This window comes from Lathyrus oleraceus, chromosome 3 (assembly GCF_024323335.1).
Source record: "Lathyrus oleraceus cultivar Zhongwan6 chromosome 3, CAAS_Psat_ZW6_1.0, whole genome shotgun sequence".
Taxonomy (NCBI): Eukaryota; Viridiplantae; Streptophyta; class Magnoliopsida; order Fabales; family Fabaceae; genus Lathyrus; species Lathyrus oleraceus.
This window is the reverse complement of record NC_066581.1, coordinates 270441154-270513242: the sequence shown is the minus strand read 5'-3', so window position 1 is coordinate 270513242 and position 72089 is coordinate 270441154. Positions and strand designations below refer to the sequence as shown.

At 35.4% G+C, this 72089-nt stretch overlaps 3 protein-coding genes and 1 long non-coding RNA gene across 6 annotated transcripts; 1 reads left to right on the top strand and 3 right to left on the bottom strand.

Moving 5' to 3' along the window:
• Positions 1-3530: 3530 nt before the first annotated feature.
• On the bottom strand, positions 3531-5889 carry LOC127126912 (acyl-coenzyme A thioesterase 2, chloroplastic). Of its 3 annotated transcripts, none has more exons than XM_051055946.1 (5): positions 5238-5883; positions 4955-5132; positions 4228-4694; positions 4015-4143; positions 3531-3910 (listed from the first exon to the last, which is right to left on the bottom strand). In XM_051055946.1, exons 1-5 carry the CDS (start codon positions 5652-5654, stop codon positions 3749-3751), a joined length of 1353 nt encoding a protein of 450 aa, XP_050911903.1. In that variant the 5' UTR covers positions 5655-5883; the 3' UTR covers positions 3531-3748. The 3 variants fall into 3 exon arrangements, with proteins under 3 accessions (XP_050911903.1, XP_050911902.1, XP_050911901.1); XM_051055945.1 differs by having other exon boundaries at positions 4228-4706; positions 5238-5881; XM_051055944.1 differs by having other exon boundaries at positions 4015-4694; positions 5238-5889.
• Positions 5890-22445: 16556 nt separating this feature from the next.
• LOC127129154 (uncharacterized) lies at positions 22446-24307 on the top strand. The gene is made up of 2 exons (XR_007806198.1): positions 22446-22614; positions 23687-24307. It is a non-coding gene; the product is annotated as an uncharacterized LOC127129154 (long non-coding RNA).
• A 19976-nt stretch (positions 24308-44283) lies between these two features.
• Positions 44284-45811, bottom strand: LOC127130785 (mogroside IE synthase). The gene is made up of 2 exons (XM_051059750.1): positions 45179-45811; positions 44284-45045 (listed from the first exon to the last, which is right to left on the bottom strand). The coding sequence occupies exons 1-2, from the start codon at positions 45809-45811 to the stop codon at positions 44284-44286; spliced, it is 1395 nt and encodes a 464-aa protein (XP_050915707.1).
• A 568-nt stretch (positions 45812-46379) lies between these two features.
• Positions 46380-47985, bottom strand: LOC127129153 (UDP-glycosyltransferase 74G1). The gene is made up of 2 exons (XM_051058437.1): positions 47287-47985; positions 46380-47123 (listed from the first exon to the last, which is right to left on the bottom strand). Exons 1-2 carry the CDS (start codon positions 47923-47925, stop codon positions 46395-46397), a joined length of 1368 nt encoding a protein of 455 aa, XP_050914394.1. The 5' UTR covers positions 47926-47985; the 3' UTR covers positions 46380-46394.
• Between the last annotated feature and the right edge of the window lie 24104 nt (positions 47986-72089).

Genomic DNA, 72089 nt, shown 5'->3' with positions numbered 1-72089 from the left:
GAATATTTCAAGAATCTGGACTACCGCTAGAATTTGAATCACCATCAGAATCTGGATCACTAGAATCTGAATCACCATCAGAATCTGGATCATGATCAGATTTTCCCTCAGAATCAATCTCGTCTTCTGATTCTGACTCACTCTCAGAATTATTTTCAGGCTCCGACTCATATTCAGAATCGGAATCAATATCTTCAGAAGTTAACTCTACACGGAGTTGGATTGAGACTTGCTCCAATCCCATACTTCTGACTCTTTTAAAACAACATCTCTGCTGACTTCAACCTTATTAGTGAATGGACAATAAAGCTTATAAGCACCTATACTGTGATACCCCACCAGTAACATCACCTTGCTTCTATCATCCAACTTCTTTCTAGTAGCATCTAAAACATGTCTAAAATGACTCACACTTTGCTTATCTCCAGTCCACCTCTCAAAAGGAAAATTTTCCTACAGCTTCTTGGTTGGACACCTGTTGACGACATATGCTGTAATGGCAACAACTTCTTCCTACAAAGTGTTAGGAAGCTTCTTCTCCTTCAGCATGCTCCTTGCCATATCAAGAAAAGTTCGATTTCTCCTTTCAGCAAGACCATTGTATTGAGGAGTATATGGAGCAGTCACTTCATGCTCAATTCCATTCTCCTCATAGAACTTCTTGAACTTTGTAGATTTATACTCACCTCCACCATCAATTATGAGAATCTTCAGAGTCTGACCACTCTGTTTCTCAACCTTGATTCTGAATTTCTTAAATTCAACAAACACCTCGTGTTTGAACTTTATAAAGGATACCCAGGTCATCCTTGTGAACTCATCCACAAATGACAAAAAGTATTTATTCCCTCCCAGTGAAGGTTTTGGAAATGGTCCACACACATCAGAATGCACTACTCCTAAAACATGCTTTGCTCTTGGAGCTGCTTCTGATGCAAATGCCAGTCTTGATTGCTTCCCTCTCATGCACACATTGCATGACTTTTCTAGTTTCTTAATTGTAGGAATTCCGTGTACTAGTTTCTTTGAATTCATATGTCTTAAGCTTTTGAAGTTCAAATGACCAAATCTTTTGTGCCACAACTCACTTTCCTTTACAACACTTATTGCGCTAAGGCATTCAGAGTCTGCAATTTTAACATTCACCTTGAGTGTTCTATTTCTTCCTTGTTCTGACTCCATAATCAGTTTCTAATTATAGTCATACAACTTCAAAAGATTGTCTTTCATGGTAACTGAGGATCCCTTTTCAATTAATTGACCTACACTCATCAAATTGCTCTTCATGTTAGGAACATACCAGACATCAACACATATGATCATGGTCCTCTTCCTAGAGTCAAAATCAACCAGCCATTTCTTATTTCCAGTAAGATGATATGAACAACCAGTGTTCATATATCACTAGTCTTCTAGAGATTCACTATCAGAATCCATTAATAGTACATGTTCATCATCATAACTTTTGGCTATATTCGATTCTTCCGATTTTCTCTCCTTGTTTGACCAATAATCTGCAGCGAAATGGCCAAACTTCTTACAACAATAACATTGAACTTTTCTCTTGTCATACTTCTCCTTTCCCTTATGACTCTCAGAAGTTGAGGTTTATGACTTCTGATACCTACCATGTCTTTTCTTGGCTTCTGAACAAGACTGCTTCTGGTCTTTCTTGACAAAAGAAACTTTCAGAGCCTGTTCTCTCTCTCTCAGAGGTTCTTTCAGTCAGACACAACTCTTACGCCTCTAGACTGCTTTTGCAACTCTTCTATTCTCATGGTGCTCAGATCCTTAGAATGTTCAATTGCTACAACGATGTAATCAAACTGAGGAGTAAGAGATCTAAGTACCTTTTCAATGATATTTTCTTCAAAGAGAGTTTCTCCACACAACTTCATCTCATTTATGATCAGAATTACTCTGGAGATGTAGTCAAGTACCTTCTTACTGTTCTTCATGCTGAGATTCTCATATTGCTTACGTAGAGACTGAAGCTTCACCTTCTTCACTGATGCATCATCGCTGTAGTATCGCACCAGTGTGTCCCATGCAGCTTTTGTCGTCGTCGAATCAACGATTTTCTCAAACACGTTCGCATCCACACATTGATGGATGTAGAAAAACACCTTCTGATCCTTCTTCCTCAGATCATGCTGAGCATTTCTCTGCGTATCCGTTGCATTTTCTGGAAGTGCAACGTTACCGTCGTTAACGAGATTAAGAACATCTTGAGCTCCAAACAACACACGCATCTGAATCATCCAACGATTCCAATTCTTGCCATCAAACACTGGAAGTTTGGTACTCAGATTAACATTTTCGTTCATCTTCAACCTTGTGCAATACACTCAGATCTCACCTAAACACAATGTTTCCCAATCTCGCAAAATCAGGATATGTGATTCTGTTACAATTTTGATCAGAAATTCAACATGAATTCTCCGAACAGAAATCAATCACACAACGCCTCACCGTTTCACTCGTGTTTCCCGTGGTGTTTCGCTGTGGATCTGAATCGGAGCTCTAGATACCAATTATTAATGTACAAAGTGATAAAGATGAATAATGAAATAAGAAAGAGAAGAGAAAATAATAACAAACATCTATTACTCCAAATGGTTGCAGACACATAGTGCAAAAGAATTAAATGATGCTCACACACTCACTTACTTAAATACAAGTGAAACTTAAGTAGAAATATTAAAATATCATCTAATAATTTTTTTTTTATAAATTTCTGAAAAATAAATTAATTCTAACATAAATGACCTTATTTAAATATCTCATTTGACCATCTACAATTATAAAGGTTCTATATGATATGGCTATTGATAGCACAAAGTGAATAAATAGAAAAATGTGTGGGAAGTGTCTATTGTGATTTCAAAATCAAGTATCCAATATTAGTTACAAAATTGAGACTTACCCAAAGAAAGTGGAAACAAAAACATACTTGAATATGTTAAAGAAGAAGTATTTGTTAGTTTCTCTAGTTTAGAAGAATCTAAACATTTCTACTTCATCTTGATTGAGTTTAACCCATCATTCTTCCTACATATTGATGGATGTCATAAAAATGTGTAAGACTCAATAGACTTAAAAAATATTATCTTAGAATTTGGATTGAGTATAATTCATCTTTATAAAACCGATTTATAAAATGAAAATTATTTCATTTATATCTTTCAGTAATACAGAGACTAAATTCACTTCTTCAAACTCAACTCAACGTAGAAGTATACCCGAACTGAATCATAGTAAATTTATTAATTGCATACATGAAATAGTTTATTCATCTAAAATCTTAGTACATTTAAATTGATCAAGATTTTTCAATTGCAGTGTGTACCCGGACTGAATGTACCAAAAAACGAAGTGAACAACTGCATGTACCAAAAAACGAAGTGAACAACTGCATGAAAATAATTATCTGATTAAGAAAGTTGATATTTATCATTTTAACAAAATTGATTTTCTTCACATTCACTTACAAATGCTAGTTCTTAGGGTCACAAAGCTGCTTGAAAACATGAGTAAACACTAAAATCATATTCATATATAACTTGCCTAAGCAGAAGAGTGTTTCTATCAAATCCCTTTAATGCTAGTAGTTGTACAAGGCAAACTTGTGCCTTCAGTAGCTTGACAGCAGAATTATTACATTACATCAAATTGTTTTAGATTCTGCTAATATATAACTAGTGCTACACATTTTAACTAGTTTACTAGTTAACTGCTGTTGTGTTTTTTATGTTCTGAAGAATTCATTCAAGTTGTCGGCGTCTATACGCTCTAATATCCGGCGCGCTTCTTCTTCGGTTGCCGGTACTACATTTCGAAGTTTGAATCCACTTTTCATAGCCTTTGCCTCTGGACGGACGGTGAATGAGAAATGGAAAGTATTTGATACCTGTATTCACATGATGCACAAGAATAAAAGATAATGAGAAAAGTTTTCAAATCAAGTGCAGCTGTTAAACCAATGAAAGATCAGTTAGACTAGGCGGTCAATACCTCGCTAGATCGTAGCTCAGGTCTTGTAACGTGAGCAACAACTTCGACGTTGATAAGTGGCTGATCAGGATCGTGAAGTTCAGTGTACAGAACGCATGATTTGAGACGCAAGAAATCGCCCACATCAACCTGCGCAACGGTTAATTTAAAAAACTGTGCAAGTTTTGCATATAATACACAACTGTTTTTATAAGAATGAAGAAAAGTACTCACAGGTCTGAGGAAATCAACATGATCAACTTCTAGAAAGTACGGAACTAATCCAGCAAAGGCGTAAGCTGTCGAGAAAGCTAACTCAAACGCACGATTCATCAAGAAACCTCCAAATATTCTACCGTGGATGTTCCTTTGCTGTGGCTGGCATAATAAGGAATTCTCAAGGCTGGTATCCCTTAGAAGAATGCTGTCTCGGTCGGCTAAAGCTGGCATGTCACAGAAAATTCTTCCCTCGGCCAATAGATCTTTAAGTTTTTTTTCTTCCCCGTTCTCAAGATCTTTCTTTTCTCCTCCTCTTTTCCTTTTTTTCAAACTGTTTCTTGCTTCGGCTTGTTCAAAAAGAAGTTTCTCGCGTGCAGTTTCTGGTGAAAGCCGATTCACAGGTGCAGCCTTCCCAGTTTTTGAGTCTCGAGCAACAAATATGAAGTTTGCTGTTAGTACTACCGAGTCTGAATCACCGTCCTCTGCATCAATCACTGTGACACGCACATAAGTTGTCGACCAAGTGTGGTTCAATATTTTAGACTTATTCAAACATAATCACTTACATTCAACTCACTTTTAGCCTTAATAACTTTTACATAACCAATTCACTCAAAATCAATTTTCTTCACCGCAGAACAAAACACACGCAGACAAATTGAGAAACTAAACTAGTTTAAAGTTTGGACATGTCAATTAAACAATGTAAGTTATGTGTGAGACTGAGCCTTAAGAAATGTACCTTGTTTGGATTGAGTAACCTCGAGTTGAATTTCTATGGAGGAGCGTCCAACCCATATAACAGAACCAACAATTGTAAGATCAATGTTAACACTAATTGGTTTCTTTAGGACAATCTTATCCACAGAAGCAGTGACAAGTATAAGTGGCCTTGTTGTACTATCTTCATCAGAACAATGCTGTTCCACAACACACAGAAAACAACATAATAAAAACCTATAACAACAATAACCATATAACAAACTCCTGGAAAAACCTAAAAAATGGAAACTTTGAAATGGCACCTTAACAGAAATGGTTCCAGCCAAGGCATCAAGATCTTCAAGCAACTTGCCAATTCTGACATCATTCCAAGGATCTCTATATTGTTCTCTAAGAACAAAATCAGAGGAAAAATTGTACAGAATACTGGTCCTACTCTGTGAAGGTGTTCTGGTAACCAATTCACTTTGTGGAGGAGCATCTCTTGGTGGGTCAAGAAGTCTCTCGAAGGTTTTGGTCCTTGCTTCCCAAAGAGCAGTGGTGACCGGAGAATGGTACATCCCCGGCCATAAAGCTATATGTTTCCGGTCACCGGAACCGTTGGACGGGAGAGGGTTTTCGAAAGGGGTGGTGGCTGTGGCGAAGGTGGAAGAAACAGGGATTGTTCCATTCACGGGGATTGTGTTGTTGTTGATCGAAGGAGAGAAATTCAAATCCATTGGTTTGGTTTTTAGGTTTTGTGAATGATTCTAGTGTTCTGAAACAAAAACTGATGTAGAGTGTTGTGTGGGTTTTTGTTTTTGTTTTTTTTAATAAAAAGAAATAGAAACATGTGTGTTGTGTTGTGTGGTGATGTTTTCTGTTATTATTAGATCATCCACACAAACCTAACCGCTTTTATCACTACGGGCAAAATTTAGTTATAGTACCAACTACTATAATGTTGATATTATTTTCGATGAAAACTTAAGAGCATAACTTTTTAGACGAAATCTTGGGGAATCTATTATGAAACATGGGAAATAGTGTTTCACTGATAGAGATGTGGATGGGTCGTGGGCCTCCATGAGATCAAGGTCCCTTCTACCATAGTACTTGCTATGTGTATTTGAGTATTGTAGAATTGATTTTAACCGAATGAATTCTATTATAATTTTAACATAATTGATTTTAACAGAATGAATTCTACTATAGTTTTAACATAATTGATTTTAGTAGAATGAATTCTACTATTTTTTAATTCTCTATCCCTAATTTTTAGCATCTATTTATCCTCTATTGCAATTGTAAGGATGTATTTTTATCCCTAATTTTTAGCGACTCTATTGAAATTGTAAGGATCTATTTTTAAGTCTGGGTGATATCTATTAAGGATATTTTCATTAAATATTACAATTTGAAATTCCGTTCTTAACATATAATTGTAAATCAATTTATGTTTGTTTAAAAATTAAAAAATAATTATATATATATATATATCAAAATAAGTTATATATATTGAAGGATTTAATTAAAATATACTGACAGTGTAAAAGGATTTTACACCATCAGTTAATCATAGACGTTGAATATTGAAATAAGTTTGACTTTTATTTTAAAAATCTATACAGTAATGCAAACGAATGATGATGATGAATAGGCCGTGTAAATCTTTTTACACTGACAGTGCATAGCGGCGAGATTCATTTTAGAATACACACTATTAAAAAAATGCATTTAATCTCGGACGCGAAATGCATTTAACCTCAGCTACATATGCGAGGTAATGAAAGACGTCATGAAAAATACAAACTTTACCTCTCGATTTTAAAATAACCGACGAATATGTGAAAAAATTATGGGTTTAATCTATAGGAATTCCTTTTTGGAATTCTGAAATGGATAAAACACATGTCCCCTCGATTTGTAATTTCACATACGAGTATAACACATTTTCGCCACTATTATTTAGTAAAATCGAGGGGTGAAACAATTTTAAGTTTATTAAATATAATGTGAATCGCTTATTTCACTAAACCCTATATTAAACATATAACTTCTCAAAATTGGTTAGGAAAATAATTATATGAATAGTTGTGTTATATTTGAAGAACAACTTACATTGATTAGTGATTTTGAAGCATCATTCAACTCATCATTCATCTCACGTTGTTTTATGATTAAAATCTCTTCAATGTTAAGTTCTTTCTTCAACACTTTCTTTTCTACTAATTCATTCTTGAAAGCAAAAAATGTGATGCTTTAAAAAATAGACAAATATGGAAGAAAGTTGAATGAAAACGAGAAGTATTTAAGAGATTTTAACAATCAAACAATATGAGATGAATGATGAATTATAGAATGCTAGAAATCATTAATCAGTTTCAGATAAATTTCAGATACAACGTAATTTTGCATATGATTATTTCTAAAATCAATTTACTAGTAGGTTATATGTTCAAAGAGAGGCTAGTGAAACAAACAATCAACATTAGATATAATAAACTCAACTCGACAGAACAAGATAAAAGCTGCATAAAGAATCACAAAAAACATAATCTCAATATCAATATCAACAACAAAAAGAACAAGAAAACAACAAGAACATCAACAACAATGTCAATAAACAATAACGTCAAAAAACAACCTCTAGGATTTAGGGTCTCAACAACAAGAACAACAATAACAACAGCAAGGACAACAACAATAACAACAATAACAACAACATCAATAAGAACAACAACAACAATATGACAACAATATTAGTAGTGATGTTTGACGTACCATATCTCTGAAGAAAAAATAAAATAAAATGATTTGGATATCTGAAGAAGAAAATGAGAGTACTAAACACATAACATCTTCGTATTGAAGATGATATGTGTTTATGACTCTCATTGTTTAGGGCTATTCATTAGGATTCTGTTTGTGTTGTTTAGTCAAATGAAACTGAATGTTACAAGCTAAAACAATATATATATATATATATATATATATATATATATATATATATATATATATATATATATATATATATATATATAAAAGAGAAACATAAACTGATGCTGATGGGATTTGAAGCATGTACGCTGAATATTTAAGAATGCGCCACTTTTAATGAGATAAAAATATAAGCTGAGGCTGATGGGATTCGAAGCATGTACACTGAATAGGTTTCTCCCTCGGTTTTCAAAATAACCGACGAAATACATATTATATATATATATATATATATATATATATATATATATATATATATATATATATATATATATATATATATATATATATATATATATATATATATATATATATTATACCTCGATTTTTTAATACGTGAGGTGAAATCGTCGTCATAAAATATATTATTTCTAGTAGTGACATGTTACTCAATTATATAATCTCATCCGTAACACTAATGAATTTAGTTACTCATAATTCTAAGAAAACAATGACATGAATTATAAAGATTACACATGTAGTGGTAATAAGGAAGTTGCAACTCATAAATCAGTTGAATTCTTCTCCCTTCAACTCCTACTATGTTTTAATACTTACAAAAGTGTATTTTTCCGCCAATAATCTAAAGTCCCGATGAAAAATGTCAATTCATTTCTTATGTTATATTTATATTCCGGGTTTCTTTAAAGTATGCAATTTGTAAGCAACCCTTTTTTTTTAGACAATCATTGATAATCTCACTTTTGACATAGCAATTAATCTTATTTGCTTTAGACGATTGAAATGACAATTTTTTTATTATATTATACTTATATTTCTTTAAGGAATAAAAATTTCAAACACTTTTCTTTTTCATATGTTTCCACTTTATATTCATTTTTACATTTCAACATACAAAATTGAAACTTTGAGTTCTCTAAGACATATTTCAACTTATCGATTTCTAGTTCCATTATTATTTTCTTATCAATATTTTTCAACACTTTCTTTATAAAAACAAGAGATAAATAATATTTTATTTCTCACTTGATTTTTCCTGCAACAAGAAGTTATATAAGTAACCAATCTAACACATATCATCCCAACAATAGTGCATCATCATTAACTCTGGGTTATCTAATATGTCATCTCATCTCTAATTGTTTCTCATATCCTCACCACACAATCATCAGTTTATTAGATATAGCGAACAAGCAAGAGGTACCCAAGGAGGATGAACTATAATTGTGTTATTTTCCACCATTTGATGTGGAGGTAGGAGTCACAACTAAGAAGACGAGAAGATGAAAACAATAATGTTTCCAACCAAATAAACTAGCTGACTGAAACAACCGACTTAACCAAAAAACGGTAATTCGTAAGAACCGATTTATAAAATGACGGAATTGGGTTATTAGTTGACAACTGTGATTTTCCTCGGATTAAGATTTTGGGTCCACCACCTCCCAAAATCGACTGTTTGTTCACCCTTAACATCTATGACACTCATTTAAATTCTTTAAATAAATATCACTCAAAATTTTACAGTATTTCATGATTTCTAATCATTTAAATAATCTCAACTACATTTTTAAAAAATGTTCATACAAATTTAAGAGCAAGCAAGCATAAAAATGCCATGGAGGGCGTACAAAGAAAAAAATGCACCTATAGTTAGAGAAGAAACCTTTCTCAAGAAGAATGAATGAAGATGCCAACAAGCATACCAAGAGGTTTAAAAGAATAAATTTTTTCAAGGCAGTCTTGATGAAACCGTCTACATGCATCAACCACTAGGTTTTTGCAATCCTTAACACCCGTATTATGTATGCTCTCTTAGAAAGTCACTATATGGACTTAAATAAGCACCTTGTGCTTAGCATTATCAATTTACTAACTATATTTTTACCTTGGATTTCTATCACAAAATCTCTGGTCATTTCTCATTCATCTACCATTGAGGTAATTACATAGCTTGTATCCTTATTTATATGAATGACATTATTTTGGATGCCTCCTTAGATTCCCTTCCTCAATCCATCATGACTAAACTTGGATATAATTTGCTATGAACAATTTATGTCTTCTTAATTACTTTCTTAGTATTTATGTTACCGAACACCTATGATGTTTTATTCTTTCACAAAAGAAATATGTCAAGGAAATTATTGAGCGTACATGTATGTCTTCTTGCAAACCATCTGCTACAACGGTGGATACACCAACCAAAGTAAGTGGATCTTCTAAAAATTCAAATCATGATCCCACTGAGTATTGTAGTCTTGCTGGAACACTTTAATAGTTGACTTTTATAAGACTTGATATCACTTATGTTGTGCAACAAGTGTGCTTGTTTATGCATGATATTAAAACATAACATATGTCTTCCTTAAAGCGTATTATTTGATATATTCGATGCACTCTTGATTTCAGTCTACATCTATATCCTTCCTCCATTGATAGGCTAATATATATACTAATGCAAACTAGGGTGGATGTCTAAACACTAGAATGTCCAAATCAGGGTATTGTGTATATCTTGGGGGGGACCTCATCTTTTGGTGTACCAAACGAAAACTTACATTATCTTATTCTAGTGTTAAATTTGAATATGGTGGAGTTAGTAATGCAATATCCCATGCATGTTGGCTTATGAATCTTATTTTGGAACTACATTGCCCTATCTCAAAGGCCACATTAGTATATTATGATAAATTAAATGATGTGTATCTCTTTGACATCCTCGTCCAACATCAATGCACTAAACACATTGAAATTGATACTCACTTTGGGCGTGAGAAAGTTGCTTGTGGTCAAGTTCGTGTGTTACATGTCCATTCACGTTACCAAATAACTGACATCTTCACTAAGATCCTTCCACAACAACCTTTGATAGTTTTTGGCTTAGTCTCAACATCTGACGACCTCTAGTTTTAACTACAGGGTTGTATTAGAATATGTAAATATCTTTTATATTTACTATATATTTATTTATATTTATTTATCAAATCAGTTTCATTAACGGAGAGATTATCATTACGATTTAGTAACGTCTTGATAGTAAAGATACTCTTGTATATATACATGATTATGTAATGAAATATACAAGACAAATATTCTCTTACAGAACCAGTTTATAAGAGGAAGATTACCCGCACGTATAAACAAATATTGAGACCATATACTTTTCAATGAGAGACTCTTTAACATACACGCCTAGGACTGTGTGGATCTATATGCTTGGAGGTATGATCGTTAGTTGGTTTTTATGATGACAACTTATAAAGCAAAATTGAAGATAACCACTTTATAAATCAAATGACTTTGGATGTTAAGAGTTATTTGTGACTTGGGGAGTTGATTTTGATTGTAAAGTATATCTTTTGATGATGCAACCTTATCAAGAAGATATGTCAAGCCTCGTCAGCCAAACAATTCAAGAATCCAATTGAAGTGATAATCAAGTTGATGGATCAAACAATGGATCTTGAAGTCTAAAAGAGAGAAAATGTGAAAGCTCATCTGGTCCTACATTTAGCGCTTCTTTGAGTGATCAATTTAAATGTAAAAGCTAAATAGTAAGTCTTTATATACTAAGGCAATGACACACATACAATTTTTTTTCCAAACCCTTTCTTATTTCATAAAACTTATTGAAAACCTATCAAGTCTTGTATGGAATTGATTAAGAAGTATTTCTAATCACTTGGAAAAAAATTTACACGACCTAATTGATTAAGGACTGGTTACAATCAATTAGAGTGAGGTAAATTACTTCTTAATCTATTAGGCCATTTTTACACGACCTAATTGATTAAGGACAATGTATTTGTTTTAGGGTATCCATTTTTGGATTAGGGTTGCAATATTTTATCAAATACTAGCTATTGAAAATCTCTTAATCATTAAAATGGCACATGAACCATTATTTCCTTTTTGATTCAAAACTTTTCCTTTATAAAGTAGGCTTATCCTCATTTCATTAAACACCGCATTCATGAATGGAAATCTCTCTCGTTTTTTTCTACTCTCTTTGTTCTAAAATTATTTTTTCACGAGAATTTCCTGTTGGTGTAAGCCCTAGAGGCCAATACTTTTGATACTTGTATCAAATTATTTATTAATAATAAAAGGCTTTTTCTTTATTATGTTTGTCTAATAAAGTCCCTAGAATAGATAGTCCGTTTAATGTATCAAGCGTGACTTAATCATGAGATCATATTAAACATAAGAACACTATTCTTAAAGTATCCATAGTCGAGCTTTATTATGAAGTGGGATAATATTAAAGTATTAAGACTATTATGTATATAGACTGATGATCACATCTCATGGATCATGGATAAGGAGTTATCAAGTCTTAAACATATGTATGCATATTAAGAGTAATATTTATATTGGATTGACCCGCTATGAGAATACTATATAGAATGCTATGCAAAGTGTCATAAGTTATTCTCATGGTGATAATGGCGTATACCACCCTTCGACCTGAAACCACTATGGACCCTAGATGTAGAGTCGAGTGCCTTATTGCTGATCAAACATTTTCCGTAACTGGATGACCATAAAGACAGTTGATGGGTACTCCACGAAGCATGCTAAGGGACATGAGTGACCTAGATGGAATTTGCCCATCCTGCGTAACAGGATAAATGTCTATGGGCCCAATATTAAATTGGACAAGGATGACACGGTTTATGCCTTGTGTTCAATATAGACATAAGGGCAAAAGGGTAATTGTACACATAAGTATTATCACAAAAGGATTTGTCAGATCACATGACACTTTCATGTCTTGGGTAGCAGTGATGTGTTGCTAGATACCGCTCACTATTTATTATGTTAAATACGTGATTTAATATAATTGCCAATGCCACGAAAACCTACAGGGTCACACACAAAAGGACGGATTGATGAGAGATAGAGTAACTAAGGAATACCGTAATGCACGGTTCACTTAAGTGAATTGTAGAACATCGTAAGGTACGGTGTACTTAAGTAGAATACGAAATATGGTAAGGTACCACGCGCTTAAGTGATTTTGGCATATTATAAGATATGGGCCACATACACTTGAGTGAGATTTTTTTAGCTTGCAGCCCACACAAGTGGTTCTATAAATAGAACCCTTGTCTAGAAGCATTTGTGCAGTTGCAATTCTGTTTCTCTCTCTCTCTCTCTCTCTCTCTCTCTCTCTCTCTCTCTCTCTCTCTCTCTCACTCAAAGCCTTCATTCGTAGCAGCTATCACTGAGATTGAGGGAATCTGTTCGTGTGGACTGAGTAGAGGCGTTGTCATCGTTCAACGTTCGTGATCGCTCCGTAGATCTGCATCAAAGGTTACAATCGCCACAAGAGGTAACGATTCTATTACTGATCATGCCCATTCGTAAGGATCACTAAAGGAGAAATTTTAAATTCCGTTGCGTTTTGGATCGCTCTTCTCCTTCAGTGGTATCAGAGCCACATACGAAACCATGCATCTGATAGCTGTTTATTTTCTGTATTTTCTGTATTAATACGATTAAAAGACATAATGAATCAAAGAATATACGAGTAATCAAATTTGGCATCATGTGTGTACGATTTGGATGATTGATGTTGACTATGCTTCGGAATCCGACATTAGTATGGTGAAGCAGCGATACATCGATCGTCCATAGGTTATGCAATTGAGATCGATCAAGTTATATATATGATATAAGTAATCCTTATGCAAAATATGGTATATATGATATACTGTTTCTGTTTCGTTCATTCAAACACTTAATGGTTGTTTTCCTTTGAGCGATCAATGGTCGTTTGCTTCTTGATCCAACATTAGTATGGTAAAGCAATGACGTGTTGATCAATCATACTGAATTAACAATCGAGGTGTGTTTGACAGTCTGAAATTGGTGCATTAGGGTTAATGACGGCACAAGGGTTATATTTTCAAAGAGTTATGCGATTAGGGTTGTGACTGTGCAAGAGTTGTGCTTTAAAGTATCAAGTGTTGAGGCGAAAGACGACGTCGATTTCAAATGAATTGTTCATTAAAAATTTCGTCTACGCGAGGTGCATGTTCTATATTAGTAAGGTGTGATGGGATAATTGTAATATCCAATTGCTAAAACAATGGGTCAAACTTAACTAAACAAATTATAATAAGATTATATATGTTTAGAAGCAAGAGTTGGAAATGATCCATGTGATGGATTGGAATAAGGAGTTATTCACCCAACTAAAATATTCGAGAGTTGTATTAGATACAATTGGAAGGAGTTCCTACCTAAATAACCTAGTTTTGTGTAATCTGCCTACGCGAACTTAAAACAAAGTGAAATGTGGATCTCGACCCTTTAGAAAATCTTCCAACGGGATTTTCCAAATCAAATGGTGAGGGTCATTTGTTTTGAGTAAAATAGTGGGAGCATATTTAATTAAAGGCCTAATTAAATATGTTATTGATACTTATATTTTCATTATTTTCATGTAGATTACCATGACAACAAACACCTCTAACAACATTTTTCGATCAATCCTTGACAAGGAAAAATTGTTTGGGACAAATTTTCTGGATTGACACCGAAATATGAGGATTGTCCTCAAACATGATAGAAAGCTGTATGTCTTGGAGAAACTTGTTCTTGAAGAGGAACCTCCTAGTTCTGCACCTAAGGCAGAAAGAGATGCTTATAAGAAGCATGTCGATGATGCCAATGAAACTACTTGTCTCATGCTAGCTACCATGAACTCAGAGTTGCAAAAGCAACATGAGAACATGGCAGCGTACGATATGATCGAACACCTGAAGATGTTCTATCAAGAGCAAGCAAATCATGAAAGGTTTGAAGTTTCAAAAGCCTTTTTTCAAGACAAGTTAGCTGAGGAAGCCCCTGTAGGTCCCCATGTGCTCAAGATGATTAGGTATGTGGAAAACCTTGAGAGGTTGGGTTTTCCTCTCATAAAGGAACTTGAGGATGATTTGATCTTGCAATCGTTGCCAGATAGATTCAGTCAATTTATCCTAAATTTCAATATGAATGATATGGACAAATCTCTTCCTGAACTGCTAGCCATGTTAAGAACTGCTGAGCAGAATCTGAAGTCAAAAGGGAAGTCCATTCTGATGATCGGAAATGGAAAGAGACAGAACAAAAGACCCACCAAGCAGGGTGATAAAGGGAAAGGCAAGGAAGTTGCCAAACCCAAACCCATTGTTGCTGCTTTGAAGCCTAGTGGAGGCATAGCAAAGGAAGGCACCTGCTTCTATTGCGGTAAGACCGGACACTGGAAAAGAAACTGCCCAAAGTACCTGGAAGATAAGAAGAATGGAGTAGAGACTTCAACTTCAGGTATTTTTGTTATTGAAATTAATTTATCTACTTCTGCATCATGGGTATTAGATACTGGATGCGGTTCTCACATTTGTACCAATGTGCAGGGGCTAAAAAGGAGTAGAGATTTGGCAAAAGGTGAAGTTGACCTACGAGTTGGCAATGGAGTAAAGGTTGCTGCTTTAGCCGTAGGAACTTATGTATTAACTTTACCTAGTGGTTTAATAATTCAGTTAGAGAACTGTTATTATGTACCTGCAATTAGCAGGAATATTATTTCCATTTCTTGTTTGGACAAGTTTGGTTTTTCATTTATAATAAAGAACAATTATTGCTCAATTTATTTGAATGATATATTCTATGCTACTGCACAAATGAACAATGGACTATATGTCCTTGATATTGAAATGCCTATTTATAACATTAATACTAAAAGGATGAAACCTAATGAGTTAAATCCAACTTACCTTTGGGATTGTTGATTAGGCCACATAAATGAGAAACGCATTTCCAAACTCCATAAAGATGGACTCTTGGACTCTTTTAATTATGAATCATATGAGACATGCAAATCTTGTTTAATTGGAAAGATGACAAAGTCTCCATTCACAGGAAAAGGTGAAAGAGCTAATGATATTTTGGCCCTCATACATACTGATGTATGTGGACCACTGAACATACCAGCCAGAGGAGGTTTTCAGTACTTCATCACATTTACTGATGACTTCAGTAGATATGGTTATGTGTATTTAATGAAACACAAATTAGTGTCCTTTGAAAAGTTCAAGGAATTCAAGAATGAAGTACAAAACCAACTAGATAAGTGTAGGAGAATTGCGGTCCAAAACGCAGCGGAAATTAAAATTTTCTCCTTTAGAGATCCTTACGAATGGTCATGATCAGTGATAGAATATTTACCTCTTATGACGATTGAAACCTTTGGTGCAGATCTCTTGTGACGATCAAAACCTTTGATGCAGATCCACGGAGCGATCACGAACGTTGAACGATGACAACGTCTCTACTCAGTCCACACGAACGGATTCCTTCAATCTCAGTGCTAGCTGGTACGAATGAAGGCTTTGAGTGAGTGAGTGAGAGAGAGAGAGAGAAAACGAAAATAATGCAACCGCCATTAATGCTTCTGCACAAGGGTTCTATTTATAGAACCACTTGTGTGGGCTTCAAGCTAAAAGGCCCACTTAAGTGTATTTTGGCCCATATCTTATAATATGCCCAAAATCACTTAAACCCATGGTACCTTACCATATTTCGTATTCTACTCAAGTACACCGTACCTTACGATGTTCTATAATTCACTTAAGGGCACCGTACCTTACGGTATTCCTTAGTTACTCTATCTCTCATCAGTCCGTCCTTTGTGTGTAACCCTGTAGGTTTTCGTGACGTTGACAATTATATTAAATCACGCATTTAACATAATAAACAGTGAGCGGTATCTAGCAACACATCACTGCTACCCAAGACACGAAAATGTCATGTGATCTGACAATTCCTTCTGTGATAATACTTATGTGTATAATTATCCTTTTGCCCTTATGTCTATATTGAACACAAGGCATAGACCGTGTCATCCTTGTCCAGTTCAATATTGGGCCCATAGACATTTATCCTGTTATGCAGGATGGGCAAATTCCATCTAGGTCACTCATGTCCCTCAGCATGCTTCGTGGAGTACCCATCAACTGTCTTTATGGTTATCCAGTTACGGACAACGTTGGATCAGCAATAAAGCACTCGACTCTACATCTAGGGTCCATAGTGGTTTCAGGTCGAAGAGTGGAATACACTATTATCACCATGAGAATAACTTATGACACTTTGCATAACTTTCTATATAGTATTCTCATAGCGGGTCAATCCGGTATAAATATTACTCTTAACATTCATACCTATGTTTAAGACTTGATAACTCTTTATCCATGATCCATGAGATGTGATCATCAGTCTACAAACATAATAGTCTTAATGCTTTAATGTTATCCCACTTCACACTAAAGCTCGACTACGGATACTTTAAGAATAGTGTCCTTATGTTTAATGTGATCTCATGATTAAGTCATACTTGATACATTAAACAGACTAGCTATTCTAGGGACTTTATTAAACAAACGTAATAAAGAAAAAGCCTTTTATTATTAATAAATAATTCGATACAAGTACCAAAAGTATTGGCCTCTAGGGCTTACACCAATAATAAGAATATTAAAACTCTTCGACCAGATCGAGGTGGTGAGTATTTAAGCCTAGAGTTTGATGACCATCTGAAAGAGTGTGGGATCCTATCCCAACTTACTCCTCCTGGAACACCCCAATGGAATGGTGTATCTGAGAGAAGAAATCAAACCTGTTAGACATAGTCCGATCCATGATGAGTCACGCCGATCTTCCAAACTCCTTTTGGGGACATGCACTATTGACAACAACTTACACACTTAACCGTGTTCCATCCAAAAAGGTTGAGAAGACACCATATGAGATATGGAGTGGTAAGAAACCACATATGTCTTACATGAAGATTTGGGGTTGTGAAGTTTATGTGAAACGACAAATTTCAACTAAGCTTGAGCCCAAATCTGACAAATGCTTATTTGTGGGGTATCCTAAAGAAACAAGAGGGTATTACTTCTACAATTCTTCTGAGGGAAAAGTGTTTGTCGCTCGAACTGGAGTTTTCCTAGAAAAGTATTTTATTTCCAAAGGAATAAGTGGGAGGAAAGTAGAGCTTGAAGAAATTCAAGAATCACAAAGCATTGATACACCTATGGAGGAATTAGAGTAGGAAACATAAGTAGTTGTGGAAGAGAAACCTGCTCAAGTAGAACAAGACCAGCGTAGGTCAAGCAAGATACGTCACCTACCTGAGAGATATGGGTATCTCATAACTGATCAAGGTGATGTATTACTCATGGATCAAGATGAGTCTGTGACCTACCAAGAGGCCATAACTGGTCCCGAGTCTGAGAAGTGGCTAGAAGCCATGGAATCTGAAATGGATTCCATCTACACAAACCAAGTTTGGACCTTGGTAGAGCCTCCTGTAGGAGTTAACCCTATAGGATGCAAGTGGGTCTTCAAAAAGAAGACTGACATGGATGGTAAGATACATGCCTATAAGGCAAGACTGGTTGCAAAAGGATATAAACAAATTCATGGGGTTGACTATGATGAAACCTTTTCACCAACTGCAATGCTTAAATATGTTCGGATTTTACATGCTATCGCATCATATCATGATTATGAAATGTGGCAGATGGATGTCAAAACCGCTTTCCTTAACGGGAATCTTCTTGAGGATGTGTACATGACACAACCTGAAGGATTTGACATACCAGAAGAAGCCCAAAAGATATGTAAGTTACAAAGATCAATCTATGGATTGAAGTAAGCTTCCAGAAGCTGGAATCTTCGTTTTGATGAAACAATAAAACAATATGGATTCATCAAGAACGAAGATGAGCGTTGTGTCTACAAGAAGGTTAGTGGGAGCATGATCATTTTCCTGGTATTATATGTAGATGACATATTACTTATTGTAAATGATGTCCCTACCCTGCAACAAGTAAAGTCTTGGTTGGGAAAATACTTTTCTATGAAGGACCTAGGTGAAACAACCTATATATTAGGAATCAGAATCTATAGAGATAGATAATAAAAATTGCTTGGCCTAAGACAGAGTACGTACATAGACAAAGTGTTGAGACGCTTTAATATGCATGATTCCAAGAAAGGATTCATACCTATGCAACATGGCCTGTGTCTATCAAAAACACAATCCCCTTCAACTAAGGAAGGAAGGGATCGCATGAATAAGATTCCATATGCATCTGCAATAGGATCTATCATGTATGCCATGTTATGTACTCGACCAGATGTCTCGTATGCTTTAAGTGCAACGAGTAGGTACCAATTTGATCCTGGTGATGCTCATTGGGTAGCTGTCAAGAATATCCTTAAGTATTTGAGAAGGACTAAGGACTCATTCTTGATATATGGAGGTCAGGAAGAGCTAGCTGTAATTGGATACACCGATGCTAGCTTCTAGACAGATAAGGATGACTTTAGATCGCAATCTGATTATGTGTTTTGCTTAAACGATGGCGCTGTGAGCTGGAAAAGTTCAAAGCAAGATACAATTGCTGATTCTACAACCGAGACCGAGTATATTGCTGCCTCAAGTGCAGCAAAGGAAGCTGTTTGGATCAAAAAGTTCATTAGTGAACTTGGCACAGTTCTTAGCATTATGGATCCTATTGGTCTCTATTGTGATAACAATGGTGCTATGGCACAAGCTAAGGAACCTAGATCTCACCAACGATCCAAACACATACTTAGGCGTTATCATCTCATTCAAGAGATAATATATAGAGGAGATGTGACAATATGCAGAGTACCTACACTTGACAATATTGCTGACCCACTGACAAAGCCTCTTGCGCAGTAGAAGCATGATGGCCATACTAGATCTAGGGGCATTAGGGGTATGCCTGATTGGCTCTAGTGCTAGTGGGAGATTGTTGGTGTAAGCCCTAGAGGCCAATACTTTTGGTACTTGTATCGAATTATTTATTAATAATAAAAGGATTTTTCTTTATTATGTTTGTCTAATAAAGTCCCTAGAATAGATAGTCCGTTTAATGTATCAAGTGTGACTTAATCATGAGATCACATTAAACATAAGAACACTATTATTAAATTATCCATAGTCGAGATTTATTGTGAAGTGGGATAACATTAAAGCATTAAGACTTTTATGTATATAGACTGATTATCACATCTCATGGATCATGGATAAGGAGTTATCAAGTCTTAAACATAAGTATGAATATTAAGAGTAATATTTATACTGGATTGACCCACTATGAGAATACTATATAGAATGTTATGCAAAGTGTCATAAGTTATTCTCATGGTGATAATGGTGTATACCACCCTTCGACCTGAAACCACTATGGACCCTAGATGTAGAGTCGAGTGCCTTATTGCTGATCAAACATTGTCCGTAACTGGATGACCATAAAGACAATTGATGGGTACTCCACGAAGCATGCTAAGGGACATGAGTGACCTAGATGGAATTTACCAATCCCGTGTAACATGATAAATGTCTATGGGCCCAATATTGAACTGGACAAGGATGACACGGTCTATGCCTTGTGTTCAATATAGACATAAGGGCAAAAGGGTAATTGTACACATAAGTATTATCACAAAAGGATTTGTCATATCACATGACATTTTCGTGTCTTGGGTAGCAGTGATGTGTTGCTAGATACTGCTCACTGTTTATTATGTTAAATACATGATTTAATATAACTGCCAATGCCGCGAAAACCTACAGGGTCACACACAAAAGGCGGATTGATGAAAGATAGAGTAACTAAGGAATACCGTAATGTACGGTGCACTTAAGTGAATTGTAGAACATCGTAAGGTACGGTGTACTTAAGTAGAATACAAAATATGATAAGGTACCACGCGCTTAAGTGATTTTGGCATATTATAAGATATGGGCCACATACACTTGAGTGGGCTTTTTTTAGCTTGCAGCCCACACAAGTGGTTCTATAAATAGAACCCTTGTGTAGAAGCATTTGTGCAGTTGCAATTTTGTTTCTCTCTCTCTCTCTCTCTCACACACACACACTCAAAGCCTTGAGTAGAGGTGTTGTCATCCTTCAACGTTCGTGATCGCTTCGTAGATCTGCATCAAATGTTACAATCGCCACAAGAGGTAACGATTCTATCACTGATCATGCCCATTCATAAGGATCACTACAGGAGAAATTTTAAATTCCGCTGTATTTTGGATCGCTCTTCTCCTTCATTTCCATAGTGCCAATAGACTAAAAAGCCTTTGTGAGAGTTGTGTTGTAATAAATATTTTTATTTACTTTATGTATCCAAGAGTGTGAATATCTTGCAAATTATATTTGTAAAAGACTTAAAGGTTTCAAGCCAAACCTGGTAAAAGCTTGGTCTTAGGTTATTGAGCTTGACATGTATAAAAGCTCTGTTTGTAGGTTCTTGAGCTTTACCTATATAAAAGGTCTATGAAGTCTCCTAAAGTAAGCTCGTGTAAAAGCTATATATGTTGGTTCTTGAGCTTGACCAATGTAAAATCTATATTTATTTGTTTATAAAGGATCATTGACGAATTTTGTAAAAAGTTCAATTGTGTTTTTGTGCGAAAGTCTTGGAGGCAAAAGTAGACTAAGTGGTTAGACTGAAACTGTATAAATCTCTGGAGTATTCTTTCTAAGTATTATCTCTTTATTTTCCTTGACTATTTTATTTCCACTTTGTATCTCTCTTTATACCCATAATTCATATTTACTTACATACACATTTAAAAAGTAAAAGTTTTTTTTTTAAATTAATCACAAATTTTAAATATCACAACCCACCCCAAATCCTTATGGGCCAGACTGGCCCGTATTTTAGTATTATGGTTTTAATTTTTTAAAAAGGGATGCAATGGACAAAATCTATATAAGTATAGAATAATTATAAACTTAATTAAGTGATGTTTAAAATATTCATCAAATTAACATCCATATATATGAATATCACAAAAAATCTATGTAAAAGTAAAAAGTAAATGAATATTATCTGTAATACTTATAAAGCTTTCTCTTGATCTCACAACCATATTTTTGATGACATCATCTATAAAATATATATTCATCATCTTTATATTTTCTTTTTCACTTGAAAACACACTTATGTAATCAGACCTTAGCTAATTTTTTTCTCAAAGTTATCTAAAATTATTTTTAATGGGCTTGGCCGAAGCCCTGGCCGGTCCATGAAAAACATAGGCCCGATGGGCTGGTCCAAAAAGATAGGGTAGTATTTTTTTAAACTCTTTTGCATTCTGAGCCGCGCTAAAATATAAGGCTCGTGGTCGGTCTAATGGATCAGGCCCATTTTGACAGCTCTTTCAATGAGATAATAATATAAGATATTTTACCAAACAAATTATAAATAAATAAATAAGACTATATTTGTTAAGAAAATATTAAATGTAAAGAAAAGTTTAAAAAGTCTTATAAAAACTATTCTCATGGATAATATATAGTTTGAATATTTATTACATATAAAAATTTTATAATATATACTCATTATTACTTATTTTAATATATATATATATATATATATATATATATATATATATATATATATATATATATATATATATATATATATATATATATATATTCTTCAACACAATCATTCTCAAAAATACTTTAGGGTTCTAGCCGCACGAACCCATCATATAATTGTTCGTGACATTGTCATATAATTGAGTAGATACTTTTTTTGAAGAGTCGCGTTTGTCGATGACATCGTAAACCATCATCAATCGATAGCTTACAAATTATTGTGTCATCAAAATTTGGAGTTTTCCCAAATCAGGTAAATCCCTTATTTTTATTTTATAGTTTATTGAATGTCTTAAAATCTTAGATTTGTTGTTTTTTATGTTTGTTGTTCTGAAGTAAAATTTTGATTTTGTTTTAAATTTTGGTAGTCAATTTTGTTTACTAGATAGCTAGAACTACTAAAATATAATAAATTATTTAATTGAAAACTATGAAAATAAGGTTTATAAGGAATAATTTAGACATTTTCATTTTAGGATCTTATTTTTTAAAATAAATAATAATGGTAATAGAGGAAATTGGATATTGTTAACACAAGGGACAATTTATACAATTTAATTTTCAGGATCTTAACTTTATGCTACTAATAATTATTTATCATAGGATTGATCTATTCAATATTATTGAGTGATGTATTGTTTAATTATTCTTGCCTTGTTTATCACAATTGTTCAAAAATGCTATGTGATATGTGTACTATTAGAATATAAATAAATGATTGATTTTTCTTAATATGATGAGCTTTTGGATGACTGCATTATATGAGGAATTACAAAGATAAACAAGATGATATGATTTTTTAACACTCAACCTATATGACTAATGTGAAATAAATGTAACAATGACATGAGGATTCGATAGTACTCAATGATTGAGTAACTATGAATTAAGAGATCATATTTATTTGCATTAGAATTGTGAAGTCAACCACCACATGTATGGGCACATAATATTGATTTGATGGCCCCATCTTGTTAGCATGACCGTTATTTAGACCAACCTTTTGCAAAAATAGATTTATAACAAATAGGCTCCATGATAATTCTAGTGGTGTTGATATTGTTAATTGAGAGTAAGTTTCTGACATATGGTTAAGAGATATTTGATATCGGTAATAGGTAGGATATTTTTGACAATATTAAAGGTTAATGCTTTTATATAGTAATGAATGCCTTGAATAGTTAGGTTTGATATGAAGCTTATGTGAATATTTGTGTATGTGACATTTAAATTCATGTGTTATATGATATTCCTACTTTTATACTTGTATGTAAATATTAGTTTGTGTTTTATTTGAATATTTGATGTGTTTTTCGACATTGTAGATGGCCAATTATTTTCCACCTAATTTACCAAGAGTTCCAAGTCATGCACTCTGGAGTGATTTACAAATTATATATCATGAAGAAGAGAGTCTTTGGTATTTTGACGATGCAGGAAGCACAACTCTTTTCAATAGAAGCTTGACTTATGTGTACATGAGTTTCAGAATGGAAGACACCATCTTAGAAACCCCTGTGCACATTACTCATGAGTTGACTTTTCACTGTATATGGAATATCCATCGTCATTTTCAGAATCCTATGCCTGAAAACTTGGGCAGAAGACAAGTGGGAGGAATTGGTCGCTTATATCGACGACAATTTGGTTTGGTTTATCGGAGGAGAAGTCGTGGGCATGGGCAGAGAGAAATACCTAGGGATTAGCTGTCCACATCAGATGGTTCTACTATGCTTACTTATCATTCATCTGATCCTTAGGGATATGGCCTGATGGTGGTTAAACAGGTACTCTAATAGACAAGGTTGTATTTTGTCGTCATGACTATTGTAGTGTCCATCCTTTTTAATCGTCGAGTCATCGATCTATTTTGATTGATTTGATATATTTTCTTATGTTTTACTTGACTTACATGGCAGAGCAATAAATATCTTTTCCTTTATCTATATATTTGATTTAAATTTATCGATATTTGGATAACATGTTTAAGACTAGTTAGTTAGGTTGCACTAATTTTTGGAGATGTCAGATAGGGTGAAAAGGTGAATGAAGGGGGGGGGGGGGGGGGGGGGGGGGGGGGGGTGTTGTGTTGTGGTTGGAGGTCCATTTATACAAATGTAACAAGTCACACACTCATATTCCAGAAATAGGGAAATAAAGAAGTTTCGCGCTCGAACTACCAAATAAATCAAAATGGAATGGGCTAAAAAGGAACGATCTAAATGGTAAACTTTACTTTTCTATTGAAAAGCTAGTTAGTTGGTTCTTGGGAATCAAATTCTCTAATTCTTAGAAATTTGGTCCAATAAAAGGGTCGAATTATAAATCTCTAAAATAATAGAGAGAAATACCGTAAATAGGACCATTGCAATCCCCATCAAAGGGGTAGTTCCCCACCTCCGAGCTACTTTACCATATTCTGAATTTAATGGTTTCAATGAATCTCCTACAACAGTTCGTCTTGGACCAGATCTAGAACTATCCTCAACGGTTTTGAATCACATGCTCTCCTAAAAATAAAGATTCGTTGGAAAATATGCCTAAATGCAGTCCTTTTTATGTTTTTATTATTTTTCTTTGGATAAAAATCCTCCTTGTATAATACATATTGTTTCGCATAACTTTCAGAGATTGTGATTTTAAGATTATTGAAGATCTCGTTAAGTGTGGCTTATTGTTTTAAAAATTTAAAAATAAGAACTTGTTTTAATTTTTGAGTTTTAAATTTTAGTTGTGAATTTAAATCTCAATTTTGAGTTTCAACTTAAAACCACTGTTTTTGCCCAATTATTTTGGTTTGTGTTAAAAACTAGTCTGCCAAAATAATTGAAACTTCTTCCTCTCCCTTATAATAGTATAATAGTGATGCTCTAATTTCAACGACCAATAGTTCTATTTCAATGTGCTCTTTTATTTAAGCATAAAATGTTTTTTTTGTCTCAATCCTTTATCAACACATAATATTGACAAAGGAAACTAAAACTTTATATCAAAACCAAGATCTTTAGTAGAACTAAAATTATTTTTGTTATGGTATTGAAACTTTTAGTGAGTTTGATATGACAATGGGTAATATGTTTCATTGACCATGGTAGATAAGATGGAAAGTAAAATTGAATGTGATTTATGAGAATTTAAATTTTGCATTATAAAATATAGTTATTGGATTTAGGTTGAATTTTTTTGATTAGATAATAAGATGAGGCGATAAAAAAAAGGAAAGATTTGAAATCTAAATTAATTTTATAGAGAAGTGGAGAGACAAACTAGAGACAATGACGATGTCAGAATAATATTGTCAAAAAACATTATCGAAATGACAATGACAAAAAGAGGAACATCACGATGAAGAAACCCTAGGATAAACTTGCACGGTCGTTTCCCCGTTTGCAGAAAACACGTTCCATTCCCTCTCCCTCATCCCTCATGATAACCTCTCTTATTTCTATCTAGAAACACATTCATCCTCAATGAAAATGGAAACACATAGCAATTTATGATTAAAAAAATTCATAAACTCAATTTAATCATTATTATTTTTCAGTTAAATATTTGAAAATTTCTCCAACAATCCCCCACCATTTTCAAAATATATCTAAATCCATTATTAAGGAAATTTCATGATTTCAGATAAAGGTATCTTACGATTTGAACCAATACTTAGTAAGTTAAGTTTTCACTCATCCCCGAATAGATTGGTAGACAAACTTTGATCCAATTATTTATTAAAACAAGCGTGCATAACTGTTTACCGTGAAAATCGGTAAACAATCGTTGATATTCCAAATTACTAAATTTGGTTACTTATATGATCGATCATATTGATCATAGGACATGTGCTAATTATTTTAAAAGTGAATTCTAATGAACATAAACACTTCGACAATGTTTATAATAATAGTGATTCGTGAAGATACAAAAAAAAAAGAAACGAACAACATAAAGTAAAGAGAATGTTGTAAAACGAAGATAAATGGCAACAAAGATAAATCCTTTAAATAAAGAGATGTTTCTAGAAATAAAAGATGAATTGAATTACTTCAAAGTAAATGACAATGGTGTAAATCAAACGTACATTTCTCAATTTATTGTTTCTCTACACACGGATATTTTTTTTTACATATTTGTACACACACGATCCTAGCACTAAGATCTTTTATTTATACTAATCGAAATAACCGCTTCTAACGACCTTTCTTTCATCGAGACAAATGGCGCTTTGCATGGATGCAACTATCCACTATGCTCCACGTGAATCTTCAACAATTTAAATAAGAACAAACGTTCTCTCCTTTATTTGAATTTGAATTCTAAGTCCCTGCAACATCTTGACCCTCTCATCAAGGCATCTTCGACTAGAACTCCCAATATTTGATCTAGTCGAAACATCTTCACAGGGAACTCAATTTCTTAATTCCAATATGGGCGTCGAAATTAAGAGTTAACAAATTGCCACCCAAAAATGTCATTTTCAAAACATTGAAGAAAAAGGTATTTTTTAAGAACATGCTTCGACACCTTGGATAATTCTTGCATGTCACTAAATGTCCCAATGTTACAAAAAAACTTTTCAGTTTCTCCCAGCTGTCTTGTAACGTCAGAGTCATCATTACCTTTTCCTGACAACTTCTTTTCAACCCACACCCAAATCTTTTTAATCATCACGTTTCCTAGACCCTAGGAGATCATGTGGTTAGGCATTAATTACCACCTCTTCAATGCATAATCCAGGAAAGACACATGTCCCACTAACTTGTCAACCATTAATGTTGATTTGAACCCTTTTTCCTTCCAAAAACGCTTATAAAAGACAGAACTCATACCAATTCCATTTTTTACGCTTTCTGAAATGTCAAACACTCTAACTTTTCATCTTCTTAAACAACCTTCAAGCAAACCCATATTTTCTCCTTTCCTTCAAAACTTAACAACAATGGAAACCTCAAGCAAAACCTCCAAGGACATAAGTAAAGCTACCAAGATGTCTGTCAAATCAAAAACTCCCAAGAAGATTTCAGAACTACCTCCTTTCGCTACATTACCTGGTCCAATAATGGTGGGCAACCAACAATATCTCCTAGAACCAAAAACTGAAGAACAACGCAGGATTTACGCCTCTCAGGTACTTATTCCCATTTCTGTTTCTGGTAAAACACATGCGTTATTTGGACCTTTGGCTGATTTAGATATTAATTTTAGTAAGCTTAATGAATACTTCCCTTCTCATCATAAATGTAAACCCATAGGGCAAGCCAATAAACCTAGGGTTGAACTAACCACTGCTGAAGAACCCAAAACAGACGAAACCATAGATTTGAGATTTATGAACAACGACTTTAAGGTTTTTTCGTTCCACTCCCTCATTTAAAGACCCAACAAATTATATAGAATGGCTAAACAAAATAGAAAAAACCAAAGCCCGAAATTGGAAAGATATGGGGATTTATGACCTGATAATGCTGTCGAAATTAAGCTTAGAGTATAACTTATCTATGTTAGTCTCTTCGTTGTACTTTTAGGATAGCACACATTCCACCTTCCACCTTCCATGTGGTATGATCACACCAACTCTCTTCGAACGAGACGTTATCACAGGGCTAAAACCTACTTGTCACACATACGACCCCGATATTGATTCTGAGGATACTATAGCCTTTTCCACCTCCAGGGAAGCATATTCGACCCATATCGCACACTACCATGACAAGGATATTGACACTATTTCTGATGTGGAACATATATCCTTCTTAGCTTTGTGGTTATCCCACTCCGTGTTCTGCTCGAAGTCCATACAGGTCGCTAAAAAGTACCTTACTCTGGCGAACCAACTGCATGATGGATGTGACGTTTGTTTAAGCGAAATAATCCTAGCAAGTATTTATGAATCAATGAGTGATGGAGCCACTCAATTAAAGAACTTGGGAGGAAAAGGAAACCTCATTCTCTCTGGTCCCTTCTAACTACTACAACTATGGCTCAATGCCACTTTTGAGGCAAGTCTTCCCAATAAAGGCCTCGTTGATGAAGAAGCTGAAGAAGTGAGGAATAGAGGAGTCGAAGGAATTCGATTGACCCAACTAACCCCCAACGACGAAGAGCAAACTCTTCGACCAACCTTCATCAGATACGTCATGATGTTCGCCAAGCGCCATGTATTCACGTCGAGCATGGCCCCCTTCACAACTAGGAAGTGCGGTACATAATGGTTCACAAGGCCCTTTCCATCTCCCTCCAAAAGACGAGAGACAAAATCTCTGCTGATTTAGGAGGAATTTTTGACTCCCAAAGTCTTAACCCTTCGATTAAACCCTTCAAAGATCCAAGTCACTTTGATTTCCTATCAGCCCAATCTCGCGGCTCGAAAGTTTGGGTTAATTCAGGCTCTCCCAAAGTGCCTGTATGACAAAAAAGGCAGCCTTCTCCTCTACGATGCAATTCATAATGAAGACACCACTCTCAAATAGATGGCTAGATATACTGGCAAGACACAACTTACCCCTGTCAACTTCGAGACTAGCTTTCTATGTACTCCAGAATTTGGGACATGGTGGAACGCATATTATACTGAAGAATTTTATGACGTTCCCTCTTTTATCCAACCCTTTGATAAATCTTTTCTTTTTATGTAGGAAAGAACCAAGAAAGGTACTTACACGCTCATCAAAGAAATTTAAGCGTTCCAAAATTACTTTGAAACTACCTATAGGCCTGATGATCTTAATCAAACCATCCGCGAAGCAGCTGTCACACTAAAGGAAATTTTTTCAAAGAAAATGGTAAGTTTAAATATCCCTTCGTACGTTCCTCCTGAGAAACGCTACGAAATGGCTTTCGAATTGTTTTCTCCAAAATGTCCTCGACTGCCAAATGCTAACTTTGGAGTGGCCCTTGCCCCTCCATTTCCAGACTGGTTTATCTGTGGGGACTCCATTAAAATCCTTCGACAACAATCACAAAAAAAATGCCCAGCGGGTGGTTGCGACTAAGCATACTCTAGATAGTATCAAAGGGCATCTTCATATAAGGATCGAAGATGTTCACATCAAATCAGACATATATGAAGGTGTGACATGGGAGAGTTTTTGAATCATACACATCTATTAGGATATTCACCCTTAGCTTATACTAACTGCTATGTGTTTCTTTTATTTTAGCCACCAGGGTTCCACCCAAGAAGCCAATAATCAAAAGGCCAGTCGAAACGAAGATTGAGGGAGGCAGCAAGCCCACAAAGGTACACCTATGTCTTACCCATTAATCTTTGTTATATATAATGGTGCTAATACTTCAGCATTTTCATTCAGGCTGCTCGAAAACCTCCTCTTACTATATCAAAAATCAAAACCAAAACAGCAGAAGCTCTTGTTATAGTAGATTCTGACGAAGAAGACCTGTCACCTATTCTCGACCTCACTTACAGGAAAAGAAAACAACAGCCAAAAATCATGAGGCTTTGAGCCAACCTCAAACAAAAATTGCCAAGAAAAGGCCTACTGCCCTAACTATTCAAGAGCCTACTCCTGAGGCTATGAAGAAGATAACAGCGACTCAGAGCTAAAGTGACATCTCCAACCCTGGGGTCGAAGGGGACAAGGTAAAACATACCTTACTTTGCCTTTATTAGTTGATTTATTATCTTCTACCACTTATATTTTGATCTTTGGTTTCAGGATGGTGCAGATACTATCGTGCGAACAAAAAATGCAACTTCCTTCATGGAAATTTCCATAGAAGATGTCTTCAACAGCGCTAGTGAACGTACCTATCGACCATCATCAGAGAAAAGCTCCATGAGTGAAATCAATCAACCCGTTCCTGGTGAGCTTGAGACTTCGCCACCAAAAATCACTACCCAACATTCACATACCAGCGGTTCTGACCACGAAGCTAATTCAGGTGAAGAAGACCAAACTGGAGTGAACAAGGATACTATGATGGTGGATGAAGAGGTTCAGGCTGGAGATAACCCTGGATATGGTTCGCCTAACATTGAAGGAATAGTCTATGCCAACCAAGAGGGTAACGGCGGCGAAGACGCGACAATGGAGGAGGAAGACAAAGGCAATCAGGTGCCACTTAACGCTGGACATGATGAAAGTGATGATGATGATGATGATGATGGAGACTCTGAAGAAGAGGACAACAATGGTGAGGGGAACCAGGACACAGTCGAAGGACAAACTCAGAGTCAAATACTTTCCACTCCAACAGTTGTGGCTATTCCAGAAGGCAGAGTTTTGATAGGAAGCACTGGGGGTTTTTCTTCAGAAGAACTAGCAACTGTGAAATGAAACCAACCACTTGAATATCTAAAAGCTATGCTAAGCATCATGGAAATCTCATCTGAGAAAAGCCTTAGCACTACTACGGCATCTGATGACCAACCTTCGAGTACACCTGTGGATGAAGTGCTCTTGAAAATCAAGGAAAAGGTCTTCAAGGGTGATTTGTTCCTGATCCTACTGGTTGATCCTTCTGCCCCTCTAACATTGAAGGCTTTACTCAAACAAGTCAATGTATTAGAAACTTCTCCTGAAGTTACCAACATCATCCCGGAGTTAGGAATTATGAGCGACCAAGCTGTCAAAGATCATAAGCTACTACCCTAGATAACCCGGGAGATCGAACAAAAGGATGGTTCTGAAGCAGCTGCTTAGGATGCTGCCACTGAGTCTACTAACAAGGCCATGGAACTGGAACATATGAAACAAAAGAACAAAGAGGAGATCGAAGGCCACGACCATGACATTGCTTCATGGAGAAAACAAATAAGGGAACTGCAAGCCAAAATCTTTGAAGCCGAAAAGCGTAAAAACGAACTTCTGAAGTTTGATGATGCTTTGATGGCTAAAGAGCTAGAGTTTGGTATGAAGTTCGTCGAAAAATCATGGAAACTTGAGTCAGAGCTCATACTTCTTCGGTCGAAATAATCCTTATGTGAAAAACGCCTGGAACTTCTCAAGACAAAATACCTCCACATAAAGGATAATCTTCCTTTTTAGTTTTAATCTCCTTTTCCATTTTCCTATTGATAAGTTTTGGTTGTAATGAATATTAGCCCTTTGAGATTTTGAAGCAAATTTAAGCCATTTTGGCACCCTTTACCATATTGGCTTCGTTTAACTTGCATGCAATTACTCGTTTCTTATTTTTATTTCTTGGAATGCCAACTTATATTTTTTCAAATATTTTCCATTTACTCTCAAGATTCTTTTGTCTTCGCTAAGTTCCTCAATCTCATAGGGACCGTTAGAGAATACTTGCAAAATTTGAAAAGGGCCTTCCCACTTGGGAGACCACTTCCCTAGGGCCCTATCCTTTCGATCCATTAGAAGGACAACTTTCCAAGCGAAGTCTTCAAGCGAAAATGTCTTGATTTAAACCTTCTTATTATAAGAGTTCTCTACTCTCTTCTTCTGCCTTTTTAATAATTCCAAGGCATTTACTCTCTCTTTATCTAGATTGACTAGCTCATCCAATATCATGTTCCGATATGATTCTGATGTGATTTCATGATGCCTCTGAATTCTTGTGGATTGTAGATAAATTTCTATTGGTAAAACTACATCATGACCAAAGGTCAGCCGAAAAGGGGTCGAATTAGTGGCTTCCTTGGGAGAGGTCCGACATGCCCACAAAATATGATCTAAAGTTTTGTGCCAATTTCTAGGTTTCTTCCCCACATGCTTCTTAATCAAGCTAATAATCACCTTATTAGCTGCTTCAACTTGACCATTAGCCTGAGCATAATATGGCATAGACGTTAATAATTTGAAACCCATTTCCTTAGCAAATTCTTGCATCTTTCGACCAGTAAACACTTATCATTGATTTGTTGTGACAGTCTCTAGGATTCCACATTTGGAAAAGGTATAGCTTCGATCCATTTTGTAAAATAATCAATGTCAACCAAGATATACCTCTTATTCTTAGATGATGGTGGTCAAATTTCCCCAATCAAATCCAAAACCCAGCCTCTAAAAGGCAAAGGTTTGACTATAGAGTGTAATTCGCTCGCAGAGACATGTTGTACGCCTACATGTACCTGACATTCTTGGCATCCTTTGGCAAATTCGATGCAGTCTTTCAGCATGGCGGGCCAATACATCCCTTGGCGAAATAGAAGCCATTTCATCTTATGGCCAACTTGGTACGCCCCAGATGTCCCACTATGGATAGTCGAAAGGGCTAAATATGCCTCTGACTCACTAAGACATTTAAGCAAAACTCCCTCAGGAGTCTTTTTGAACAATTCCATCCCCAAAAGAAAATAACTTAAAGCTCGATACCTGGTTTTTCGGTCGGCGGACGCCATTGGATTATATAAATATTCCACTATTGGTTTCCTCCAATCTCCGTATGTCATGTTATCTATTGCCAATATTTTGAAGTTTTCTTTATCAGCGTATCCGATCTTTATCTTTTCCAAGTCTGATGGGGCTAATCTGGTCGACACAACTCTTCCTCTGACTTCGATAGGTTTTTGCAAATTTTCTTTTGAAATTTTATACCCGGATTCAATTTGAGCCAAGTCATTAGCCACTTGATTTTCCAATCGAGGTATGTGTCGAATATTAGCCATCTCGAATCTTTTTAGCAATCGACTGGCTATTATGAAGTACATAATGAGATTCTCTATAACATACATGTACTCTTTTGTAATGTTTTTATAACTAACTCTAAGTCACCCATTATTTCGACTCGAGTTTCCCCCAATTCCAACAATATCTCAATTTCGACTATGAGAGCTTCATATTCAGCCTCATTGTTCGAGCAGAGGCCCTCCACTTTGTACTTGAGTTTTGTTGGAATTTTACTCCTATGCCTGTTCCATCTTTGTGACTAGACCCATCGAAGTAAAACTTCTAGGGTTCTAATTCGAGATAGTCCAGTGCATTCTCAGATATGGAGTGGTCGACTATAAAGTCTGCTACCACTTATCCCTTAACAGCTTTTAATGGCATATACGTTAAGGAATATTCAGTTAGAGCTAGTGCCCATTTTCCAAATCGACTGTGCAAAATTGATTTAGACAACATACGTTTAATGACATCGAAGTGAGATGAAACATAAACATCAATAGGTTTTTATATAATGATTTAACTTCGTATAATAAAAAGACAAGCATAAACACAATTTTTCAACTATGCTATACCTAGTGTCGCGGTGAGAATTGGAGACCAAGCTATTGGATTAACTTGACTCGCAAAACATTGATATCACCACCGAACTTTTATTTTTCCAAAGTAAGGGGAAAAGATTCAAAATAAACATGCATAGCAAATAGTAAAACTAGGAGCAAGGCAAGTAGAGATCGAAGGTACGAGGGTTGGTTATGCAAAGGGAAGGTATTAGCACCCTAAACATCTATAGTACTCTACAAGAACCTTTTGATTTTATCTATGTTTTTAAGAGTTGTTTTCATTTTTTGATGGGATAATAAAATAGGTATAAAAATGTTTTGGAAAGTGATACTTGACTAAAGGTAAGTCAAAGTTTGAGTTGAGATGCTTCATGTGTACTAAAGCATTTGTAATTGAAAGATCCATTGACTAAAAGTAAGTCAAGGGTTGTGTTTGAAATACTTCATGTGTACTAAAGCATTTTCAAGAGTAGTTGAAAGATCCATTGACTAAAGGTAAGTCAAGGTTTGAATGGGTGTTTTAGTTTGAAAAAGGGGTAGGGTTAATGCATTAATGGACAAATAAAGTCAACAAACAAACAGACAATATATGACTAAGAAGTCAATATAAGATCCTTTCCCTTGGATTTAGGTACATAAAGATATATAAATTGGTAAGCCATGAACAATCTACTTACATGTTTTTGAAGTATGATGATCATAAACAAGACATGATAAAAGTTTACATAACACCACAAGATATAACACATGAACAAGTATGAGATACATATTCAATCATCATGGGAGTTTATAAAGGAAATACTTGAATTAAGTGATAAACAATTACAAGATATGGATATAACATCACAAATTGGATAGAATTACAAGACATAATTTATACAAGTGTACATTACTCAACACAAGGGTATCAAACCACATAAGACAAGAATCATAATCAAGATATATGGTTGTCAAGTCAAGTTGTGACAAGAGAAGGATATTCAAACATGGATCATATGAACATGGTATTGACAAAGTAAAGTCCTAAGTGGATCACTATGCATAAAAGTTAAACAAGAGGCAAGAGCATGTTAGGGACAAGTTTATACCCTAACCCTAATCATGGCATGAATAAGAAACAAGCAAGTGGAAACCCTAATCATCTTCTAACCATTCATTCAAACATGTTTTCAAGGTGAATCAATTGATATATTGTATGAAGATAATCAAGTTCAAACATGTTAAGTATAACAATCAACACTTGAAATAGTGTTCTATGATCATACAAACATTCAACAACAAGAAAAACAAGAGATGAACCAAAGGAGTTGATTAAGATCCTTAAAAAACACTTAAAAAAGAACATGTTTTCCATCCAATCAAAAGTGGTGAAATAAATAATATTTTTGTGATTTTGTGGTGTCAGCATAAAATAGACATTCTCATGAACACATGACAAAAAGAATGGGTAGAAAATGTTAAGGGATCATGAAGTTATGAAGAAAAATGAACATTTAACAAATGAGAAAAAAATAAACATTACACTGGCCAGGTTCGAACCCACGTCCTTGGGGTTCCATGTACTGTTTGGAAAAATAAAAACCAAAGTCTAGGGCGAGAGGGATTTAAACCCCATGCCTTTTGGTTACAAGTGACTTTAGACGCGCACTTCTACCACTAGGGTGGCTATACATCCATTAATTAAAACGCAAATAATTGTATATATTATATAACATGTTTCCTTTGACATTTTTCAATGCCAACTCAATATCATCTTCAACCTCTCTCTCTCATTTTCGTTTTTTTTCTTCCATTATTTTTAAAATCTTCCATCAATCATATCTCTCTCATTTCTCAACCATTTTTCATGAAACAAAGATCAAAATTGCTTAGAAAAATGTAAGGAACACAATGGTATGATAGGTTTTAGCTAATACTCAAAGTTGAAGATGCACGAAGGCAAAAACCAGAAGTGAAACTTTATATTTCATGCAACTCAAATTCACATAAACAAAAATATAAATGACATGTAAGCTAATGATCCTTCTTAACACAATAAATGCTACATGTTTACTTCAGAAATCAAAATGAAATGACGTATGTATGATGAGTTTCAAAGTGAAAAAATATACCTATTGGAGCAAGGTCCAATTCCTCTTCAACACTACTTCCATCTACTGTTTGATGCCTCTCCCAATGCTTATGAGTTCCCAGAAGATGATTGGAACCTTTGGTTAGCAGAATGCACAAGTCAAATGAGAGAATGGAGGTTAAGGTTGAAAAGCTCTCTAGAATGAAGTTTTTCTTGGAAATCTTGGTGTGTGGATAGATGAGGATTTATCCTCTATTTATAGGGATCCTTGAGGGTTCAAGAAGCCTCATATATCATAAAATAATCATGGCTTGTACTTCATTGCTTGCTTGGTTGGTTCTTGCACAATTCTCTAAGTGGGAAGCGTGGCAAAAGAGAGGAGTTCATGGAGTGTTTTGTGTTGTCCTTGCTGAAGCATAGGGGTTGAATTGAGGCTTGGAGTTGGTATGTATCATATCCAAGTCCATTTGGGAGCTCAATGATACTTCTTGTTGGATTAAAGCTACTTTATGCAACAAGTGGAATAGTTCATTGTGTATTAGTTTAGTTACTTGGATAATAGCTCAAAAGTGGGTGAAATTTTATGATTATGGGGGATTTATAAGAAAGAAGTACATGTACTTATGAATTTATTTGGATTTGTAATGTACTTTGGCTTGGAATTTGACCTATGAACCATTCCATCAGGCTGTCTTCCCAAATTCGATTCTCTTAGCTCAAGCATGGGAATTTCTTGATCTTGAATATTTTGGAAAGATATAATCGTGATATGCAACTTTCATGTTGATCACTTTGCTTGAATCAGTTGGGATCTTGGTAAAAAAATTGGCATAAATTTGGTCACTTGACTAGGTCAGCATGCTGAAAATTTCACTAAGTGTTTTACCACTTGGCAAACAAATGAATCATCCGCTTCATGACCCCATATCTCCTTATTCGTGCTTTTTTTAGGTTTAATCCCCTAGGACAAAGTTGAAGTATGAAGCAAGGTCTTTAATATGATCATTGGAGCAAATAAAATGGTGGCTTGGATCACAAGTTATGGCCTTGGAAAGTTGGGTACTTGGACATGATTTTTAGGAACTTGGTAAAATTTTCAAATTCTCCATCTTTGCCTTTTTTGCAAGTAACCTTGATTTATATTGACTAAACTTGATCAAATGACTTCAATGATCATATTTTCATAATCCTTGACTTGAAAATTCCATAGTTGACCAAAAATCTTAAAAGTCAAACTTTGACTTTAAGCATTTGTTGACTTTTTCATTAGTTGTGTTCAAGCTTTCATCTGTTTATGAACCTAACATCTTGAGCCATATGAATTGTATGAGTGGGTTATGAGGACACATTTTAACACCTTTGATCATGCCCCAATCCATAGGATCATGCTTTGGTCAAAGAGCCAACATTAAGCTGACTTTGACCAAAACCCTAATTTTGAGTGTCAAATGAATTGTGACTTGATGAACTTGAATTGAGGTGAGCACAAACTTTAGTTGTTGATGGATGGAGACTCTTGATCACCTTAATATATCTATGATCCCACTAAGCCTTGATTGATCCATCCCTTGTACTTCTTGATGCCGAAACCCTAACTTGCAAACAAAGCAAAGCAAGACATATATATTTTTTTTGTATTTTTGTGGGGTTAACAAAGCATAAGGATATACACAAAAGTATTTGATAACCTTGATGTTATGCAAATGATACAAATGATAAGGGATCTTAGGGGTGAAAATTATGGTATTACACCTAGTTTCTGTATCATTTAAGACCCTACTGAGGTAGTAAATGGCTCTTTCGACGCCATTATCATCCCCTTGAGCCAACATGCTCTCTAAAGTCTTGTTAGATACAAATATGTACAATCTCATAATCCTATTCCTACAAGGTGGTGTCAGAATTGATGGATGACTTAGGTATTCTTTAATTTTTTTGAACGCTTCTTGCTGAGCCTGCCCCCACTCGAATCCTTCCTTGTTGAGTCGAAGCAAAGGCGAAAAGGCTTGCATTTTTCCACTAAGGTTTGAGATGAATATCCTTAGGAAATTGATCTTGCCCAGCAGGGACTGAAATTCCTTCTTTGTTGATGGCGCTTTCACCTCCATTATGGCCTTGGTCTTATTTTGGTTTATTTTGATTCCCTTTTTGTGGACCACAAAGCCTAAGAAATCCCCTTCCTGCACACAAAAAGCGCATTTGAGAGGGTTCATTTTTCTACCATGTCTTCTCATCCTTTCGAAGGACATTTGAAGATGGTCTATATGGATCTTCCCTGAAACAGACTTAACAACAATATCATCTATGTAAATTTGCATAAAAGTCTCTATAAAATCATGGAAGATCGAATTTATTGCTCTTTGATATGTTTCCCCAACATTCTTCAAACCAAAAGGCATCACCACTCATTCATAGGTGCCTAAGGCTCCAGGACATCGAAATGCCGTTTTTGGGACATCCTCTTCCGCAATGAATATCTGATTATATCCAGAATATCCATCGAGCATGCTAAGATACTCATGGCCTGCGGCAGAATCGACTAGCATCTCTGCCACATGCATTGAATATTCATCCTTTGGGGTTGCAGTATTTAAGTCTCTAAAATCTATGCACACCCTCAAAGTACCGTTCTTCTTAATGACAGATACAATATTGGCTAACCATTCAACATGAATGGCTATACATATGAAGTTACAACGAAGAAGCCTTTCGACCTCCTCTTTGATCTTCGAGAGAATTGCAGGTGTAAATCGCCTTGGGTTCTGCTTGATAGGCTTTTTTCCAGGCTTGATTGGCAGCTTCAACTCGACCAGATCTTTGCTTAAACCGGGAATCTCGTCGTAATCCCACGCGAAATAGTCCTTGAACTCCTTAAATAACTGGATCACTTCGACTTTGAGTTAAGGCTGATATTGGCGCTAATGCAAGTTGGCCTTTTTGTCAATCCTTCTCCCAAGTCTATTTCCTCAAGTAGACCTTGAGCCAACATCTTAATATTTGTTTCCAGCGGATCCTTCTCGAATCCCAAAGGCTCTTCATCATAGATGGCGTCGAGCCTCTGACCTTGATCTTCATCTTGAACCTTATCAGGTGGCTCTGGATCGAAGTCCTTTCTAGGACCTATTTGGTGGAACTCCTTCTTGGCTTAGACAACCATGTTTTTTACTTCAGCCTCTAAGGTCGATTGTTGTTTGTTTTTGGCTATGTAAGTCGAAATCCTTTTTAAAGCTTCGAACTCATTCATCAGCACTGAATTCGCTTCCCCAACCTGTGGGGTCGACTCCTGACGCTCATAGATATCCAAAGTAGTCTTTGCCTACCACCTCTCTATCCCACTAAAAGCCATTGTTGGGGTGTAAATACAGGAAACAATAGGCATTGCCGTATGGAGTAAATGCAAAATTGGCCGGATCACACAGAGCGATATTGGCCAAATGTTTATCGAAAAGGCGTCTGTCGACATGGTTGATAGGAGTGTTGAAGTAACCTTGGTCTGATTCTATATTCTCCACAATACCATCTGGACTCCATATGATGATTCGTTGGTGCATGGAAGATGGCACAGCCCCAACCCCATGTATCCATTCTCTTCCAAGTAACAAGTTATAGTTGGACTTCGTCTCCACAATCATAAACATTGTTGATTTGGTGACGGTTCCTACAATTAACTCAACCTGGATTACACCAAGAGTAGAACCCACCTTTCCTTCATAATTGGAATGCACCATGTTGTGGGGTTTGGCATATGTATCGTATTTGCCAATTGTTCTCACTGTTGCGCCGTAATCCACTAAGATTTTATTAATCGGGACATCTTCGATCTTCCTAGTAATGAAGAAAGGCTTTAAATGACTTTTCATAGCCTCATCGGGTCTCTCGAAGAAGGCATTTTGCTCCTCCATGCAACCATTGTTTATCACATAATAGCATACTGGCTTGTGAGCAACCATTTCTCTTTCTGTATTGTTGTCAGTGTCTTCGACCTCTGTTATTTGGTCAAACTCCATGAGCATCACTGATACCACACCAACTAAGATATTCAATGAAGCCTCTGACCTAGAGTCGAAGTCATCATTCAGCATTTCGTCTTCTGCAATCACTCGATCATATTTCTCTTTGGCCGCCTCTGTTGGAGTATTAAACTTTCCTTTGTCAAGGCTTAAGTCCTCATTCTTTCTTGCAGGCACATTGGTGCTGGATTCAACTTTTTTCCTTTTCCCCAACATCCTTCTATGCTTTCCTCCTTCTCTGTTCCCTTCTCCATTGAGACCTTGTCATGAGATTTTTCCTTTGTAGTTTTCAGAGATGTGGAATATTTTTCTATTAGCCTGGAACTCCTTACGGTATGTTAATGACGAACCTCTATCTACCTCGAAGTTTTTCCATTTTCCTTGGCCGCGATTTTTGCCATCGACTGGCTTCACCCATTTTCACTTTTAAGCCTCAGCGTTGGGTTTGAATGAGATGGGTTTGGCAGCGGGACCCTTTTATTTTGTTTCACCAAGCTTCACCATAGGCCTTCTTGGATCATAATACCTTCTTGGGTCGAAGGACCTTACGGGTTGGAAAACTTGTTGATCTTTGGGGGCTCCCTGGCACCCTTGGTTTTTAGCCTTCCTTACCCCCTCGAGGTTTTGGGCCGCTTTCTTGTCGAACACGGCGCTGCACCAGGGGGACAACATAACCTATGATTGTTTCTTCTAGCACCTCTGGAGGAAATCAGTTAGAGTTTCGTCTTCTTCGGGAAAGGATACTTTGTTGTACTCTTCTTGTCGACACTCGTTGTCAATTTTTATGGAGGATTGTTGGGATATTTCGACCATATTAACCTCCATGTTGACATCTTCAGTGATGTCTAAATTCTGGAATTTCAATTGAAGGCCCTCAGTAGCCTTATCTATTTGCACGAAACCATCAGCAGTTTCTTTGGTTACTATCATCAGGTTGGAATCTTTAGTGATTCCGGTGTCGAAACCATCAGTGTTTCCATTGGCGGCGTTTCCAATAACTTCCTGAACGAAGTTGCTGAAAAATCCATGATCAAGGTGCTTAGAGACCCTAACCATGACAGTTTCGTTGACGAAGTCCTCAGTAACTTCGATCATGTCGAAATCATCAGTGACTTTGGCCATCTTTACTTCCTCTGGTTTTGTGTAGTGGGCATCAGCCGTTTGCAGAGGATTGAAGTCGATCTTCATCTGGCTCCTAGGTTTTTCTCCAAACTTGAGTCCCCCTTCTTGGATAGCATTCTGAACAAGATCCCTGAAAAGAAAACATTGAGATGTTTTATGACCCAGAAAACTATGGTACTTGCAAAACCCTCTTTTCTTTCTTTGTTCTAAAGGAGGCACTTTAGCACCAGGAGACACTATCATTTGACCATCCTTAACTAACAAATCGGAAATTTCGTCACATTTTGTAACGTCGAAAGTGTAAGTTTTTTTAGGAAATTTATCAGTCTTTTTTGGTTCAATAGGGTTTTTTCCATTCGACGGGGCCAAGACCTTACAAGCGTAAGGTGACCCTTGTTTCAACTCAGCAAGGTCAATTTCATTTTTGTCGAAGTCTAAAGGCTCATTATAGAACCCTTTGAGTAATCAAAATCTATTTAGATAGTCATCAAATGACTCAGTGAACATTCTCCCTAACTGATTCCAAGTATGGATCAAATTTTGTAGAAAGGTGGTGAACCACGTGAAGGAAATCTTTGTGAGAGCACTTGGAAAATATTTTATCCTAAGGTTTTTGTTGTTCGAAATGTCTCATGCCTCTATTAAATATCTAGCCACATGTTCGACAGTGGATTCAGTAGTATCCCTTCGAAGGCCAAAATTTACCTCATTTCGAACCACAATCCTTTCGACCATGGCTGCCAGATTGTTATCTGCTGCTATATCATCAAGTCGAATATGCCGTATAACATTATCAACATTTTGGTTTTTATTTACCATTACAATCCTTGTCTCTCTTTCCCTAGGGATTTGTGGTTCAGCCCTAGGGGGTTCGACTCCTACTCCCTGATTTACCATCTCTGGTGGTGGTTGATTTTGTGGAATTTGGTTAATAGTAGGGTCTTCTTCGAAGGTTACCCCCTGGTTTTCCCTTATCCAATCTCTCGGAGGGTGTCGATGAGGATCTGGTACACCCAAGAAGTCAGACATTCGCGCCATCTGCGTTGTCATCAGCTGATTCGATTGTGCCGTATTTTGAATCAAAGGATTCAATACGGTGGTCTATGTTTGGGTAAGCATTTGGACCATATCATGGTTGCTTTCGTCCATCTGTTGTCTCCACATTGCTGCAGAATTATTGGTAAGGCTGGGCATTTGTCTTTGGTATGCCAAGCCTAAAGATTGGTTATTTTGACCCACGTTAACCCCAGATCCCGACCCTTGTAATGGGGAGGTTATGTTAACCACTGGTTCTGAAAATGTCGAAGCAATGTTATGTAAACTTGCCATCACTAAAGTTGGCATTCCATATGGCTGTTCTTGACCACCAAAGGGTATAGAGAAACCATGGGGTATTGAAGGCCTGTTTAGAACATTTCCAATCGGCGGGGGGTGTTAGGAGGCCCCCAAGGCACAATGTAAGTCAAAATAGGTTCAATATGGGAAATCGAATGCGTAGGCATCGAACTTGCTGTAGCTGGTATCGGTTCAGACACGTGCATTGCGACCGTGTTCGCTCCTATCGAAGAAGAAGGGGGTGGTACATTGCTCGTTGATGGATTTTGAGAATTTTGGCTATTTGGAGCATTTAAATTCACCATTCTCCTGGTGGATCTTCTCATTGGTATGTGTTCGTTGGTTGTGGCTACTTTACCACTTTTTAATAACATACAACGAATTCTTTCAAAAGGGAGAAGATGACTGAATAACCAGAATAAAAAAAAGAGAGGAAAAATTCACTTTTCAAAATCGTTAGCACTGTCCCACTAGGTGTGCCAATTTGTTTACCGTTAAAATCGGTAAACAACCGCTGATCTTCCAAATTACTAAATTTGGTTACTTACAGGATCGATCAGACTGACCTAGGACATGTGCTAATTATTTGTTAAAGTGAATTCTAATAAACATAAACATTCCGACAATGTTTATAATAATAGTGATTCGTGAAGATACTAAAAAAAAAGGAAATGAACAACATAAAGTAAAGAGAATATTGTAAAATGAAGATAAATGGGAACAAAGATAATCTTTAAATAAAGAGATATTTATGAAAATAAAAGATGAATTGAATTACTTCAAAGTAAATGACAATGGTGTAAATCAAACGTACATTTCTCAATTTACTATTTCTTTACACACGGATATTTGGTAAATTTACAGATTTGTACACACTTTGAACACACACGATCCTAGCACTAAGACATTTTATTTATACTAATCGAAATAACCGCTTCTAACGACCTTTATATCATCGAGACAAATGACGCTTTGCATGGATGCAACTATCCACTATGCTCCACGTGTATCTTCAGCAATTCAAATAAGAACAAAAATTCCCTCTTTTATTTGAATTTGAATCTCTCGTCGAAAACGTCTTCAAACACTAAAAACTATTTTTAAGTTCCTGCATCATCTTGACCCTCTCATCAAGGCATCTTCGACTAGAACTCCCTATATCTGAGCTAGTCGAAACATCTTCACAGGAAACTCCATTTATTAATTCCAATATGGGCGTCGAAATTAGGAGCTAACAATAACTCACACATGAAATCTAGGTATCATTGATCGAATTATCAATAAGACACATTAAATAAGGCCTTGTGTCTCATATCATTTTTATGAGAATTTAAGAGTCAAATCCTTAAACTCTATGAAGAGACACCACTTCATTCTCATATAGGTAGACTATATCAGAAATGCTCCCATAATTATGCATTCTAGCGAACATATTCTATATGTCTATTAAGAAGAAAACCTCATCCTACCATATTTATTCTTATGGTTCAAGTGCTTTTATCCATTGAGATGTATCTATTGTCAAGTACTTCAATCACTCTAATAATGTACTTTCATCATTGAACTCAAGACTTAAAGTTAATCAAGCGTGAGTTGAGTTTCCACTATCGACGGTTAATTAGATATGAGCTTGTTCCACATCCCTAATGATATCTTCATTATCTTTAATTATATCCAAAGACATCATATATTTGTTAATTCTTTCGTCAAAGAATTGCAAGATTTTATATCTTTAATAAACTTTGAATATTCAATCTTTCAACTAATCATACATATTTGTTGGTTATGTTGTGGTAAAATATAGCGTATAAAAATACTAAAAAATGCACATATGAAATAAATAAATAAAATAAAGTATTTCATCATAGTTGATTAAGGTGAATGTGGTGATAGCTAGAGCGTCAATTATTACATATCATGCTATGACTAGGAATTGAATCTATGATATTAAAATATTTCATCACGGTTGTTTGTGATAACGTTTGTGATATATAACACGCGACATAGTTTATCATCACAGTAACATATTAGTGTGGAAAACCGTATACTTACTATCACCCCTTATCTTATCACGATTAATCAACTATAATCGTATCTCTTTTACAACCGTGATGAAAGAGCATTAACGTAGTAACCACAAACAACATAGAATAAGAACCTAAGAAGCATCCATCTAACTCTAATTAATAATGATAATAACAATAACTTTATTTTAAAAAGATATATCTTATATAAAAAGCACTATTGTAAAATAAAAGCAGGTGACCGGTTGCTTTGTGTAATGCTTGTAAAATGAAACAAGCTATTAACAAATTCAGTAATATTTTGATAAGAACTTCCCCCAACACCAACAGCACTTGTCGCCAAAGCCTTCAATCGCATGACATTGCTCTTAATAATTATTCCTTTCTCACCATCCATAATTTCCAATATACATTCCTTCATTCCATTTCTTCTCACAACTTGTTTCTCATCACATGGAACCCTAATTCCAATTTTCCAAACATCAACAATAAACTTAGCATTGGTAGCTTGATCTGACCACTGTGGCATTGCAACAATTGGAACACCTAAACTCAATGCTTCCAACGTAGAATTCCAACCACAATGTGTTACAAAACATCCTATAGATTCATGAGCTAGAACTTTTAGTTGAGAACACCATGTTACTACTAAGCCTTTTTGTGACTTTTTTTCAAAATCTTTGGGGAGTTTGGTTTCTTCTGAGGGTCTAACTACCCATAAGAAATAACTTTCACAATCTTTTAAACCAGAAGCTACTTCTTCTAATTGCTCCTCATTGAGTGATGCTAAACTACCAAAAGAAACATAAATAACTGACCCTTTTGGCTTATTGTTAAGCCATTCCATGCATTCTTCAGTTTTGTATTGTGTTGCACCATAATCTTCATCATGTTTGATTCGTTTGTCTAAGAACATGGATGGAATGGATGGTCCTATTGTTCTAAAATTGGGCCAAATCTTCTTAGTCCAATCAATCACCTACAAAGAACAATCCAGAAATGGTGACTCATTGTAACAAAGAATTTTTTTTTCTTCAATACTTTAATTCTTGTTGATGTATAAGCGATGGTTAGATTAATTTGATTGAACTAAAAGAATAGAAGTTGTTTACCTCTTGGTCTAGCTCGTAGAAAGAATTGCAAAGGATCCAATCAGCTTGATCAAGGTTAGAAAACTGATCCACTGCTAGGTCAAGAAAAGTTGGATCTTTTTCATAGTTTAATAAAAAAGAAGGCAAATCTCTTCGACGTAGACGAGGTAACTCAGGAAGAGAAACCTCTTCCACGTCGAGAGGAACTCGTAATTTTCCTACAAGAACATGATAGTATATACTATTAACACCAGCATTTTGAGTTAGAAAAGGAACTCCAACAATTCCAAGTTTCTTTGTAACATCAAGAACCCAAGGATAGAATGCATCATAAATAACACAATCAATAGGGTTGTTTGTTCTACCGAGTCTCTCAATGAGTTTTTCAAGATTTTGTGGTCCTACTTGCAAGAAATGATCCAAATATGCCCTAAAACTCTTTGCTTCGCTAAATCCGCCGGAATCGAAGCCGTCGGAAATGGTTTCGAGAGTAATGGAAGGTGGTAGTTTGTGTAACTTATTGCCAAAGAAAATGGTTGTTGATAGGGTTATTTTTATTCCTTCTTGTTGTAAGAGTTTGGAGAATTGTAGCATAGGGTTAATGTGACCTTGAGCTGGAAATGATAACACCAAACAATGTACTGTGTTCTCCATTTCAATGTTTCAATGTGAATTGAATTAAACTTTGTGTGGTGTTATGAGAAGGAATCGAGTGAATTATGACAATTTATGTGCGACAATGATTACGACAACAATTTAATTAATAACTTGAATAATTTGAAGGCCGTCTATAATTGGATTATTGTGTTTGTAATTAGGAAATCCCGTAGGATTAGTGTCATTGATGGAGAAATTTATGATTGTTGCGGAGAAATTTAAGATGATGTATTAATAATTTAAACACTATTTGATTTAAATATTAGACACAACAACACTATTTTTTTAGTACTTTTGTGCCAACATTCTTTCTTATAGCAATATTTTAAAGTTTTGATCAACCAATTGTTAATTCAAGTAAATAAGGTTAAGTGTAAGAATGACAAAAGATACTTTCGGTGGGTTTGGATTGTTGAATTAGATGCCTTTAAAAGTTATGAAGGGATGTTTGATATTCACATCGAATATGTTCTTGAATATGATAAGCTTATATGAATCGAATAAACTACAAATTTATGTGTATTTTCTTAAAATTAAAATATAAATATAAATATATAAGACATAATCAGTGGATCAAGATCTAATTTATGGTTGAGTGATGGAACAAACTATTCACAAACTCAATCATATTCTTATAAGAACTTCCATCTTCCCCCACAGCTCTTGCAGCCAAATTCTTCCACTGCATAACATTATTCATGATCTCTTTGCTTTTATCACTCTCCATGATTTCAGATATACAACTCTTCAAAGTCTCTTTTCTCACTATTTCCTTCTCATCAACAGAAGCTCTTATTCCCACTTTCCAAACATCTACCATAAGCTTTGCATTAATGCCTTGGTCTGACCAAAGTGGCATGGCAACAACAGGAACTCCTAAACTCAATGCTTCCAAAGTAGAATTCCAACCACAATGTGTTACAAAACACCCTATTGCCTCATGAGCTAGAACTTTCAGTTGAGGGCACCATGCCACAACCAAGCCATTCTCAGACTTTTTTTCAAAGTCTTTTGGGAGCTTAGTCTCTTCAGAGGTTTTCACAACCCATAGAAAGTAACTTCCACAATCTTTCAAACATTGCGCTACTTCTTCTATTTGTTCTTCATTGAGTGCTCCCAAACTCCCAAAAGAAACATACACAACAGACCTTTTTGCCTTATTATTTAGCCATTCTACACTTTCTTCACTTTTGAATTCTGAAACACCATAATCTTCATCATCTTTAATTTTCTTATCTAAAAATGTATTTGGTATGGAAGGCCCTATGGTCCTAAAGTTGGACCAAATCTTCATTGTCCAATCACCTACCTACAAAAGCAACACAAAAGTGGTGAATGAATCAAAATTCAGCAACTGCAACAACCTCAATCATAACACTCGCAACAAACCGCAACCGCAATTTAAAACCATGCTTTGCAATATCAAGAATAATAACAAACAATGCTACTATTATCTCAACTTTTTACTTTACCTCTTTCTCCAGCTCAAAGAAGGAATTGCAAAGGATCCAATCAGCTTTTTCAATGTTAGAGAACTGTGCCACTACCAAATCAAGAAAAGTTGGATCTTGTTCATAGGTAAAGTAGAAAGAAGGCATGTCCCTATGCAGTAGCTGAGGAAGTGCAGGAAGAGAAATCACTTGCTCAGCAAAGGGAGGTTTCAGCTTTCCCATATGAACATGATAGTATATACTATTCATAGCAAGATTTTGAGTCAAAAAAGCTGCACCAATAATTCCAAATCTCTTTGCAACATCAAGACACCAAGGCATGAATGAATCATAAATAACACAATCAACGTGGTTGTTTGATCTACCATTAAGGTTGTTGATAAGATAAGCAAGAGATTCTGAACCAACTTCCCAAAATTGATTCAAGTAGTGTTTGAAACTCTTTGGTAGTGTAAGTCCACTTTGGTCAAAACCATCAGAAATTGTCTCAACTGTAATGGAAGATGGCAATTTTGGTAAGTTTTTGTAGTATGAAAGGGGTGTTACAAGTGTTACTTTTACTCCTTCGTTTTGTATAAGTTTGGAGAATTGTAACATTGGATTAATGTGACCATGTGCTGGAAATGGTATCACTAAACAATGGATGGTTTTGTTCTCCATTTGTTTTACAAAACCCTCTTGAATGATGTTTGTCGATGGAGTGAGAAGAGTGTTCAAGTGTTAAACTTTAAGGTGTTTCAGAATTATCAACAAATACTATCAATCATTGAGTATTTTCTTTTGTTACAATTTTCAACTTTATTGGAGGTAGGTATAGAACAGGTGCAGTTTAATATTAATTTCGTAGATCTTAAGTAATATATTTTTGTTCATAAAGTAATTATAATGATAATAGTAAGTCATAGACCAAGAATAAATAAAATAATAACAGTAAGTCCGTGACTAGAGCTCGAATTTGAATTTTATTGTAGACCGTAAGTTGTTGAGTAAATCAATGTATTCTTGTGCTTAATGTAAGTGATAGTACTCCTACTTGTGTTTTCTATAAGCAAAATGGTATTAATGGCGAGTATAAGAATATACTCTAACCACTTATAGATTTTTTCCCATGAATATGATTTCTAGTATTTCAAATCACCCAAAATGTAAATTAGATCATCAAACTTGCATTAGACACCTTATTAAGGTGCATAAGTTCCCCAAATTTGAAAAAAATGATCAAAAGTCTTCGGATCACGATTTCTTATTCATTGTAAAATGTTTTTCCATAAATGTTTGACTTTCGGGCAAAAGAAGAAGAGATGGTCCAAAATTTCCAAAATTTCAAAGCATAATACAAAACTAAGTGAATAAGTGTCACTTAAAATACTTCTTTTATGTAGAGTCTCATATGTGGATAGCTTATCTTGAAATCCAACAACATCTTTTAATTTTTTTATGGGATTTCACAATTTCATATGGAGTTTGGAGCGGCCAACAGATTTGTATTCATTAAAGTCTGAATTAGTGTCTTAAAAATCGAATCGGACTGGTCGGTTGAATCGAGAATCGGAGGGGTCACAAATCTGGTCTGATTGAGTAAGCTATTGAACCAGTGCGAACCAATTAGAATCAGGAAAAATCGGTAAAAATTGGCTAATCGACGATTTTGAAAAAACGACAAATTAAATGTTTGTTTTTTTCCCCTCAGACAAAACAACATCGTTTTGATAATTTAAAAAAAAAAATAAAAAAAATAAAAATATGAGTCGACTTTGCTCAAAACTTATATAGAACAACTTTCTCTTCTTGAAATTAAATTTATTAGACAATGCATTTATTTTGTTATTTAGTTTATGTTGCACTTAGACTTTGTTCAAAATTTATTTGAATTTGTATTTTGTATTATTTTGTTGTGTGTGATGAATATGTTTAAAATTTGAATTTAAAAAATGAACTTGTGAAATTATGATATTTTAAAATTTTGTTTGAAGGTGTCGTGAAGAAATTAACCTTCAAACTTGACACCAATTCAAAGCTTCTAAGGATTATTTTGAGACTCCATAGATTTACTCAAGGTCATTCGATTATAAAGATTGTATCGTCTATAAGCACTATAAGATTCTGAATTTGAGTGTTTGATAAACTTTGAAGCCATTAAATCTTTGTTGCCTTATTAGTTAGTGTTGTTAAACTTTCTGCTACAATGAGGAATAGAAAAGGTGCTAAAGGATGTCTTTGACGAAGACCCTTTCCGACTCTAAAATCTTTAGTTGGACTATCATTGACAAAAATAGACACATAATTATTACAAATGCATTCTTTCATTCAATATATCAAGTGTTTTGGAAACCCGTCTTGCTCATCATGTTCAAAAGAAAGTTCCAATTAATTGTGCAGTAAGAATTTTCAAAATTAACTTTCAGCAACAAACATTTATCCTTTCTTCTTTTTGCCAAGTCTAAAATCTCATTTACAACCACCACCTTGTCCAAAATATTCCTACTTGGAATAAAAGTGGATTGACAAGGGGAACTAACCTTTGACATGACTTCATTCAATCTAGATGTCAATAACTTCGAAAAGATCTTATATAAACTCTCAATGAGACAAATTGGATGGTAATCTTCAAGCTCTTAATGATGAGTTCTTTTTGGAATTAGAGTAAAAAAAAGGTTGTAACTACTTTTGGTGCCTTTTCTATAACATGGAATTCAAAAAAAAATTCACTATAACTTTTTTTATAATGTCCCAACATTCTTTGAACAAGTCGAATTTGAATCCATCCGGCTTCTGGCTTTTGTTTCCGTCACATCTCCAAATTATATCCTTGATTTCCTCGCCGAAAATGGTTCGATCAAAAACAAATTAACTGTCGGTGATATTTGATCTTCCAATTCTCCTCAGTTTGTTGGCTGAAGTTGATTATCCTCTTGAAAGGATAGGGGAAAATTCTCTTTAACTTAATTTTATTTCGTTCTCTCCTTATAACCATCTGTCTTCTTTTTTATTGCAATAATCTGGTTTCTTCTTTTTCTGAACTTCACCCGTATGTGGAAATATCTAGTATTATTATCACCTCTATGATCCATCTTACCCTGTATTTTGGTATGATTGAGCTTTCTTTGTACCGAATTTGTAGCCAAATTTGCTTTGTGATTGAGGTCCTTATTCTAATTATAGAATCATTTGTAGTGCGGATTGGATGCACATCTAGCTCATTGAGTTCTTCCACCAACTCGTCTATGTTTAAATCAATAATACATAAGGCTTCTTTATTCAATATTCCTAGCTATACTTTAAATAACATTAGTTTCTCCTTGACAATAAATCATTTTCTCCCTTGCAAATCGAAATATTTCCAATCTTTCTCCATAAAAGATTTGAAGTTTTTGTTATCGAACCAACAAGTATAGAACATGAATGATGTTGGTCCCCAAATTGTAATAGGACACATCAACCAAAAAAGACTATGATATGAGGTATCCCTCTCGTCAATTCATTGGGCTGAAATCTCCTAACAATCTACTGCTTCTTCTTATACTAAGAATCTGTCAATTCCTAGAACAAATATGTAAATAAGATTCATGTTGTCTTCAAAATCTACGAAACCTCAAACTCTTTGTTTATGGTATCAATACATAAGCACTTTCTCTCACCTTTTGACATAATAACATTAAAGTCGCAGGCCCACACCATTCTCCTTCACTAGAGTTGGATTTTAAAACAATTATGGTCACTGTCGCAACGCAACAAATACTCGAGCCTGCGAATGTTCGAGATAAATAAGAGTTTTCACCGAAGTTTAATTTTAAAGGGAAACATCGATAAAACCCTTAAATAACGAAAATATGGTCATTATAACCAAATTTAAATTTGGGAGTCGGTTATGCAAGGGGAAGGTATTAACACCCCTCACATTCTTTGTACTCAACGGGAACCATTTAGTTAAGTTTGAGATTATGAGTGTTAGCTTAAAGTATTTTTTATTTCTTCTAATATTTACGAGAAAAGAAATGAAAGGACTAAAATAAGGTTTTTTATTAGGGTGCTTGATGATACGTTGAATCTCACTTCTACGTATCCTCCAGTGCGACGAGAAATTCAAAGCTATGTAGTTCTGGGTATCAAATGTTTGTTGGTCAATTTGAGCGAAATATGTTTAAGCCTCATTTGAATGGAAGACATCGCTTGCTACCCAGATATGAAATAATAAATGTTGTATTGATATTGTAAAGAGACAATTATTTTAAATAATAACAAAAATGCTACTATTATCTCAACTTTTTACTTACCTCTTTCTCCAGCTCAAAGAAGAAATTGCAAAGGACCCAATCAACTTTTTCAATGTTAGAGAACCGTGCCACTCCCAAATCAAGAAAAATTGGATCTTATTCATAGGTAAAGTAGAAAGAAGGCATGTCCCTATGCTGTAGTAGAGGAAGTGCAGGAAGAGAAATCACTTGCTCAACAAAGGGAGGTTTCAGCTTTCCCAAATGAACATGATAGTATATACTATTCATAGTAAGATTTTGAGTTAAAATAGTTTCACCAATAATTCCAAATCTCTTTGCAACATCAAGACACCAAGGCATGAACGAATCATAAATAACACAATCAACATGGTTGTTTGATCTACCATTAAGGTTGTTGATAAGATCAACAAGAGATTCTGGACCAACTTCCCAAAATTGATTTTACAGTGTTATTTTTGGGTTCTTATTTGACAACGGTTGTGGTTATTTTCTTCAATTTTAAAATTTTCATGTTATGTTTTTGTATTGAGATTGTGTTCCCTTTTTCTCTGTTTAATTTGTTTTTTTTCAATATTTTGTTTTGAAAATTTGAAAATTTTGGACTATCTCTTTTTCTCGCCCCAAAGTTAAATATTTATGAAAAAACATTTTACAATGGGTAGGAAATTATTTGATCATGGAAGATTCTTGATTTGATCATTTCTCCAAATTTAGGGAACTTCTACAAATAAGGTGCCTAATGTAAATTTGATGATTTAATGCCTAATGTAAATTTGATGATCTAATTTGCATCTCGTTGAAGGATTTGGAATACTAGAAATCAGATTTTATTTAAAGTAAAAATCATTCAAAGCAAAGAAGTTAAAAGAATAGTTTGACTTTAGTTTTCAAGCAAGAAATCTATTATTCTATGTTACAAGTATGAAGATTAAGTACACAGAAGGTGTGTATCTATACACGTTGTAACTTTACTTTTCTTTTATCTTACAAGTCGTTAAAGTATATTCTTACACTCCCCGTTAATACCACTTTGCTTATAAAAAATACAAAGCTTATAAAAAATACAAGTACGAGTAATAACTATGAGTTACATTAAGCACAAGAATACATTGATTTACTTGTGATAGTTAGTACTGGTATCTGTGTTTTAAAGTATTAGTTAATAACTTAATACTAACTATTACTTAAAAGATTTTGCTTAATCTAAGTGATATTTAGTACTCGTACTTGTGTTTTAAAGTATTCTTGAATCCTATATATAAGGTTAGACTCTTTATTCCTTCGTAAAATTAAGTGATGTGAGACTTTAAAGAACTTGTATCCTGTATATAGCATTTGACTCTCTCTTCATTCACAAAATCAACTGATGTGAGACTTCTTCAATATGTATATTTTCAACCAACTCCAACAAAATACACAACTAAGTGAAGAAGTGTCAGTTAAAATACCTCTTTTATGTAGAGACTCCTTTGTTGGTAGCTTATCTTGAAAAAGTCTCCAACAACATCTTTTAATTTTTTATGGGATTTCACAATTTCACACGGAGTTTGGAGTTGCCAAGAGATTTGCATTCATCAAAGTCTAAATTAGTGTTTTAGAACTCGGACCGGTCTTGTTTGTAGAATCGAGAATCAGAGAGGTCACAATCTGACCTGATTGAGTAAGTTATTGAACAAGTGGGAACCAACTAGAACTGGGAAAACTTGATAAAAGTCGGTGAATTGACGGTTTTGAAAAACCGACAGAATAAATGCTTGCTTTTTTTCCTCAGACAAAACAACATCGTTTTGATAAAAAAATTTAAAAATAAAATTAAAATATAAGTCAACTTTGTTCAAAACTTATTTTGAACAACTTTCCCTTCTTGAAATTAAATTTATTAGACACTACAATCATTTTGTTATTCAGTTTATGTTACACTTAGACTTTGTTCAAAATTTATTTGAATTTATATTTTGTACTATCTTATTGTGTGTGATGAATATGTTTAGAACTTGAAATTAAAGAATGAACTTGTGAAATTATGATATTTTGAAATTTTGTTTGTAGGTGTCGTGAAGAAATTAACTTTCAAACTTGACACCAATTCAAAGCTTCTAAGGATTATTTTGAGGCTCCATAGATTTTCTCAAGGTCCTTCGGCTATAAAGATTGTGTCATCTATTAACTCTAGGATTCTGATTTTGAGTGTTTGATGAACTTTGAAGCCAATAAGTCCTCATAACATTGTTTCCCTATTAGTTAGTTTTGCTAAACTTTCTACTACAATGAGGAATATAAAGGGTGTTAGAGGATCTTTTTGACGGAGACCTTTTCTGACTCTTAAATCTTTAGTTGGACTACCATTGACAAAAACAGACACATAACTGTTACAAATGCATTCTTTCATTCAAGAAATCCAAGTGTTTTGGAAACCCATCTTGCTCATCATGTTCAAAAGAAAGTTTCAATTAACTGTGTAATAAGAATTTTCAAAATTAACTTTCAGCAATAAACATTTATCCTTTCTTCTTTTTGCCAAATCTAAAATCTCATTTACAACGACTACCTTGTCTAAAATATTCCTACTTGGAAGAAAAATAGATTGGCAAGGGAAAATAACCTTCGACATGACATTCTTCAATCTAGATGTCAATAGCTTCAATAAGATCTTTTATAAAATCTCAATGAGACAAATTGGATGGTAATCTCCAAGCTCTTGAGGAGGAGCTCTTTTTGGAATTAGAGTAAAAAAAAGTGGTTGTAACTGCTTTTGGCACCTTTCATATAACATAGAATTCAGATGAAAATTTCACTATATCTTTTTTATAATGCCCCAACATTCTTTGAAGAAGTTGAGATTGAATCCATTCGGCCTTTGGATTTTGTTTCCGTCACATCTCCAAATTATATCCTTGATTTCCTCTATCGAAAATGGTTCGGTCAAAAAAATATTGTCTGCCGGTGATATTTGATCTACCAATTCTCCTCCATTTGTTGGCTGAAGTTGATTATCCTCTTGAAAGGATATGGAAAAGTGCTCATTAACTTAATTATTTATTTCGTTCACTCCTTCTTGCTGCGGCTAGCAGAAATATACCCGAACGTATCGCATGCTCGAGCATACAACAGAGTCTTCATCTATTGGCTCAGTAAATTTACGCTTAATACTAGCCAATTCTCTCAGGCTAATTTTCTACTGCCCCATGTAAAATTGTTCATGGAACAATCTTTCTAGACGAGTCCAATCATGAATCAAATTCGCCGGGAGCATAGTGAGCCATGTAAAGGAATTCTTAGTGAGAGAACTCGGGAAATATTTGAGTCTCAGATTCTCATTATTAGTGATGTCCCCTGCGTCAGTTAGATACCTTGCCACATGTTCGACGGTAGATTCACTAGTGTCACTAGAAAATTTCGTGAATTTCGGGACTTTCAATCCCCTAGGCAATTTGATATGCGAATATACTCCGTTAAAGGGGAGATATAGTTAGGCCTATGGAGGCAATGTTTACCCCATTTCACGCCATAATCCTTTCGACCATGGCAGCCAAGTTGTTGTCTCCTATCCTATCATCGTATCGAACTTGATGTAAAACTTCGTCTGTATCTTGATTCTTGTTAACCATGACCACCCTTGGTTCCCTTTCCCACGACACTTGTTATTCGTTCCGGGGGTGGGTGGGAGGGGGGGGGTTCAACTCCAACCCCTTGATTAGCCACATCTATTCGGGGTGCATTTTGATGGGTTTGATTAATGGTAGGGTCCTCTTTAAGGATTGCTCCTTGGTTTTCTAATAACCGTTCCATTCGAAGTTGTCAAGACACTTGTGGAACTCCAAAGAAATATATAATGCGCATCAGTTGCGCTGTCATTTGTTGGTTTGTTTGTGTGGTATTTTATATTAAGGGATTTAATATTATCCCCATTTATTGGGCAAGCATATGGACCATCACATGGTTACTTTCGTCCATTTGTTACCGTAAAACTACTGCAGAGTTTGTAGTAAAATTGGACATTTGTTGGGTAGGAAACCCCACCCTTATTGGTTAGTTAATTCGACCCATATTATTAATGTAACACTCAATTTTTTATTAAATATTTTATTGTATTTTAATTGTTTGAATTATGGATTTTTATGATTTATTTTATGGCTGGGTGTTGATGGAGTATGTATCATTGAGTTGGAGGTATAGATGGATGATAGAAGTAAGTAGAATAATTTAGAATTGTTTTGATAATTAACAATAATGTTTCATTTATTTTTATTATATTAATTAGTGAAGATAGAATAATTGGGTCAAACATGAGAAATTGAGAAAGTTAGTGAGAGAAAGGAATATAAGATACTTAAATTTGGGTCAAGTTGGTGATTTGGAAAAGTTTACCCTAAAAATAAAAAGTTAAGAGGAATCAAAGTTTATGGAGATTTTCAAATTTGAGAAAAAGGAGCAAAGAGGCAATAAGAAAGGCGATCAAGAGAAGAAAGTGAAGGTTTCAATTCAGAATATTTGCAAGGAATTCAGGTAAGGGTGAGAACTTGTTCCAATAGTAATGAGTATGGTAGAAATGTAGAATGGAAGAACCTTTAACCTCCTTAGGATTAGGTGTTTTGATTCATAATTTTGAATTTGGATGCTATGATGGTTGTTATATGATGAATTTTATGTCCCTTATGTGTGTGTATTTTATCTGTTTTTATGATTGAACATATATCCACTATTGTTGCAATTTTGAAGGTTTTAGGCATAATCTTAAAATTGTGATTAAATGATTTAATTGTGTTAAAACTGTAAATTAACTTTAGATAATTAGAGTATTGCATGACTTGTAATTTTCTGAGCGTTTGGATTTTTACGGAATCGAAATCGGAGGTCCGCAAGGCCTCCAACAAAAAGCGCAGAAAATTATGCATTCTGTCTGTCACGATCACACTCAGCGTGGGAGCCTCTTTTTTGTGTTTTTCAATCGAAATCATTTTGGCCATAACTTTTGATTCGTAAGTCCAAATCGAGTGTCGTTTGAAATGTTGGATATATGAAACAGAGAGATATAACTTTATTTCAGGGATAAAATAATTTTGGTGATTATTTCATGGAAGTTTTTGGGATTGAAAAAGATGAAAATTATGTTGGAAATTTTAGAAAACAATAACTTTTTAGTAACACTTTCGTGTACGATTTTGATCATAACTTTCAACTCGTGAATCATTTTGGGTTGTGGTTTAAAGCATTAGAAATATGACTCTCATAGATATAACATGGTGTTGATAAGTGAACTATTTAAGTATTATTCCTATGCCTACTGTATTGGTGAAGTTTTTGTTCATACGTTTGATTAATGAATTCTTGACATATCCCGACGATTTTGGTCATAACTTTTATTTCGTAAGTCTGATTTTGATGCTGTTTGAGGCATTAGAAAGATAACACTCAAATCTATAACATGGTAGTGATTGTTGATATTTTTTAATAATATTCATATGCCTGATATGTTAATAAATGTATTAGTTTATACATTTGGTTGATGAATCATTGGATTTGTTGTAATATCGTGGTGTGATGATTATGTTGTTATGTCGATGATGTTAAGATGTTGATGAGTTGCTGATGTTTGTTGATATTATTCACGTGGAAACATGAATTGGTTGTTGCATGATGAATGATATGATGCATAAATGATGAGATGTGTGTGGGGATCCTTTAGGTGAACCTTGTTATGTTAATGCATGTTATTTGAGAGTCATGCATATTGGTGTACGAGATTCGGTCCAATTTTGGTGAGCCTCGATTATATGGTGAGGGATTGGGTGGGAGTAGATAATTCTTATTATGGTGTATTAGTGAAGCGTTACCTATGTTGATGGTAACGAGTTTTGGTGAGCCTCGATCCCATTGTGATGGATCCGGTGCGAGTCGCTAATTCCTATTATGGGGGATTAATGAAGCGTTACCTATGGTGATGGTAGCGATTTTGGTGTTCTCTGGTTCCAAGAGGGAATCGATCCTATGGTGGGGATAATGGAGTGAGATGAACCTGGATGTTCATATTTGGTACCACATGCATGTCGAGTCGATGTTGAGTACATTGCATAAGTGTTGCATTTGTATTGATTATTAATGATGTGTTGTTGGATGTGATGTTGTTGCATATGATGTTAATGATAATTGAGATGTGGTTGTGTATGATGTTGATTATGACTTGGATGTAAGAATGTGATATATTATGTTGCATGATTGTGTAAATGTTATACTTTATTCTTCATTCTATATCATTATTATTGAAATAAACTCTCACCCATTATGTTTGACTGTTGCCTTTACATGGGCATCGTGCAAATACTCAAGATTAGTATTTTTGAAGTAAGTTGAAGGTAGCTATTGAATTACTTCTTTATTTTGTTGCTTTTACTAGTGGTACCTTGCTCTGATCATGTAACATCGGGTTGGGTTAAACACTTATTTTATTCCTTATGTCTGATTATGTTGAAGTCATAAGACTAATTTTGTTGTTGAGAATTCTTAAGATGTTGAGTTGATTGATTAAACCTCTCTTATTTTGTTATTACAATTGAATTTGAGACTAGATGATATTACTTGCTTTATCTTCCATAATTGTGATGATAATTCCGCTGCGATGATACTTTAAAATGGAAGTGAGCATGCAGTGACAAGTTATGAATGTCTTATTATGTGAATATATAATATCGATTAGATGAGATGGATGTCGTGTAAACATCTCAGGTATTATTCATATAAGTGGGATGTCGTGTAAACATCCTTATTACAAATGTGTGTATTGAAATTTATTGTTGAAACCCGTGTTACGGACATGTCATATGTGTTATGAATGTGTGACATCCTACATGGTTTTATTTTATATTTAATTTACGCGATAAATTATGTGCGGGGTTTAGGGTGTTACAATTAACACCTGGCCCATACCCTTTTAAGGGAGAGAACATTTTTACCAATGGGTCCGCGAGCATTGACGTCACATTGTGAAAATTTGCCATCATTGAAGTTGACATGCCATATGGCTGTTCGCACCATTCAAAGGCATCATAAATTCAGTCACATAATGCTTAAACGCGCTAGATCCTACTAGAGGAGGGGTCACTTGTTGACCCCATGCCGTCACGGGAGATAAAATTGGTCCACTATGAGTATTCGATGGTATGGCTGTTGTACTCGTCGTGGATGGAATTATTTTGGACACATATACTACGACCGTAGTTTCTCCATTATTATTTGGCGGACTCGCCATCCTTACATATCTCCTCTTTTGTATTGCTTCATTATTTGTGGCTACTTTACCACTTATTAATCTCATGCAACGAAGTTAGAGAAACTATAAACGAAGAAATTTTAAATACTTCAGAGATTCAAGCATTTGTCCCACTGGATGTGCCAATTTGTTTACCGTTGAAATTGATAAACAATCGCTAGTCTTCCAAATTCTATATTTTTTGGTTACTAGCAAGATCGACTATATTGATTCTAGGACATCTGGTTTAAATCTGTTCAAATTTTATCACTTATGAACATTTCGATAATGCTCTGTTCGTTTGAGCATAATGTTAACATTTGTAAAGAAATGCAGAAATGTAAATGGAAATGTAAAGAAATTTTAAAGTAACTTTACAAAGAAAGTAAATGACAATATTGTAAATGACTTGATACAAAAGTAAATTTGGTGATCACACGTACATTGCACTCAAGAAACTCGTTTCTCAACAACAAAGATACTTTGAGTAATATAAGAGGTTTTATACAAAATAGAACACCACTGATCCTAATCACTAAGATCCCCATTTATAATAAATCGAAAATAAAGGTAACAAGTGGTCATTTCTCCAAAAGATGACACGTTCTCCCTTGCATAGACTTCGTCACTTATTGCCTTCCACGCGTCTTCCCAAAAAGTAGATAAGACCAAAAAATGGTTATGAGCCTCAATTCGAATTCATGCTCATCGAACAGAACTTTAATCGAACATCTTCATCGAAAAAGCATGAATCTAAATTCAAGAATATTTCTAAGTCCTAGACCAATCCTTATTCGACAAAATGATAGCTTCGACTACGCCTTCTCAACTTCTTTGTCGAAAACAATATATTTTTCCCCAACGTCGAAATTCCAGCTAATAGTAGCATCATAAAATATGTATTTTATCCTTTTAATTATGAGTCAGGGTTTTAGGGTGTTACATTGTGATAAAAGATAAAGCATACTTCAAGAGGTAATTCTTGAATCCTTATTGTAAGACCCCAATTTTGACCCTAAGATCCCTCATGCAATTTCATCATAAGCATTAGTATTGAGATCATACCTTGGCATCCTCCTTACCCCTCTTTCATTGGGTTTATTTTGGGAGAGACCACCAAGCACTATGTGATTCTATCATACTTCTATATCATCATTTTACTAACCAAAATACAAAAATATGTCTTTGCATTTGCCTAACTCTTTTGTAGGTAGGGCATGATCTCCATTGATCTATCAAGTTCATATCTAGGGTTTGAGACCCTCATGACAAAGAGCACAACCATGAATTAATCTAAGAATGGTTATGAGCATCATATATGAGTCCCAATTACCTCTACATGTTCTATTGATCAAGTATTCTTCAAGAGTTTGAGGGTGATTTGCCTTAGAAACCCTAGTTTGACTAGGTATCTTGAGTAACTTCTCCAACAAGCTATCTCACATATTGATCAAATTTTTCAAGGGACACTTCAAAATTCATCATCTTATGAATATATGATCTACCATGAGCCTAGAAAATCAAAGGAATTGAAGGTTAGCATGTTGGTCGATGGTGGTTAGCCAGATGAATTCATCTAATCAAAATTGGGTCTCCCTAGACCCAATCTCCTACAATTTTCATCATATGAAAATTATTCCATGAGCAAAGTTACTCTAAATTGACATTCCAAACAACTTTCATGTTGATACCTAGAGCTAGTTTTGCTTGGAAAATCATTTTCTATGTTGAAACATTATATGTCATTTTGTCTAAACCCTAATTTGAAAGTCAACTTCCCAAGGCCATAACTTGCTCATTTTTTATGAGATGAAAGATTTCCAAGTTGAAAAATCAAATTCAATATGTCTACTTCAACGTTTATGTTTGGAGTGAGAGAAAATTCAACTTTTATGAGCATGTGATATGAGGATACATTATAGGTCATTTTTGACCTATACCATTGAACAAGTGATTTTCCCAAACTTCAAAAATGCATAACTATATCATTCTAAATCTAAATGATATGAAATTGGTGACCATTTTGAAGGTCTTTGAAATATATACAACTTTGATGAATATACTTTTCTCATTTGATGCTCACACAAAAAGTTAAGCAAGGTGGAATATTGAGATATATAGCTTGACACTTAGAAAAATTTTCAACATGTTGAAATTTCCAAACTTCCACCTCAAAATTCTCCATGTTCCATGTTCCAAATGAAAAAGTGTTCAACATCAAACTTGTTCCCCTTGATCCAAGCTTTCCAAAGAACTCAAGTTCATGCATTTTGGACAAAGATTGCTAGGTTTGCGCATGGCTTTAACAGGGATGCATCATTTGAAAGAATCAATTGTACAAACTTAAGTTCACAATGCCTTGCCATTCAAGCTTCACTCAGACTTCATTTTGAATCATTTTGGACCTTACTGCATTGCATCATGGGAATGTACATGCCCATGCACTCGTGCCATCCATATTGCCAATTTTAGACAGATTTTGAAGTGTGCAAATATCATTCCCTTTGACTATAAATAGAAGGCTTATAAGCTCATTTGAATAAAACTTTGCCCGCCAGCTTTGCCCCTCATTGAAACGCTCTCGTTCTAAAGGAAACCCTGAGAAATTTCAATTTGAAATTTGAGTTTGAATCTCAACTGTTGGAGATTCAAGAACTCCAAGATCCACAACCTTGCAACCTCTCAAATCACTTCCTATTAGCTTCTCAAGTGTGATCAGATCGTGTTTGAAGCAAGCAACATCAAGAACTGCATAGCATTGAAGGTAATTTTCAGAAAACTTCATCTCTTTGATTCTCACTCAATTATACTCAATTTCTTGGATCTTTGGTTGTCTAAAGTCTTACCAATGTAGGCAAGAAGATTGAGTTGCTTAGAGGTCAACCGGAGAAGAAGACCGGAGTTACAGGTCCGACGATGTGTTGGCATCTCTCCAGACCACATGATCCTTTTCAAACGTTTTAATCTCGCGTGTTGGTTTTAAATACCATCCCTGCAACGCATTGACTAGTGTCCATTATGGAACGCGCGCCGAGGACCACTTGATCTGCCACCTCAATTAATGAGGGAGATCAAGTGGTCCACATTTTTTTCTATTTTCTTATTTTTATTTTCATTAGTTTATTTTCATTAATTCATATTAATTTTAATATTGATCCAAAAAATATGAGAGTTTCACCAAAAATTTTCAAATAATTTCCTCTTTCATATTTTGGATTAAAATTATTTTTTGGATCATTATTAATATTTTTCATAATTTAATTGATTTTGTGATTGTTTTTAATTGTTTAAAAATACTTTTAAGTCTTTAAAAATTCTGAAATTTTTTCTCCAAGGTCCTTTGACCTTGGTTGACCTATGATAAATCTCATGGCCATTTCTTTGGTGTTTTGATGAGGTTTTAGGAATTTGGCAAACCATATTTAATTTAAATGTATTATTTTAGTATTTTTAATTTGAATAAATGCCAATTAACTGTGTTGACCAATTGTGATGACTTGTTTGAGTTTGACTCTTGTTGTTGGGTCTTGGTCAATGTTGATTTATCTTTGTCAAGTTAATATCATTGGATTTAGGGGATTGATGGGATGTACATTCCATCTCCCAAAATGAATGGATGATATTAATTTGGTAAAAGTCCTCATTTGACCAATTTGAGTTTTGATCCATTCCCCTCCCTCTTCATCTCATTCTCGTTCTTTATGCATTCATCTCATTTGGCCTATGATATCTCAAAGTCCTAAGGCTAGTTGATTGAAAAATCAACATAAGTATGGATGTGATTAGGCCACCTGTTTTGTATATTCTTTTTGTGTGTGGTATATTTCATGAGCATAGTCCATTATACTATGTCTCTAACATGCATTAACACCAAAATTCTATTACCCGACCTCAAATAGTTCTGACTTCTACATAAGTCCAATTACGATTGCTTAACATAGCGCTAAATTTGTGACATAAAAGGCATAACATTCTAGTCAGTGAGATTGTAAGTCTCCCCTCTTTCATGATATTATGTGGAGACTTGGCATTTTTTCCCTCCTTTGGAAGATGTCTTGCCTCAAGGATCCATGCTTGTGATAAGTGGGTTGAGTGTTCTCCAAAGAATGACTTAAAAAATAAAAAGCAAAAGTAAAACAATACTAACTTCTAACTCATTAACAACTAACTTTTAATTTCAAGCCATTTACTTTAATGTCATTTAATTTTAGTCTTTATTCATTTGCCATTATTCATACCATTCTAATTGTTTATGTTAATGCAATTTTCATTTTGTCCACTTAGACCATATTGTGTGATATATTCCATTTTATGTATACTTTGTTTGTTTCTGTGGTCTTTAATTATTAATGTACACAATAATAACAAAAACCCTAAAAAACTTTTGTGTGGACTGTTGACTTGATCTTGGACAAATGGACTTAGAACTTAAGCAACATTCCTATGCTAAAGGACTTGGCAAATGGCAACTTTTGTGTAACCAAGTGATTGCAATTTGAAACTTCATATGATACACCATTCAAGATCCCTTTGAGTTCATCTGCAACATGATCATTGTGAAGTTGTTATTTTGAACCTGTAACTTATGGAATTCATCTGTTACATGGGCTAATTTGAAGAAGATCATGGAGTGGCTAAAGCTTGGACGTGGCTATCTTTATTTGATGCCTTGCTCTTCAAGATAATATAATTGTGCATTTGTGTGTTGCTTGATTCTAAATGTCCAAGGGAATTTGGGTTTCTATTGACATTCTTGTCTATTAGATTGCTACCCATTGGTCAGATCTTTTCAACCCTTAACTTTTAATTTTGTGCATAGGATTAGTCTCTTCATCTTTTCCCCATTTCTTAAATTTCAAAATCTCTCCCTCCATTTTAAGAAATTTTTCTTTGTTTGAACTAGTTTTGTTATAAACTTTGACCACTTTGCAAACTAGAAACTTTGGCCTTATGCAATTGCATTTTCAAACTTCTTTTCTTAATCAAACTTGTAAATGAACTTAATTATACTTGACTTAAACTTTCAAAAAGCCAAAAAGAACTAACTCATTCAAACCATTTTTTAGGCCTTTGTGCCTTTCAAACATAATTTTTGTTAAAAGCAATGCATCCACTTTGAAATTTGTATCACGAACTACGAGGTTTTGATCCCTCATTTTTATGTTGGTACGTAGGCACAAGTCCGAAGGTCTTATCAAACACAAAAATATAATTAATGAATTCTTTTCTCATCCCCTAATTCTATTTGTTTGTAAGCATCATTTTTGTACCAAATACATATGCACACAAAAAGGACTCCCTAGGAGTACCTAGGACACTTTGGGTGCTAACACCTTCCCTCTGTGTAACCAACCCCCTTACCTGTAATCTCTGACATTTTATTACTTTTGATTTGAAAACTTCTTACTTTTGGGTTTTGTTCGTACTTTTTCCCTTTTTCCCTTGGAAATAATAAAAGCGCGGTGACGACTCTTGTTATTTGATGTCTAACTTATCCATAGCTTGGTGATCATGAATTTACCGCTACAGAAATTAAGTGGAGAATCTGTTGGATAATAGTCTCCATTGGGTTTAGCCTACTTTTTGTGTGTATATATTTGTAAATATGTGATGTTTGTATATATGTATGTGTGATATAATATGTTTGTTGTGCTTGGTGATCTCTGAGTGGTGAGATAAGTTCTAACCCGAACTTGAGTGCAATTAAGATAGGAGGATGGTATAGTCATGTTCGACTTGTGTGGAGTAGTCCTTAACAAGTTGGCTTGAGATCCATCTGCTCAGTGGAGCCTCTTTTGGATTTGGAAATGTCACACAAGTATTTGTGGTTATGCATTGCTACCTCTAATTTGGGTCCGAGAAGCTGAGGACCGTAGAACATTTACCCCCTCTTGGCCTATTTAGGATGTAGTGCAGAGACTGTTCAAGTGTAGACTTGATAACAGTTGTTACACGATACTACACTCAGACGAGTTTCTCTTGAGAATATTATGGGTCGATAAGTCAGCCATCTTAACCTGTAATATCCGATAGATGGAGTTAAGACTCTGGGAACTTTTTAGAACATGATCTACAGGTTTTTATCCTTAGTTCACTCCTTTGGGATGGTTCTTACTCAGACTCCATGCTCGTGACTTACAACAAACCCTTGATTCTTGGTTGATCCAGTCAAATCTTGTCAATATCAATGGAACTTGGATGTTGATAAGGTGTAAACCATAATCCACCAAAGTGGATGATTGATCTTGACAATGACTTGATTCATCCCTTGACCTTTGTTTGTTTGCCTTGTGTGTGATCCCTTATTTGTGATTGTTGCATTCATGCATTCATGCGCATCATAACATTCATCACACAAAAATTTCAAGGAACTGGGGTATTATTTGCAAATATTTTCAGACCATGGATTGTGGACGAAGGAACACTAAGAAGTACAGTTTCAGATGTCCCGACTTGAAAGAGTTAAGGAAGCTAACATCTTTTGTATTAGATCCCTTGGACTTCAAACAACACCATGGTAAGCTTCTGTCCATCTTGTCTGTTGATGTGGTTGAAGGACTTCTGAGTGTGTTAGTGAAGTTCTATGATCCTCTCTACCGTTGTTTCACTTTCCCAGATTATCAGCTTGTGCCTACCTTGGAGGAGCATTCTTATCCTTTGGGGATACCTGTCTCTAGTAGAGTGCCTTTTAGTGGATTGGAGGAGATTCCCCGATCTAATCTTATTGCTGAAGCTCTTCACTTGAAGAAGTCTGAGATAGAGGTTCATTGGGTGAAGAAAGGAGGATTGTTTGGGTTGCCATCTGATTTCCTCATTAAGGAAGCTACTGCTTTTTCTCAAGCCGGTAGCGTGGATGCTTTTGAAGCTAACATTGACGGTTTTGTTGATGTTAACACCATTAGAATTTTCTTGATTGGGAATCCCGTGTCTACTTTGTTGGGTGACATGTATTTCTCTTTGCATCTAAGGAATTCTAAGGGTGGTGGAACTATTGTCTGTTGGATTCCTCTCCTATACAAGTGGTTTATTTCTCACTTGCCTCAAACACCTGCTTTTGTGGAGAACAAACAATGTCTATGGTGGTCTCAGAGACTTATGTCTCTCACTAATGATGATATAGTTTGGTATAATCCTTCTTTGGGCAGTTTGGAGATTATTGATAGTTGTGGTGAATTCTCTAATGTGCCTCTCATTGGTACACAAGGAGGAATTAACTGCAACCCTGCTTTGGCTCGTCGTCAACTTGGGTTCCCCTTGAGAGACAAGCCTAATAACACGTGTTAGAAGGTCTTTTCTATCAAGAGGGTAAGGATCCCCAACATTTGAAGCAAAAGATTGTGCATGCTTGGCATAATGTGCATAGAAAAGGAAGATTCGAGCTTGGTCTGCGGAATTGTGTAGCTTTGGAAGCTTACACTCTTTGGGTGAAAAAGAGAGCTTTGGAGTTGAAGATGCCTTGTCCTTGTGAAAGACCTATATCTATGGTTGTGGTTGAGCCATTAACTCTCCCTAACCAAGATGTATAGGAGTTGGAAGACGCACTCGCCAAGATGAAGAAAGAGAAGGATATGTGGGAAGAACATTTCCGTGATTTGAACAAGAAGCATGAAGAGTTGCAATGGAGTCTAAGGACAAAGATACACTTATTGAGTTACTTGAAGACTGAGTGAAGAAGAGACAAAGAGAGCCAGAGGTTTCATCTTCTAGCATGCCTCAGCCTTCCGTTGCTTGGAAGAAGATTATTGATCAGCTTGTCCTCGAGAAGACTCAGATGAAGGCTTCTTTTGAGACTGAGATCCGCCGCATTCGAAGGAAGTACGCGCCTTCAGCTAGGTCTTCTGAAATTGTTTTTAGGGATCCTTAGGATGACTAGTCTCCTTTTCTCTTGTATTTTTCATTTGGTTTCTGAAATTGTACTCAGTGTAACCCTTCTAATTATATAAATGAAAAGAGATTTTTGGTCATATAAAAATTATTGCAAATTGTTGATATATATATATATATATATATATATATATATATATATATATATATATATATATATATATATATATATATAATATATATATATATATATATATATATATATATATATATATATATATATATATATATATATATATATATATATATATATATATATATATATATATATATATATATATATATATATATATATATATATATATATGCAAAAGATATAGTAAGTTTCTTGAAAACAAAAATAAATAAACAAGCATTGCATTTCATGCATCATTTGCATAAACAAATTTCTCTTTCGCCAGATGTCTCATTGGTGTTTCTTCTGTGCTTTAGCGAAGCTGACTCATCGGTACAACACCTGTGCCAATCATCTGAAAATTATGGAGCATCTAGAGCAAGAGAGCAGAGAGCTGAAGGACGAGATCGGCCGCCTGACTTCCATGATGGAGTCAATTCTTGCCGCTGAGAGTCAATCTTCTCCAACGCCTGCAACTCCTCCTCCTCAGAGGACTGTTATTTTAGAGATGGCTACCTCTACCATGCCTGCTGCTACCGCTTATTTTGCGCCCACTATGCCTGTCGGATTCCCGTGGGGAATGCCGTCCAACTTTATGCCTGAAGGCTTTGCGCCTACCTTTGCTTCCATGCCAGCATCTAGCCCGGTCATGTCTATGCCACCTCCCATTGTGCACACTTTACCTCGTGTGGAGGACACCATTTATCACTCCGAGCCGTCTGAGGGTCCGGATGTTTACGAGAAAATGGATGAAATGAAAGATCAGTTTCTTGATCTGCGCAAGAAATTGAAGACGCTAAGGGCTAAGGACTTGTTTGGAAAGAGTGTTGCTGAACTGTGTTTAGTGCCCAACGTCAAGATCCCGGTGAAGTTCAAAGTGCCTGACTTTGAAAAGTATAAAGGGAACACTTGTCTGCTCAGTCATCTAGTGATGTATGCTCGCAAGATGTCTACTCAGACCGACAATGATCAATTGTTGATTCATTACTTCCAAGATAGTTTGACCGGTGCTGCGCTCCGTTGGTATATGGGATTAGACAGTGCAAGCGTTCGTACTTTCAACGACTTGGGAGAGACTTTTGTCAAGAAGTATAAGTACAATGTGGACATGGCGCCTGATAGAGACCAACTGAGGTCTATGTCTCAGAAGGATAAGGAGACGTTTAAGGAGTATGCACAGATATGGAGGGAATTGGCTGCTCAGATCACTCCTCCTTTGGAGGAAAAAGAGATGACAAAGATCTTTCTGAAAACTCTGAGTTCATTTTATTATGAACGAATGATTGCTAGTGCCCCCAGTGACTTTACCGAAATGGTAAACATGGGGATGAGACTTAAGGAAGGAGTCTGAGAGGGACGTTTGTCGAGAGATGAAGCATCTTCGAGTAAGAGATATGGTAGCAAATTTAGGAAGAAAAAGGGCAATGAAGCCAATGCAATAAGCAGTGGGAGGCAGAGGAGGCCTCAGATCAGAAGGAATCAACCATCCCGTCAACATCATCATCAAATATCTTCAGTTATCCCTGTGTTTTCTAACCAACAATCAACATCAGTTCAACAATCAGAACGTCAACAACACCAACCACAACAACGAGCAAACACCTACAACAGCAATACCAACAACAATCATCATCAACAAAACTTTGAGAGGAAGAAGGTCTCTTTAGACCCGATTCCTATGTCTTATGCAGAATTGTATCCATCTTTGGTTCTCAAGAACCTAATCCAACCAAGAAACCCACCACAAATTCCAGAACCACTTCCATGGTGGTACAAGCCTGAGCTCTGTTGTGCTTTTCATCAAGGAGCACCAGGACATGATATCGAGAATTATTATCCGCTCAAGTATGAGGTTCAGAAGCTGATGAAGAGTGGAATGGTGTCCTTTGAGGTCCGAGCACCGAATGTGAAAGCAAATCCATTACCCGCCCATGGGAACTCTTCTGTGAATATGGTGGATGGTTGCCCTGGCGAGTTTAAGGTTTTTGATGTATGTTTTATCCGAAGATCCTTGGTGCATATGCATAAGGACATTTGTATGGTGAGTGATTGTGAGCATGACCATGATGATTGTGTTGTTTGCGGTATTAATTCAAGGGGTGCGAAGTTGTAAAAAGGGACATCCAACGACTGATGGATGAAGGCATGATACAAATTGTTCAATCCTGTTATGTAGATGACGATGTAAATGTCATAGTGCCCATTTTCAAGCAGCCAGAGAGATTGGTAATTCAGTACGACAACAACAACAGTAACAATGTCAGAAATAGATCAGTATCGTCGTTGGTTATACGGTTAGCGGGCCCAGTCCCGTATTCATCTGATAAAGCTGTGCCGTATCGGTATAATGCTACAGTGATAGAAGGTGGTCAAGAGGTCCTGTTACCTACGACTAGCTCTGTGGTGAGCATTGCTGATGTTACCAAGGTGACCCACAATGGTCGTGTGTTTGGGTCGGTGTTCCCAAAGGATAAGGAAGAATCAGTTGTTGGAAAGAAGGTAGAAGTGCCTGTTGTATTTCTAGTTGGTGCTTCAAAGGGTAAGTCTGGTGATTCCAGTGACTTGAAAGCTAACGATGATGATGAGGTACTTCGATTGATCAAAAGAAGCAAGTTCAATATGGTGGAGGAACTGCTCCAAACCCCCTCAAAAATCTCAGTGTTGTCTCTGCTCATGAATTCTGAAGCGCACAGAGAAGCATTGCAAAGAGTTCTGGAACAAACTTTTGTAGAACATGATGTTACAGTGGATCAATTCGATCATATCGTGGCTAACATCACTTAGTGCAATAATCGTAGCTTCTATGATGAAGAACTCCCTGAGGAGGGCAGAAATCATAATCTGGCTTTGCACATTTCTATGAATTGCAAAGAGGATGCTTTGTCAAATGTGCTTGTTGACACCGGGTCATCATTGAATGTGCTGCCAAAGTCAACTCTGTCAAAACAATCATACCAAGGAGCGCCTATGAGGTATAGCAGTGTAATCGTCAAAGCTTTTAACGGTTCGCGTAAAACGGTTATTGGTGAAGTGGGCCTTCCGGTTAAGATAGGTCCGAGTGATTTTCAAATTACTTTTCAAGTAATGGATATCCACCCGGCCTACAGTTGCTTGTTGGGAAGGCCATGGATCCATGAGGCAGGAGCCATTACCTCCACTTTGCATCAAAAACTCAAATTTGTGAAGAATGGGAAGCTTGTGATTATTGGTAGGGAGAAGGCGATGTTGGTTAGCCACCTGTCATCTTTCTCTTATGTTGAAGCTGAGGATGAGGTTGGAACTCCGTTCAAAGTCTTGTCTATTACTGCTGAAAAGAGAGTTGGGGCACCTATGTCCTCATTGAAAGATGCCAAGAAGATTGTAGAAGAAGGCAATGTTGATCAGTGGGGGCGCATGGTAGAGGTCTCCGACAACAAAGGCAGAACCGGTTTGGGGTTCCAGAAAGGTTCATCAACTGCAAGGTCTGAAGATATGCAACTTAGCTACCGTAGCGGAGGGTTCATTCATGGCAATGAACAACACTTAGCTGCTATGCTAGAAGATGACGAAGAGGAAGACTGCACCAATTTTGTGACACATGGAAAGGCTTGCAACAATTGGATTGTTGTTGATGTTCCTGTTATTTTGCATCTATCTAAGTAATTTCTTTTATATGTTTTAAAAATCCTTCTCCTATGCCTAAGGGATAAGAGAACATTGTTTGGGCATTTTCAAATTGATTATTAATAAAATTAATTCTATTCATCCACATCTATGATATTTTGTTTTTACTTTTTTCTTTATTCTAAAAATGGTAATAAAAAAAACGTTAATAAACTATATAATTATCCATCTGCATAATATTTGGTCACAAATCCACTTCTCTAAAATCAAAATATCAAATCATTATGCAGGTTAATTCCTAACCCCATTGAATATAATGGTCCTTCTCCTTCTCCAAATTTTGAATTCCCTATGATTGAAGTCGAGGAGGAAAGTGATGTAGAAGTGAGTGATGGATTATCTTGTTTTCTTAAGCAAGATGAAAATACCATTCAGCCGTTCGAAGAGCAGATTGACTTAGTCAACTTGGTTCCGAGGATGATGTGAAGAAAGTTAAGATTGGGTCTCGATTGTGTCCAGATGTCAATAAGAGGTTGATTGACCTTCTTCGAGAGTATTCAGATGTGTTTGCTTGGTCCTATCAAGACATACCTGGTTTGGATTCTAAGATTATGGAGCATAGATTGTCGTTGAAGCCAGAATGCCCCCTAGTCAAGCAGAAGTTGAGAAGAACGCATCCTGATATGGCTGTGAAGATCAAAGAAGAAGTGCAAAAACAGATTGGCGCCGGTTTCCTTATGACTGCTGAGTATCCGCAATGGGTGGCCAAAGAAAGATGGAAAAGTCCGCATGTGTGTTGATTATAGAGATTTGAATAAAGCCAGTCCGAAAGATGATTTCCCTCTATCACACATTGATATATTGGTAGACAATACTGCTAAATATAAAGTCTTTTCGTTTATGGATGGATTTTCCGAATGTAATCATATCAAGATGGCACCTGAAGATATGGATAAGACCACATTCGTTACACCTTGGGGAACATTCTGTTATAGAGTGATGCCTTTCGGTTTAAAGAATACTGGTGCAACTTACCAAAGACCAATGACTACTCTTTTTCATGATATGATGCATAAAGAGATTGAAGTATATGTCGATGACATGATTGCTAAATCAATGGATGAAGAGGAACATGTTGAGCATTTGTTGAAGCTATTCTAGCGTTTGAGGAAGTATAAACTCCGCTTGAATCCCAATAAGTGTACTTTTGGTGTTCGTTCTGGTAAGTTGTTAGGCTTTATTGTCAGCGAGAAAGGTATTGAAGTTGATCTTGCCAAGGTCAAAGCAATACAAGAGATGCCTGCATCCAAAACTGAGAAGCAAGCCAGAGGTTTTCTCGGCCGCTTGAATTATATCTCCAGATTCATTTCCCACATGACTGCCACATGTGCACCTATATTCAAGCTTCTTCGGAAAGATCAGTCTTGTGATTGGACCGAAGACTGCCAGAAATCTTTTGACAGTATCAAAGAATATTTGCTCGAACCTCCAATTTTGTCTCCGCCTGTTGAAGGAAAACCGTTGACCATGTATTTGACTGTGCTTGATGAAAGTATGGGTTGTGTTCTTGGTCAGCAAGATGAGACTGGAAAGAATAAATTTGCAATTTACTACCTCAGTAAGAAGTTCACCGACTGTGAGACTCGGTATTCTATGCTTGAGAAGACTTGTTGTGCATTGGCTTGGGCTGCTAAGCGTCTGCGTCAATATATGTTGAATCATACCACTTAGTTGATATCCA

Excerpts from the sequence above, each read along its gene's own strand:
- LOC127129153 (XM_051058437.1), bottom strand. The coding sequence starts at position 47,925 with ATGGAGAACAAAACCATCCATTGTTTAGTGATACCATTTCCAGCACAT. Across the intron at positions 47,124-47,286 it reads TCTTTGAGCTGGAGAAAGAG|GTAGGTGATTGGACAATGAA; the intron begins GTAAAGTAAAAA and ends TTGCTTTTGTAG.
- LOC127130785 (XM_051059750.1), bottom strand. The coding sequence starts at position 45,811 with ATGGAGAACACAGTACATTGTTTGGTGTTATCATTTCCAGCTCAAGGT. Across the intron at positions 45,046-45,178 it reads TCTACGAGCTAGACCAAGAG|GTGATTGATTGGACTAAGAA; the intron begins GTAAACAACTTC and ends TGTTCTTTGTAG.
- LOC127126912 (XM_051055944.1), bottom strand. The coding sequence starts at position 5,654 with ATGGATTTGAATTTCTCTCCTTCGATCAACAACAACACAATCCCCGTG. Across the intron at positions 4,695-4,954 it reads GGTTACTCAATCCAAACAAG|AGGACGGTGATTCAGACTCG; the intron begins GTACATTTCTTA and ends TGATTGATGCAG. Across the intron at positions 3,911-4,014 it reads CTGAGCTACGATCTAGCGAG|GTATCAAATACTTTCCATTT; the intron begins GTATTGACCGCC and ends ATGTGAATACAG.